We start from the raw sequence: 57693 nt of genomic DNA, 5'->3' as shown, positions 1-57693 counted from the left end.
AATAAGATATCCGTCTCACAAAATACGACCCGTGAGACCGTCTCACACAAATTTTTGTCTATATTTTTTATATAAAAAAAACTTTAACATCAATTAAAACGTCACACATAATAATAAATTGTTAATATATTATCTAGTGTTGCAGAAAATGTTACATGAAAAGATAAAATCATTGTATTTCTTTTTATAAACGTATATTGAATAAATAACTGATTTTTTTTTACTACTACAGTCTAATATAAATCGATATCAATATAGTAAAAAACGTCAAAAATTGAGGAATCTTTCCCACAGAATAATTTTCCTCTTTGGAAATAACTAAAATTAATATTAGAAAAAAGAAATAATATCAAATAATATAAAAGCCGCTCAAAAAATAGAGGAGAAATTAAATTCCACCTACCTCGCCAACACAATTGAAGATACTTTGTGAGTGACATTCGTGGAAAATTAGTCCAACATTCGATTTTTCTTTAATATTTTATTTCATTTATAAATTTAAATTAATAACATATATTATAATTTATCGTTGCAAAGTTACGTTTGTGGCTGATAAATGTCATATTTTAAAGTAAATATATGAATATAAAAAGTTAATATCCATTCAGTCCCCATTTCTTCTTTTTTTTTTTTGTTCTTTTTTCTTGATAGTGATAATATTATATTTCAAAATGATATTACACTTCGTACAATAATTTTTAAACAAATTCTAAGAGTATATTTAAATAATTAACAATTATAAAAAAGAAAATACAAAATTATATTACTTTGTATAAACAAAGTGTATAAAAAATTACATGAAAAATTCAAATAAGTTAAAAATACATAATTAATATAGGGTTGATGATCATTCATCATATACCCTTAAATACGTGTGATTAATTCATCACTATAAATACATAAAAATGAAACCCCATTTTAAAAATAATAACTTTATGCACTTATTCAAAAATTATTTTGTCTACCTCCATAAAGCCCGTTTTATTTTTCTTTTTGCAAATATGTATGTGTACAAAAACTCTTGTGAGACGGTCTCACGGATCAATTTCGTGGTTGAATCTCTTATTTGAGTCATCCATGAAAAAGTATTACTTTTAATGCGAAGAGTATTACTTTTTATTGTGAATATCGGTAGAGTTGACCCGTCTCACAAGAGCCTTACTCATGTATGTGAGTTCGAATAGCAGAAATTAATATTAAAAATGTTCAAAACACGATATTAAATCACGGCCTCTATTAGCTAAATGCACAAACTTAATTCGATTCAACTATAAAAATGGATAAAAAAAAAAAAAACTAAAACTAAAACTACTCCCTCCGTCTCGATTATATAGTCTTATCATTTTTCACACGATTAAGAAAAATAAGTGAAAAAAAAATTTATATACAAACTTCCTATTTTATCCATATTTAATTCGCTCAAAAAAGTTTTTCAAGATTTAGTTAATAAGTATATATATTAGTAAAAAAATTTAAATATGTTACAAATTTATATATTTGAGAAGTAGGGGTATTTTCATTTTTCATTTGTAAACTTTAAATGATAGTATTTCATTAGTGGTCACCGATTGGCCCGTTGACCCATGAGAGAATGAAAAGGACTGTGCATGCAATTTTAGTGGTGAGTGCTCTAATCTCATATTAATCATTTGCTGCGCATTCATAGCAATGACGAAAGGAATTGATGATACGCGTGATATTCACTTTATTAATTAGTTTGTCTCCAAGCTAAAGTATGGATATTAAGTTGTGGGTTTATATCCTAACTCAAAAACAACTAGATGTGTGGTATCCGTGAGAGGACCGAGTTGATTCATAATTATCATGAAAAATAATCATTTGACATAAAAGAATTTTGCTTTCTCATGAATCGGGTCACATTGAACTCACAAAATTGATCTGTAAAACACTCTCGCAAAAATATTTGTGGGAAAAAAAAAAAAACCAAACTAAATAGTAGTTGTTTTCGATGTTTCAGAAGTGTTGGCCTCAAAAGTGTAATTCCGAAAAGTGCCAAGAATCCATGCAATACAATTAAATCATAATAAGATGATGATGAATATATATACTTGGTTAGATGTCATTTTTTGTTTCATCGATAATGTTCTTTGAGATTTGGTATACATATCCAAAAATATATGTGCACAGGTAGCGCCATTAAATTCTAGGGATTTAGGAAATTTTCACTCCGATAATAGACCCAAATAATTTTAAAAAAATTACTTTTCTTTTTTCGCGGATGAAATACGAAGCTATTGGAGGCATCGGGGGATCTTTGGTGCCCGAAGATAAGGAACGTAATCTAAAACTCTTCTAGTACAAAACTATATTTAAAGCCACTACTTTCCCATTCCCCACTTACAATATTAAGGATACACCGCACAATTTTTATTTTTATTTTTATTTTTTATATAAAAAAACATATTTGGAAATATATATTTTGAATTATGAAGGAAAACACATTATTTTGCGTTTCAACTCATAAGATATAAAATATGCAGTGAAATTGCTAATAATAGAATCGTAGAAACAAGCTTGTAAATGCAAAACAGTAGGCATACTGAGTATATTGTTAAAAATATGAGTATCGTATACGGTATATGTAGTGAATATTAACTTGAGTCCAGTTTCTTTGACTCGAATTTGATGACTGAATGTGTTTTGAATTGAGAACAATAAACGCAAGATCAACAAGAACAACAGGATACGCAACACACGAGATTTACGTATCAAGAATATGATCTACATCCACGGGAGATGCATTCACTATATTGAATCAGTATACAAATGAACAATTTACGATCGCAATGAAATCTCTCAACTCCATTACTTTCTCTTCTATGTATTACAAAGAAAACTCTCGTGTTTTTTATGAGAAACTTGTTGTCTCTTGTTCATTTCTTCCCGGATGATCTCAAAACTTCTTTCTCGCATGCCTTCTGCTTGACTCCACCTGCTTATATATCTCTCCATCCCTGAGGCAATCCTCTCAATGGCTATAAGTCGTGATCAAGTGCCAGTCCTGATCTTATACAACCACTCATCCTTATCCAACCAACTTCTAGTTGTTTTTAACTGATTCTTCAACCGTCAATGGGTAGATGAATTGGTTGCTGACATACCACAGTATATGTAAGAACAAAACCAAATTGAGACCTGTAGCAAGTATAATTTCTTTAAAACAGATTCGTCCATTCCGGTATGTGCTTCGAGGATTTAACCAGACAATTGTTTTCCAGGATACAAAGGGTAGACCACGATGATATTGCACAAATCACGACACTGACAAACCAAAGAGTAATCGAACGTTATCAGCGGAGCAAGCAGGAACATGAGCAGTATGCGCAAAGAACAAGCAGGAGGCAGTATGCAGGAACAAGAGAGAAAGTGGATTTATGGTATGTGTTTCCAAGCTTGACACATCCTCTATTTATACAAGCTGATAGCATCCATACGAAAGGTCAAATGTTGCCATCAATAAGGCAGCCGAAGCATTAATAGCCAGTCAGATGAAATACCAATAGTCATGCATGTGAAAGATCTCACAGGGCATATGGAAGGTCTCTTTCGAGAAAAAAAAATTGTAAAAGGTAACATAACCTAGCTAGGCGATTTTTGTCTTGATCAGTCCGACATTTGATGCACTCAGGTCGCGTTTGTACGTTTGTACACATGTCAAGCTTTTTTCCAGTTTAAATCGAGCCCATGATTTGCATCTCCGCCGACGTGCGCAAGAGAGAGGTTCTCTAGGACCTCGACTCTTGTTTTAATTNTTATTGATTTAAAAAAAAACATGAAAGCACTGTTAGAAGCGTGATAGTCATATAATTTGGTGGTATATGTGTATTTATGATTAATTGATCATATATTATATTTTCTATGAACAATTTTTTTTTGGAGGAATTAGTCGTACAAAACTTTTTTCAGTGTTATTTACTATATTGAAGAAAATGGGGTGTATTCAACGATGAGATTTAATGACTTTCACTGACTTTTTTTTAAATGATAGATTTTCGTGGATTTGGTAGATTTTTATCGACTTTTATAGAATCTCACAGATTTGTAAACAAAATTTCATGGACTTTTGCAGACTTTTTGCAAGATTTTTGTAGACATTTGCAAATTTTTTTTTATTATTGATACAAATTTTGTACTTTTATAAATAAATATTTTTAAAATTTTTTTTTAGCTAGTAATTATTTGACATAAATAACATCTTTATTTTGAAATAAAATTTATAATGTAAATAAATTTAATTATTTAAAAAATAAATATGTTTAATATATGAAAAAAATTCACAATTAAATTTAACAAAATCAAAATTTCAATCCTGTGTCTATTTAATATGCATAAATAATTAATCAATAAAATTTTAATTTATAAGCATAAATTAATATATATATACACACACACACACACATATATATATAACTAATCAAAATATTATGAAATTTGATAAATTTTAAGCAGTCTTTATGAAAAAATCTGATGTTCGTTATTATCAATATGATCAATGTCACTCCACATTCGATTTGCTATAGCATCCCTCCATTCATTTGCATTTGCATTTGCTCATTGTTGTTCTTGAGTGTCAAATATTTTATCAAAATTGTTATCTTCGTAAACTTGTTCTGATGAAAGTTGCGGAACTTCATTATGTGGTTCAACTAGAAATTCATCATATCGACTCTTCTTTCGAAGAAAATTATGCAATCTGGCACAAGCCAATACAAGCTCCGCATGTGCTGTATATGGAAATGGATGAGCAGTTTTGAATATTTTGAACCGCAATTTAAATATACCAAATATCCTCTCAATTACGTTTCTCAAACAAGAATGACGAAGATTGAACAACTTTTTTGCCTCTTCAGGGTGACATCCTTGGCCAGTGAATTCTTGGAGATGATAAAGAACAATATGTTTGAATCATGTGCATATCCCTATCATGTGCTCTTGGAAACTTATATAATGCGTCTTCAATGTTTCTCCTCTCCAACCAGTCAATTGTGAAACAAACCATCTTCATTACAAATTTCTAATTGATATAAATTTAAAATAGTTTATAAAATCAATTCCAAATAATTTTAATTTGTACTTTTTACACAAAATATCAAGATTTAATACTAATTAATAAGCACATAAAGTGTGCAGATTACTAATAGTTATAACATATGTCCGTGTTGATGATTTAAGAGTTTTTTTTTCAAAAAAATTATTTAGGTGTTAACATCTATACATAACAATTGATCTCTGAAGCATACCAATTACTTTTCCCTGAATATCCCTCCACTACACTACTCGTATTCTTATGGCAAAAACATCATAAAATAAAAGTTCAAATACAAAATTAGACGAGCAAAAAATAACTCAAACATAAATATTATAATTTATGTAAAAATTATAATCCAAATTTAAGTAATCGATTTTTTAATTGTTGAATCATTGGTTTGAAAAAATACAGAAATCGAAACAGATTATTTTTTTAAGAAACTGAAAGTCCGATGTACAGACTTCTCCATATCACATTATACGTAAAAATTTAGAGCATACACATAAATAAACTGAAACAAACAACGAACGGAACACAGAAAGAAATACATAGAAATCATAATATGTTTTTGTAATCAAATCAATAATGATTCAAGAAAGGAATCATACCTCTGAAATTCGAGAAACCCTCGACTTGTCTTATAGAGGAGAAAAGTGTCGTTTTTAATGAGGAAGAGAGATATATGAGTGAGAATGATATTTTGTTTGATTAAAAGTCTACCAAAATCTCTAGGGTAATTAGAAGAGAATTTTTGAGTTTTTAAAGTTGTACATAGAGTTTTAAGGTTTGTACTTAAAGAATTAAATTAGAATCATTGTAAATCTATGGAAATATTGGATACCTATAAATTTTTATGGATTTTTAAAAAGTCAAGTTTGGATACTTCTAAACTTTTTAAGACTCTATAAAAATCTAATTTGAATACCACTAAATTTTTATAGAGTTTATAAAAGTCTATGTTCAATAACTCTCGACTTTTAAATTCTACAAAAATCAATAAAAATAATTAAATTTTCAAGATTGAATTGACCCCTTAAACCTACAAACTGCGGACGTGGGTTTCTCAAAAAAAAAAAAAAAGTGAAGAAAAGAGAAGCCACAAGAAGAATGCATCGTAAGCATAATAGACTGCGATTTCTTAAAATAAAAATGGTTGCAAAACAGAAACTTTCCCAAAACTAAACCAATCTCCTCCGAAACCACATGCAATAAAATAAAATCTCCAAAAAAAATTATACACGCCAGAAAAATTGTTGGGTTCTCTCACAGATTGTAATCGGAAAATTCCCTGGTGGGTGTCTGTTGGATTAATATTTCGACTTTGATTCTCCAAAATTTCGTCCTTCTGATTTTGTTCTGGTGTTGATTCACGAGCTCCGGCTGCCTTTTACACTTTATTTACTGGGTTGAATCCGTGGTTCTTTTGGTACTCTATGAAATGTGTAGGTGTGTAGAATATTGATTGATTTGATGGAAGATTAATCGTCGATGTTCGGGAGTTCTTAGAATTGCATTCTTGGGTTCTTTTCATTTTAATTTAGTTGTCTCTTTAATAGTCGTTAGAAGTCAAGATAATTTATTCATTAATTTTCCGTTGTTCGAAAGGTTCTTTCCTTGTAGTTTCTGTTTCTAACTTATTTTTTTTTGGAAATTATTGTACTCTATCCAGAACATGGCTAGCCTTTCATTATGCATGATCGATGTCTCTTGTAGTCTTGTACCACCTCTTTACTTAATCTAATTCGTCTGGAGAGGACTAGTTTGGAATGCTAATCATGAAACCACTTTTCAGATTCTTTTTCCCAATATATTTGATATGCAGTTCCACTATATTACTGCCAAAAATTGATTTGTTTCGCTATTTTCAGGATAGACTGTGATATCACTTCCCGAACAGATGGCTCGTTGGTTTTCCTTTCTGTGACAGTGAAGAACATGCTTATAATGTAACTGGCTTTGCTTCCTTGGTTGCTCTGCTTTTGAGTTTGGATTCTAGATTGTTAAAGGGGATTCACATGGGGATGCATCGTATTTCATGTATTCATATTGGGTTGTCCTTGGTAAATTCTATAACTCAGTTGGTGTATTGGGTTTATCACCTGAACGATTAAGTTGGGTATATTTAGCTCCCACCAACCGATGTTCTTTAGGAACTACATGATATTGTTTGTTGGGGATTTGCAAGGCTATAACCAGAAACGTGATGCAGTAGATTAAGTAATAGCGTATGAGGTAGCAAGAAATAGTACAAATTATTAGCCAAGTCAGTCATGGGCTTGCCTCAAGTTCCATCTTGTAAGGTTGTTGAAGAAGTGTCAACATCAGTAAGTGCAATCATGGATATACCTGCTCGATTTGTTGGTGTAAGTGGCTGCAATATGAGTGGAATGCATGTTGGGCACTTGAGTAATAGGATGCCAGGGGAATCTTCGAGCACCTTTTCTTCAAGGAAAAATGTGAAGGATTCTGATATTGTTACTCTGCGTAAGGCTGGTACATCCAGTATGCACATGTCGAGAATTGGATCAACCAAAAAGTGTTTCTTACATCAGGACCGTGGAAAGATCTTGCAAACTCCAGTTCCTAGGATTGTGGGTTTTAATTCAACTGCATTAGTTACCCATGCGAATCAGTTGGAAGACACACAATTAGATAATGGTTATTTGTCATCTAGCATCTGCTCTTCTTGTGATGCGACAGATTCCTCAAGTTCCATGGTCAGGAAACGTCTGTTGTCACCTTTGAATGGCATACTTTTACCTGATAGGTTCAATGGTGAACCTCTAGAAATTGGGAAATCAATATTTCATAGTCCTTCCCATTTGAGAGGTGGTGATTATAATCTGACTCTGACGGAGAATAAAAATGCTCACTTAAGCAACTTAGACTATGACAGTCCTTTAATATGGTTGACGTCTAACTTTTCAAGAACCAGTATGTTACATGAAGAAGAGTGCGAAAGGAACTCTAGTATTATCACAGACGTGCCTCTGCTTGAGAACCATGAATATCGATCTCAAATTCTGTCATCATCTTCCCATGGGTTTGGATACTATAGAAAATCTATTGAAACACATTCCAATGGCGAAGCATTGGATATTACACCCCATGAATGTGTTGCCTCTCCGCAGTTGTCTTTGTCACGCCTTGGACCTAGATATTGTGGAAGGGTGAGAAATTATAGAGGTTGTTGTGATTTGAAGAAAGAGCTTTTCGAGAGCTATATAACCTTCACGGATATGGAACAATCTCTTGAAGGAACCATCTCAAGTGTTCTATCATTTCATAAAGATGAGAATGGTGCATCTTCAAGCAACATTCTTGAAGATGAAGTTTTTCCAATGAACTTTGACCAAATTGCTAATGATAGCATGATAGCCGTACCAGGACAGAGCCTGAAACATGCAACTTTGAATGCGAAACCAGGCAGAAGTTTAGGAGAACTATCTGTCCGAAGGTCCTTGGTAGGTTCATTTGAGGAGTCACTGTTATCTGGTCGATTAGCTTCTGGGATTGTGAGACAGGTGAATTACTTGTTCAACTTTTATGTAAATACGTATTATTAATATTGTGAATGTGTTGTAATTGTCAAAATCTGACCACTTCGCTTACTACTTTTAACATATTGCACACCACATGCAGAAGATAGATGGTTTCCTTGCCGTTCTAAATATTACTGGAGGACGTTTTTCACCTCATCCACAGAAGCTTCCATTTGCTGTGACTAGTGTGGATGGAGATAACTACTTATTGTACTGCTCATCTATAGATCTTGTAAGCGGCCGTTTACCATCTAATGAATGTGAAGGCCAAAAGTTAAAGATAAGTCTCAGTGTTAACAGCTCTTCCAACGAAACTCGTCTGAGAATACCTATGAAAGGGCGCTTACAGTTGGTATTATCTCTTTAACTTAATTGATGTGTTTCTTAGTGTTACTTTGATGTTATCTTAACAATGTTTATAGTGAAGTAGAATGATCGTTGGAACTATTAAACACCTAAAGTGAAACTTTGTAAATAGTGAAGGACATCCCGGGAATAAGGCACACATGACCCATTCGTAAACTACAAAAATTTCATGATGCCTCTGCCCTTTATAGTTTTGTTAGCTTATCAATATGTATTTTAGAATAAGGAGACTGAAAGTCTTGTATTAGTTATATTTTGCTTGGTAAATGTTTGTATACCTGGTGCAATCTTGCGGTACCATTAGAAAATAATTTGTCGGACTTCTTGTGGACAGAACACACTTGGAACTGGTGAATGATGGATGTAGGGTCCAAAATAATGTAGACCGGTAATATTTAATTTTATGAGCTCTGGATGTAACATGCCATCCTTCTCAGGAAAAGGAAAAAAACATTTTCAATCGATAATATTTGGTTCTGAAGAGTCTGAACAACATAAATGAATTTCCCAATCCCCCGCCCTTTACCAGTTGTGAATAAAGTTCCTCCAAACAGTAAGTGTCATTTTGTTCTCAAAATTCAATCTCCCGAGTGTTAGGCATCTTTCTCCCCTCATTGCATTTTAAGTGGGTTAAAATTTCTGCACATTTTCCACAAATGTTACTGTACTACCTTTGCTGAAAGGATGTTAGTCGTGTTTCATTACTTGCATTCACTCGAGCTTTCTTGGTGCCTATGGGAAGCCAAAGGGATTGTGGTTGTAGGACTTTTGGGCTAAGTGCGTTTAAAAAATATGTAATTGTTTTTGTGTTTTCTAAGTGTTTTTGAGGTTGGTGACTTTAAGATCAAATGCTATTTCCATTGGCTACTGAAGGAGGACGTCTATAAAATATGACTTTGCTGTGACTTAAGAGTCTTGTCCTAATTATTTTGCAACTGATTATATGTCACTGATGTTAAAATATATTTGAAAAGTTTGTTAAACGCCTGATAGAAATGATATTGGCAATCTGTTGAATTGAACAAGGTGATTTTGTAATCCAAAATATTGATATCTTGAATACAGGTCCTCAGCAATCCAGAAAGAACTCCTATACATACATTCTTCTGTAACTATGATTTGAGTGATATGCCAGCTGGCACAAAGGTGGGTCTGAATGTTAGGAACTAAAACAACATAGAAATTACTCTCTTTTAACTTGTTGAATCCTTGAACATTTATATGTCAATCATAAATCAAGTATACACGTTCTTGCAAATTTATAGACGTTTCTTCGCCAAAAGTCTACTTTAGCTATCAACAGAGGCCAACAAAAAGACTCTGGTCTGAGAAATGAGGGCACACTTCCTTGGATATCAAAATCAGGTGATGATTCTTTATAGCTTGCTAGGGCCTTTGGAGTTAAAATGCTTAGGATATTTGGCATCGCCAAGTGAATAAATACTAATGGCATGGACAATATTCTTTTTATTAATATGTTGATAGGAGCGGATTTCTGTGCAACCCTTCATATGCTAATAATAACACGACAGGTTCTGGTGTTCTCCGATATATCCTACATCTTCGTTTTATGTGCCCCCACCGAAAGAAATACTCAAGAGATGCACACAAATGCAAATCTGGACCATCCTTTTATCCTGCTATGAACGGTATCAACAGTGAAGGAGAGCGGCGTTTCTACTTGTATAATGACATGAAAGTGGTGTTCCCACAACGGCATTCAGATTCTGATGAGGGCAAGGTATACCTATTAGTGTTTACTGGATAACATTCTTATCATAGAAAAGCATGTGTGTGAAAATTAAAAGTTCAATCCTTGTGCATGAAATGCCACTGTTACTGTCGCTCAACATTTATGACCTTCTAATGTTGCGCATTTGACTTCCACAATTTTCTGTCAGTTGCTTCTCTGATTAAAAGTCCGAAGCTTTGCATATTATTTTGTAAGTTTTTAGTAATCCCCGGTAGTTCTTGATAGTTGTGTTACAACATTCCTCAGTATGAGCACTGATACAACCTAGGATCAAAAGGAGAAGCTATGAAATTTTTATAGTACTGCCACGGAAATTGTATTGAATGATTTAATCTCGTGACTGCCTTGTATGATACTTTGGTCATCATCATTTCTTGCTTTGGCATCCATTCTTTGTTCTTGATAGACTACTTGGCAGCGAGCTTCTTTGGCCTAATTCGACTATGGATTTATTTAATTTGATTTGATGATGCAGTTACAAGTGGAATATCATTATCCCTCAAATCCAAAGTATTTCGACATCGATCGGTGAGACACTTTGGTTCCATTGTACAGTTCTGTAGATGTATTTTTCTCTCACTCACATGTAAATACATGCTCCTCATCTGGGTTTCATCACGTTGTGATAATTTGTACATGTGAATATCTATCCCAAAAAAGAAATAAACAAGGAAACAACTTCTAAATAAACAATGAAAATTATCTGCGAATGGTTGAGATTTCTACATTGTCACCTATCATATATGGCAAGCCACACCATATTTCAGAAGAAATACCATATGAAAATTAGTATATGGAATTTAAATATATTTTATATTTCGGACAATTCCAAAATAATAATTACAACAGATAAATACATTATGTTGGAGTGGATAAAAAAAAAACTCAAAACATTAAACAAAACGTTTCGTATGAATATATCGTTGCTCTATCCAAAAAAGTTCATAGTCACCTACCGTGTGAGAAACATCTATCAATATGAAGAAAAATGAATGAAACACCCGTAAGTAGTTTCCTATAAAAGGGAAAATTCCCATATATTTATGTCAAAATATATATTTTTTAGATACACGAAAGAGTTTAATTTTTTGAACTTAATCAGCTGACCTATGACTGTACAACATAGGTACGTTACCCACTATACTTTAGTTAAATGTAAAGTTAAAAATAAATTTATAAATAATATTTATCGCAACCCTTTATAAATAATTAGACAGCAAACTCTATTTATCAAGCAAGCGCTTATATTCTAACTTAAGATTTGGCCTTCAAAATCTCATATATATCATCCTTAAACTATGAGGATAATGGACAAAATTAAAATCCCAGCTACCCAAACTCAAAAAATCTTCATTATATCCCAAATATCACTCAGAATTTTCGTTATAGCCGCAACCGTAGCTGCTGCGTATGTTGTTCTAACAAGCAAGCAAACTGCTGTAGTTTATGGGATTCAAGTCGATGCTCGTTATAGCTATACTCCCGCTTTCAGGTAAGAACCATATCTGATTTCTGATATCATATTTTATGACAAAAAGTTGAGGATTTTTTTTTCTTGTAAAACTGCAGGTTCTTGCCTTACGTGAATTTGATAGCATGTGCCTGCTCAGTTGTATCTGTGTTTGTAATCTTTTTCTTCGTAAACAAGGGGGTGAATCCGAAAAATTACTTCTACGTGTTCCTGGATGATTTGGTTAGTAAATAACTTACATATATCATCGTTCATGAATTTGCTGTACATATATACATAAATACATGCAGAAGTTAATATTGGAAAATTTGACAGACGATCACGTTATTGTTGTTGGGTGGATGCTCGGCAGCAACGGCGATAGGTTACGTGGGGAAATATGGGGATGAGAGAGCAGGTTGGTTGCCAATTTGTGTTCACTTTGCCAAATTCTGCGACAAGTTATTCATTTCAGGAATTTTGACTTATTTAAGCCTCATTTTCTATTTGTTCCTTACGGTTATTTCTGCTCATTTATCTTCCCACCAAATCCAAGCTTGAGGATTGTACGAAGATCGATTGAATGGTTTCAATAATAAATTCATCTGAATATCTTTTTGTTGCTTTCGATTTAATTTTTGAGATCTTGATGTTTTAGTTAATTTGAGGCTAAAATTAATTTGACCACAAGTTTAACTTCTTCTTTTCGAGAATTTATCATGTTTCATTGATCGTCTCAATTACATTTAAATATACTCGAGTTATTTTTCAAAAAAATTAGTTTAACCAAGATTATTTTTTAAAATTTTCCGAATAAAAATAGGAAAGTGTTTTGAAAGTTGTGAAAAAAGATTGATTGTTAATTGTCCCAAGAAAATGAGGGAAAAAATTATCTACTAGTTATCTAGAGATGAAACGGAACTAAACTTTTGTAAATAAGACAAAATTATTTTTAATTTTTTTAGTTAGTGAATCACTTCGTTTTCATCGAGTAGGACTATTTATAGCACTGCAGTACTACTAAATATCGCTAGTTGGGTACAAATAAATTAAATAACCTCTAAAGTTTGGCTGGACTATAATTTTTAGGGTTATTAATTTCGTGCCGAGTCATTTGCAGTTCTTGAAAATTAATTTCGGGACAAAGAAAAATGTCCCAAGACGTGTTTGTTTGGTTGATCTAAATCGAAGTTCATAAGCTTTTGGTATCATTCGAAAATCTATTTTGATATAAATATTTGTACAATCAATGATTTTATCTTACTATTAAAATATTTGTTATATTCACTCACAAATAAATTTTAAACATGCGATGTGTTGATTCTTGATAATGCGCATATGACAAATGCACATGCTAAAACCCTACCATTTCTACAACCACATACTTTATTCAACATAAGAAATCGTCAAATTCTCAAGTTTGGAACGATGTCTTGTGATTGAGATCCAATTATCTCCCGAACTAGGAAAAAAAAAACAGATTTAACCATTGTACTTTAACCATTTGAATTGGGATTAATGTGATTCCGACTAAGGTTGGAATAATCACAATCTAACATATATGCGATAAGTCAATATCTTTGGTTACATGGGAGGATTTCCATAGTTTTTGAGAAAGTAAACAGAGTCGAGAAGGATTTTTTCTAAACCATAGAAGCAATTTACCATCCTATACTGTCATTATGCATAATAAATTAATCGCACACAATAAAGACTTCCACAACGATCAAATGAGATATATAAAATTAATACACACAGAGTTCAAGAATTGTGTCCGGATGAATGATCAAGCAAAAAATACCAAAAAATGATGCATCCGATATATTACAACTCAATGAATATCAGAAAGATATGAATAGGAAATGTATCAGTTGAAGAAAGGTAAGGAAACAGCGAAGCATGAGCTAAAAGTGATGCGATTCACTAATATTAATAAATTTTGGTAGAAAACACACAGTATCTACACTCGAGTTAGCTCACCAAACCAAGAAATTTAACAACCAAAAAGTCTTTCATCAACAACTACGCTATAAACACTTTTATTTTTCTACTGCAGATTCTAACCAATTTATGAACAATACAGAAACTGACGCAATCAAAATTAAAAGGATAAAGAATTAGCAAACTATTGTACATACAGATGAACAGTATTGATCCGGTGATGGTCATTTTGGTCTATGGATCTTTTAACATGCTAGTTTCTCCGATAATCGTTAAACTCAATGCTTTGCAAAGACTCCCCACATCTTGCCACGGCCAAGACTGTCGACCAGATTCTTAGCACCTTCAACATCCAAATCAACAAGTTTCTGCAAATAAACGCCGGCACGGGCCGCCACCATTTGTTTCCGGCATTTCTTTGAATGCACAAGCGATGCTAATGTAGAAATAAGATACTTTTTATCCAAATTTTGAGCTGAAGTATCCAAGAGTATAACTACAGAGACAATCCCTTTTTCCTCCTTCCTTAAAATCCTCCTATTTCCGGCATAATTCATCAGTGTCGATAGTGCTTTTGCCGCTGCCTCTTTCTCCTCGACCGCCTTACCATCCAACATTTTAACCAGTTGCACGATGCATCCTATTTCTCCCAATTCCTTTCTTGTTTTACTACTGTAAGCTAAATCGTACACAGCTTTTGCAGCTGCAATTCTCACCCCCATTGCGCCAAAACTCAGCGCTCCAACTACGCGACTCAGAAAACCATTTGCAGCAAGGAACTCGGCAATATTAGAACATGATGCCAGTGTCCTAACCAAGTGAACAACCACTTCGAAATTCTGGGCTGTGGGAGCAGAATCCCATATATTTTTCAGGTTCTCGATCCCGACTTCCCTAGCAACGAACAACTTCAGCTCATCATCCCCGGATACCAAATTACACAAACACCCAATTGAATTTTCCTGGGCTAAAGCAGTACCGGAGTTGCACAACGCTAACAAGGTCAAGACAGCATTTTCCTCGATAAAGTTCTCTTTAATTTCCGTAAAAGCAGCTAAATTACGCAAAACCCCGGCTGCCACAGCTTGAGAAATTGGCGTCCCTTCTTGACAGATTTCCAACAAAGACGAAATCCCTCCTCTGGACCCAATCGCCCTCGCATTCTCCTTCGAATTACTCAAAGCTTTGAGGGCAATGCATGACTTCTCTTTCGCGAAAATGCTTCCGGATTCGAGAACCCGCAGCAAATTATTCAACAGGACCAAACCCTCGGCCAACAAAACATGCTTGCTCGAGTCCACGGTCGAGATTTTAGCAATAGCAGTTACAGCTCTTTCCTTGATTTCGGAAGAAGAGCTGGAATCCAGTAACCTCACCAGCACAGGAACTATGCCTTGCGCCACCGCAATCAATACATTTTTATCATCTTCCTGCAATAGCCCGAGAAGCAAATCAAGTGTCGAGTTCTTCGACTCGGTAGACCCGATCTGAAGTCGGGTCATCAAGTTCCTAGCCTCGGTACGAACAGATTCCCGTCGACTTGACTCAACAGTAGACATTGAAGTTGAGACACTTTTTCTATGCTCAGAAGGGGAAAAAATACCACTCCTGGCAAGCACTTCGAGGTCATTGATATGTCCATCGAGTTTCCCTGATAAGGAATCGATATCATTCTGGGTCCTCAGCTTCCCCCCCTGCAGCGTTTGTTCGTGGCAGAGTGCAGCGAGAGAAGCAGCGTCGGAACAGGTGGCGGAGAGGGACTGGAGGAGGTCAAACGAAAGAGGGTTCTCGGCGGCGGCGATAGAAACAGATATTTCCGAGAGGCGGGTTTCAAGAGTGGCGAGTTTGATTTTAATCAGAGACCATTTGCCCTTAAAGATTTGAACTTGGGAAACGGAATCGACGAGAGAACGTAGGAGAGCCTCAGTTTCCGTGAGTATAGGAGCAACGGGCTCTTCCTGTGGTGATTCTTTCATGACTATGGAGGGTGGCGGAGGGGAAGAGGTGCTCTGCGCGAAAAGGGTCACAACGAAAGGGCGGAACATATGCAAGAAAAATGTGAAATTTATGGATGACGCGAATAAAGAGCGTGGACTTCAAACTGAGATATTAATTATTGATTGATGCATCGTCTTATTAAATTTAATATAAGTGATAAATTAATTACACAAAAATTTAAAAAATTACACTCAATATAAACAAATTATAAATATGTTTATATTCTAAATATTAATTTAAGTCCAAAAATATTATTTATAAAAAAAAAAAATATATACAAACTTAGATTTATTAGTGTTTTTATAAAAAACGTGTGACATATAAATATAGTTTTTGTCGTAGTTTGGATTATGATAAATGTACGGTTATTAAAAAAAAATTTATTATTATGTTTCCTTGTAAAAAAAATTGAATTATAAATAATTTCAAGAGTATAAATTTACAGTCAATGTTAAAATAAAAGAGCAAGTGAGTGGAACGCGCTAAAGAAGATAAACAAAAAAATTGATAAAAAGGCAGGGTGGATATTGAATTATTGGGAAGCGAGAAGAAGAAGTCAGAGTCGGATGTGAAAGCAGGCATTGCAATTTTTAAGGGGCCAAATTGCAATTTACACTTTTTATCCGCTGGTCAAATTGACCTCGCACTGCCGCCCAGTTACATTGATACATCAATTATAATTCAATTAATTATCCATATTTCTAGAAGAATTATTTAAAATATATTTCATGGATTTTTAATAAAAAAAATAATATTTATGATAACTTAGGAAGATACATATGGTGACTTTTAGTTCTTTTGGCCACTTCCTTTAGTTACACGCACCGGCGAAGAAAAGCAAGTGCAAAAGGACGGATGATTAAGCAAATGATGCAATGAGGTCAATCATAGCGGTGGGGTTGTGTTCTCTTTTTTTACTTAGTGTTCCACTCTGTCTTTTTATTATTATGTATTAGAAAATCTTGTAAATTGAGTACAACGGTGCCAGGCTGCCCATTCACTTATTTGATCTTTGATTTCAGTACTTGTGAGATTGACTTATCGCAGTTACAGCTTGCTGCTACCTCTGCTGCCCTTATTTCATTCGTTACGAAGCAAATGAATGTGAGTGAGACTTCAACAACGAGAGGCGAAATTAACGTAGTGATGAGTCATATATATTTATATATGTGTTTCGATTGACTTTGGGGACATTTAGTTATGAGGGTGATTTAATTATTATTTTTAGTCATATGCTACGCTATCCGAATATGTTTTATACGTTTGCAATTTGCAGGTCGGTCTACTATGGACCTAGGTTGACTATCTCAGCAAATACTATAAAAAAAATTATTTTTGAAAAAGTCTGTTTTTCTTTAAAGATAATAAAAAGGGATGTGAAATAAGTAAAATATGAAAGAATAAAATGGTCTCACTAAAAGTAACTCAAATGTCCTGCACTTTCGCCTTGGCAAGCAGTAGATAAAGAAGACTTCTTTTTGTATGCCAAAGCAACCAGGCCACCGAAGCCAGTTATTTTTCTTCAGCAATCCCCAAATTCTAATTGGGCCTCGATGGATCTACAATTGGCCTCCCATCCTTATCATTTTTTCTTTTTTTTTTTTTTTATAATGAAATAACTTTCATTAATAATTATAAAAAGATAATACAAGTATAAATATTCTGAACATCCCCAACGAGAGTTGATAACCGTAAAATCACCTACTACATAGCATCTATAACAGAAATCGCACTAGGAATACACCAAAGCTCAGAATCTTAATCTTCTTGATAATGTTTTCCATCACCGACTTTTCATTTTCAAACATAGCTCTGTTTCTTGCATTACAGTCTAGGGATGGCAACTTTCCCCACGGGTTTGGGGCCCCGCGGGGAAAACCCGAAACGGGGATGGGGATCCCCTATTTTTTCGGGTTCGATGATTTTTTTAAATCCCCGATGTAGTTCGGCGTGGGTATGAGATTACTATCCCTATCCCCGAACCCGTCCCGAAAATAATATCAATAATAAAATAATAGTATTATTAGTATTAATAATATAATAATAATATTATTTTTTAAAATATTAATAATATTATTATTATTAATATTGATAATAATATTGATATTAATATTATCTCTAATAATAATAGATAATAATAAGTTTTGGTTTGAAAAAATCTCCGAATCCGTCATCGTCTTGTCATATTAATATTTTTGAAACGGGGATGGGGGCGGGGATGGGAAGTTGATCCCCGAAGTTAATACCCAAACCCGAAAAAGCGGGGATGGGGGTGGTGATTTAATTTGGGGATAGAGATGGGAATGGCAAACCCGCCCCCGCCCATTGCCATCCCTACATTACATATTGCTGCCAGTGCAACACATCTCATCTTATTCAAGGTCGAATTACCTCGATAGAAACTTCTGAAAGCTTTGAGGACTGCTGTCGAAAATCCCATAATCTTTTTCATTCTTAGCCATTTACACACACCTGCCCATATTCTGCTCGCTCCACCCGGTGAAATAATGGGTCTAGCTAGTTCGTGATGGATCTTGGTTTAAACTCCATACATGAGCTCAAGTTTCCCTAATTATATTAATCTTGATTAGCATCTCATACAAATTACACTTGTTAATTTATTATTTAATATATATAACAAAATTTATTACACTAATGATTTTTTTTAAATTATTAATAAATTTTTTAAAAATTAGATAATAAAATTGAAAAATTAAAACCAATCATTTGTATTTAAATAAAAAATAAAATATCCACTGGAATTCATCTTATTATATTCTCGTGATAAAATAAAATTTAAAAAGTAAAAATATTCCCACGAGGAAAGGGATAGTGGTGAAAAAGAGCACAAAACATGTTACAAAGGCATCTAAAATCCAAATCTTCAGGTTTTATGTCATAAAGTTTCGATTTTTCCTGTCGATTATTCGATCTATCTGCCCATCGATCAATTGGGAATTTAGGTTAATGGCGACTCGATACTGGGCGGTTTCTCTCCCTGTTGGGCAGAGCTCAGCACCTTCCTCTCTATGGAGTCGCCTCCAAGAATCCATCTCTAAACAAGCCTTTGACACCCCTCTGTACAGGGTAATTTCAATTTCATACGCTTAATCACGTATATGTTCTGTGGTAGTTGGAGGATTAGCTTTGAGCAAGTGCTGTTTCTGTTATGTGATCATTGATTCTTATCCTGAAGTTTTTTTCTTTTCTTTTCTTTATTCTCATTTTTTTCTCGGTGCGGCTGGCGGGGCAGTTCAGCATTCCGAATCTGCGAATTGGAACCCTAGATTCGCTATTGGCACTCAGCGACGACTTGTTGAAGGTGAGTTTTAGGGAAAAATATATATGATATGATTTTGCTAAGAAAGTTAATTTTTGTTCGCTATGAATATTGTTTATTGTTATTTTTTTTTGCACTAGGTTTTGATTTCTTGCTTAAATTTGGTTGCAGTCGAACAACTTTATTGAAGGGGTATCACACAAAATTCGACGTCAGATAGAGGAGTTGGAGAGGGTATCCGGAGTTGTCAGTAGCTCACTTACTGTGGATGGCGTTCCTGTTGACTCTTATCTCACCAGGCAATCTGTCATATCTTGTTTTTTTATTTTAAGTGAATTTTTTAAGAACGTCATTAAGGACGTGGGTGAAACTTTGAGCTTTTTGTAGATTCGTTTGGGATGAGGCAAAATATCCGACAATGTCACCGCTTAGGGACATTGTGGATGGAATTCATGTGCAAATTGCCAAAATTGAGGATGATCTCAAGGTATTATTTTGTTTCTGAACTGTTTATTGACTACACGAATTATTTGTCTTGCTTTCGTAGACAGGCCACGTCAAGAATCAAGATGCCTTGGCGTTACTAGTTGCAAACTAAAAACCCTGCGTATCTATTACGTTGACTCAATTGTCAATTGTCTTGTGTTTACCTGTATGGCGATGGCAGTTCCTTAAGGATTAGGCTATTTGCGGCTTCCTCAGATTGTACTTGCTCTACCATTGAACCATCCATAGCTTGTGTTTTCCTGGCCTAGGAGTTCATCCTCGTATATGGCATGTAAAAGATTCTGAACAGCTCTGCTGTAGTTACTGTTTGAGATTGATTATTAGGACAGCTATATCTTTTAAATAAATTTCTACATTTTAGTTCTCTTGTTTGTTTCTTGTGTTCGAACCATTAGGCTAATGTACAATTCGGACCGATAAACTTGCATCCCTAAGTTTCTCGTGATCAAGCCCTTCCATAGCTGTTATAACCGTGTGGGTTTTATGTTTCAGGTTCGTGTTTCGGAATACAACAATGTGCGGAGCCAACTTAATGCCATCAACAGAAAACAGGCTGGAAGGTGATTGCTTGATCTGAACTTAATCTAGACTTTTGATCGTGGTGCCTTTTGGAGACAAAGGAAATAAATGCCTGCAGTTGTGCTGATCAATGTGATAATTATTGCAGCTTAGCTGTCCGTGACCTTTCCAATTTGGTGAAGCCACAGGATATTATTGCTACAGAACACTTAACGACTCTCCTTGCAATTGTTCCAAAGTATTCTCAGAAGGATTGGTTATCAAGCTACGAGACACTGACAACATATGTTGTGAGCACCCTATGTACTTGTCATGCATCGCCGCCCTACTCTCAATTGTGCTTTCATGCCCAGTGTATATATCAGCCATGATTTGTGTATTACATATTGAGATTGAGACATGCCATGAGAAAACTTGCATGCCCATGCATTCTTACTGAACCATTAGTTTGTAGTATTGTTCTGTCGTATGTTGTCCGCAGTTGACTGTATGCCTTAGAGATATATTTTTTTTTATGGATTTAATCATGCAATTGCTTTAGGTCCCCAGATCATCCAAGAAGCTACACGAGGACAGTGAATATGTGCTATATACTGTAACATTATTCAGTCGTGATGCTGACAATTTTAGAACTAAGGCACGTGAAAGAAATTTCCAAGTAAGTTTCGGCATTGTGCTACATACTATTTTTTTTCACTTCTGAATGCAAATCTATGTTTTGTATGTATCAACTTGATAATATGTTTCATTCTTGTGCAATTAGATTCGGGATTTTGAATACAATTCAGAGACTCAAGAAACTCGGAAGCAGGAGATTGAAAAGCTGATTCAAGATCAGGAAGCGTTGAAAAGCTCTCTTTTACAGTGGTGCTATACCAGTTATGGAGAGGTATCATGTCCTGCTCCCTCCTACAGTTGCTGAAAGTTGGTTGTCACTCATTTGTATCTTCGGCATTGACTATTGAGCACAAACTTTTGGTATTAATTCTTTCATTAAAGCTGATATACCCTGGGCAGTGGAGCTCATCAAACCAAATCCCCTGATATCATACTTTTGTGGATGTCAATTTACTCAAACATACCGAGAAAGAAATAAGATGTCACTTGGAAGTGTGCTCTGATTTCTAAAATGGTGAAAGCCGTCTTTTGGGAACTAAAGAAACAATATATTCAAACACGTGTCCTCTCAAATAGGTGTCAACAAAGAGATTTTAAAACTCCTCTAGTTATAAGAGCTCATGTCTTTACATTATTGACAATTGTCATACTTTGTTTTATCTCCACATCGTCACTAAAAATGGGCACACAATCAGCCTTGTTTTGATTTTAATTTCTACCTTATTATAATAATATATTAGACTTGGAACTGAGTTTGGCTTTATGCATGTCGATCTCTTTTACTTGTGGTATAGTGTGTTTTCATGCATGCTCGGGAGTGGTGGTTGAACATGGATTTGGAGAAACAGTGAATTTGATCATAATTTTTTAGAATTGTGATTCTACTCTCGCATTTGCCAATTATACACTGAATGAAATTTTGGGTTGAGTTCTGCAATTTTCTAGACAAGCAATCTCAAATTTAAACGTGCAATCGTTGTTGCTAATATTGCGGCAACGACCAAAAAATCGAACCCACGACATTACTCCTCCTTCGTTAAGGAGTACCAGATGTTGTGTTGTAAGCAGCTCACCATTTGCTGCAAGAATGGCAGCAATCAGAATAGATCTGAACAAAGCTGCATACCGACATTATGCGGTCGAGCATGATTATTTTTGGGAAATATAATTTTCTTGTCGAGTGTTTTCAGTAAGTTGAGCCCAAAGCAATAAATCAGAGTTTTTCCTGTCACTTCATGGATTAATGGAAGACATTAAGAAAGGGCATCTTTCTTCTCCTCTTCTGTGATTCTTATTTTTATTTTGTTGGGGCTCAATTGATTAATGCTCGTTTGATAAATTGAATTGCTATTTGTCATAAAATGAAGATAGAATATTGGGTGTGGAAATCAGATTCATCGATAAACAAATCAGTAGGTTACATGAAGTATTTATTCCACTTTATCATCCTTACTTATCTGATAGCAATCTAATCAAATTAAAAACTTTAAATTCAAAATACAAATAATTCTCAATCCTAGTCAGATAATTATCTACTATGTATCTTCCAACACCATTTTACTTTTTATGTCATTCATCTCTAATGGAAAGACACCAATTCAGTGCTGCTGATATTCGTCTTTAACTTCTTTTCCTCACACAGCATGCTACATGTGCTTGCTTCCAGTCTCTGCAACCCTGATACATACTCCTCTAACATGCACATAATACGAGAAGAAGCGCAACCCTAAGACTGTAGACATATAACCGTACATCAGTGAAACAGAATTTTGTTATCCCTGATTATTGGTATTTGGGCTTTTGGATTGGTTCAAATTTTTTAAGCCTTTATTTTTTGTGCAGGTTTTTAGCTCATGGATGCACTTCTGTGCTGTACGAGTATTTAGTGAAAGCATTCTGCGATATGGTCTGCCTCCATCATTTCTGGTAATGAACTTCATATACCCATGACCTTAATGTGATTGAATTTACCTTTTTCTTTCTTGGATATTCATCACATTATTGTCGAGAGTTCGTTTTGGCCTTTTATGTCAGTCTGTTGTGTTGTCACCGTCGTTGAAAAGTGAGAAGAAAGTTCGGTCCATTCTTGAGACTCTGTGCAACAGTTCAAACAGGTACGTCAATGGCCTGAAAGCTTTTTATAGTTGTCAGAAGCTTTTTGCAGTTTCTCTTTCGGGAAAAAAAAAAAACAGTTTTAGAAGCGTGTGACATTGATTCAGATAATGCATTAAACTTAGGGAATGTTCTTTGCACAGAATGTCAACCTGCCACTATTTGGTATCTTCAGTTAAAATCAGTATTGAGAAGTACTAAATGTTATTATCAGCGCATGATTTACTTATGAAGACTTCTTTTAAGGGACAAATTCAAGTCCCGCATTTGTTATAACAAGGCCTAGTTTGTCCCATTTTTCCTTGTTGACACTGGCATAATCGTTTTATCGAATTTCAAATAGTAGGCAATTAGGCATATGGTGAAGAGACGGTAGACAATGACAAAGAATTTACGTGTTTAGGTTATAAAGATCTATTTCCACGACACAATACCAAAATGGGTCAAAAATATATTAAGCTCTTACTTAGAATTATAATCAATGATGATTGGCCCTTTATATAGGTAAAAAAAATTGGGATAGAATTTGTAGGAAATGCTTCCTGTATCTAAATCAAAACGAAAAACACGCAAAATATACACATCTTAATCATATAGAACTAGACTATATTATTTAATTCGTGGCATTTTCTTGTTTAACAAATTAAATATTGTGTCCCATCCTGTGAAGTTATGGTATCTGACATCTTCCAATTTTTAGCTAGATAAAGCTTTTGTCTGTTGTAATTTGTCTTCCATGTGTAATTGCAGCACATACTGGAAAACTGATGACGACGGAGGGATTGCGGGTTTTGGCGGCGATGCAGATGCACATCCTTACGTCTCTTTCACCATTAATCTTATTTAAGCTGAGGCCTTGCTGTGTTTCTGTCGTGCAAATATCTTGTGCGTAATTTTCGGCCTTCGAAATAAAGGATACAGGTTCTGCATCTGTATCATCATGAAATAAATTTTTCGGCTCTGTTTTCCTATCTAAGATCCGCTGATTGTATTCTCGTTATTCTTTCCCCATTCCTTACCCCTCTTAACTTCTATTTTCTTTGTATGATATAAGAATATTAATTGTCGAGGATTACTTTCCATTTTGGCTTTGAATTGTGATGGACATTGTGACCTTGAATGTATTACTGATGAGAAATTATAGAATAAAATCGTGTGTTATTTCAAACTCCATTTTTTAGTTTATCTCAAACTTTGGATACAAGGCAAATTGACTAGTGAATCCACCAAGGTAAAAAAACATGACTTTTGAGGTAAATGGAATGATGGTGAATATCATTCTCTAGGCCACCAATACTCGTTAAGTCCTTCATCACGGAACTGGGCCAGTGAGTGGCAAGCAAAAATCAACAAAGAATAATCTTTTAGAGATGATCTTGGTCTCTTTGCTGCGAATCTAGATTGGAATTGAAATCAGAATAATATATTTATCTTCAAAATTCAACGTTTATCGTACTTTCTTGTAAAAAATTTAAATATTCATATACGATAAAACTAGCTATTGATAATTAATATAATAAACTTATCATGGCTCATGTGTCACATCCTAATTTTTATCATTCACTGAAATTGAAATTATCGATTTAGTAACTATAGTAAGAGCTCATATTATAATTATTTGTCTCAAATAGTTTCTTCAGACAAAAAGTGTTCAAATTTCCTAAAAAAAATGTAATCACTTCTTTGTTAATGTCTTTCTAAAAAAGAAAAAAAGTGATGTTTGTTAATTTTTTTTAGTTACAAATCGGGGAGTTAAGCCCATGTCAACAGATGACATATACAGTGGCACTTGGGCTAAGGCTTTGTGGCTCTTAATTTGTTAATGTTTTGATGTAGCATACAGATAAACTTTTGTGCATCATCGTCTCTATTCTCTTGGAAAAGCCAAAACATCACTGGCAGAAATCACTTTTTTCCTGGAAGAACTAGAATTTGAGGATTAAAAAAACAGCCAACAACTATTGGTCCCAATTCCCAAGAAGCAATAGGCATCAACAGACATTAACAAATTACTCACATCACGTTTTGATTGATGGCTTTTTATTATTTATTATTATCTTTGGATATTGTGTTGTCTGTGGTTGTTTATAATGAGCAAATAAATTAATCAAACCATGGCCTCAGATTTATTTATTCTGTATTCATATTTTTACTCGATTAGCACTCGGAAAAATACAAGTATTATTTGTCAGATTTAGTACAACCCACACCAAATTTCTACACTCGGTAAAAAAAGAAAAAAACGAACCATGTTAAATGTATGTTTTGATCGTAGTAACGTACGTACGTGTATACTGGAATTCCTAATAAGTAAGCGTATATTTTATACGTAGAAGATGATAAATAAATTGATCGATTACATCCCACCACCTATACATAACCGATGCACACTGTGCATAGGACCACTTCAAAGTTATCACACAAACAAACAAAATCCCTTGATGATAAACAGGAAAACATGCATAGTAGCAGCAGATCGAGAGGAAGGGAGCAGGATGACTCAGTAGAATACATTCAAGAATCCAAACAGTTTTCAACAGTTGGCAGCAAAAATCCCTTCAGTTTCTTGAGAAATATTTGCTTCTCCGGCCAAGATTTCATTGATAACAGCAACAGCAATGCAAGAAGTGATATCTCCACCAATGTCAGCAATCATGGGAGGAGAGGCCGCTATTCCCCTCCATACATTATTCATCCTGAAAATTGGTATGTTTTACAAGCCTTTCCGCGATTATCTGCTGGTCTATCTTTTTTAACATTTCTGGAGAACTTTTTAGAAAATTTTAAAAACTTGTTTGGTATGAATAGCTCGCTATGTTTCAGATTCTTCTAGCTTGAGTCTGATTATCGAACACTGTAAATTCTTAGCTAGCATTGGATATACGTTCTTGCACTTTTTGTTTTTGTGAAAAGATGGCGGATCTGACATCTTATGCATTAGCTAGAGCTGCTGTTTTTATGTTCGGTCGTGTAGGCCGATGTGTCCGTAAATTTTGTCAGTTTACTAAAATAGAGGGACGACAACTTTTGTTATTGATCATATCGAATCAAGAAATGATGAATTTTTTGATAGTGTTGAAAAGCAATTGAAAACGTTAAGTGAGAAGAGAGTGGAAATTAATTGAGATTAATTGACATGTGATGGTCATTTAAATATATGCTAATTATGTTACTGTCATAAATATTTTAGAAATAACAACCAAGATTGCCAACGATTTTTNAAGTTTTAAAACAAAGTTAATTTGTTTGCTCGTTTTACTACTAGGTTGTGTTTATATTATTAAAATAGTTCATCTTGTTGAAAATCAATCAAAATCAGGTTATGTTCGGGTTAACGTCCCGATTTATTAAATAAAAATAAATAAAACAGTACAATAATATACAAAATAATATAAGAACTAGGAATGTTTATAACGAAATGACTAAATAATTTTCTTTTCTAGTATATAATCTATTAAAAATTTATAGAAGTATATTACACATTATTTTTTGAATTTTCGCAAATTTGTTTATATTAATTATTTTATCTTTTCTCAAGAATCTAGCGAGTAAATAAATAAAAAATCTACATCTTATAATATTTAAATTTGTATATTGGACGATAGAGTAGATACTCAGAAAATGCATATGATCCATTTTTAGGCCGAGATTAATTCAAGATTCTAAACCAAAAAATATCAAAATACAGAAATTAAAGAATGATAGTGAAAATGCATGCAGGATGTACGTAGCATGGCAACAATTCATTCTGATATGGGCTGTGTACTCATCTTTCTTCACTCCGCTGGAGTTCGCCTTCTTCCGAGGTCTGCCGGAGAATCTGTTCCTCCTCGACAGTGCCGGCCAAATCACTTTCTTCTTCGACATTTTCATTTGCTTCTTCGTTGCCTATAGAGACCCTCATTCATACTGCATGGTTTATAATCACAACTTGATTGCCATCAGGTGATCAGATGAATATGGAATTTCGACTCGTTTTATTCTGCTCACTTTCTTGAAAATTTTAGGTGTTTTATGAATGTGTGTGTGAGTGTGTGTGTATATATATATATGTTGGTTGTTGTAGGTATTTAAAATCAAGATTTCTCATCGATTTATTGGGATGCTTTCCTTGGGATGCCATATTCAAGGTTACTTTTCTTGTTCTCGTGATTGTTTCTTCTTCTTTCACGCTCTAAATTTGTCGAATGCAAAACTTAACTGACTCAGGGATGTGGAAGGAAGGAGATAGTAAGATACATGCTTTGGATCCGGCTAAGCCGAGCCCTGAGGGTGACAGAATTTTTCGGAAAGATGGAAAAAAACATACGTATAAACTATATGTTTACAAGAATCGTGAAGCTTTTGGTGGTGGAATTGTACTGCACGCACACAGCAGCTTGCATATTTTACTATTTGGCTACAACTCTACCTCCATCAGAGGAAGGATACACGTGGATTGGTAGTTTAAAGATGGGGGATTACAGTTACTCGCACTTTAGAGAAATTGATCTATGGACTCGTTATATAACTGCCTTGTATTTTGCTGTCGTGACCATGGCAACTGTTGGTAAGTTCCTTGCGATTCGTTAAATTAAACGTATGATGATTGGTAATCAGATTATGTGGTTTTGAATCTAATGTTCCGTAGTTGGAATTAGGAACAACCCATAAATTTGTTTTGCTTGTCATTCTGGATCCTCTAAACAAGATTCTATAATAAATTTGATTGTTTCCCCTGTCCGTACTTGCAGGTTATGGTGAAATACATGCTGTGAATACCAGGGAAATGATATTTGTGATGATCTATGTTTCATTCGACATGATTCTTGGTGCTTATTTGCTGGGTAACATGACTGCTTTGATCGTCAAAGGTTCCAAAACTGTGAGATTCAGGGATAAAATGGGAGAACTCATCAAATATATGAACAGAAACAAGCTTGGAAAAAGTTTGAATAAGGCAATCAAAGGCCATGTACTGTTACAGTTCCAGAGTAGTTACGCTGAGGTTTCAGCTCTTCAGGATCTTCCTCTGGCTATACGAGCCAAGGTTGGTATCAAGGGTCTTTTTAGACTCAAAATGAACTCCTGTGAAGGTCATCGTCTTTCATTCTCTGTTTTTTTTTTCTTGGTGCAGATATCAGAAAAGATATATGAACCACATGTTAGGCTATTTACCCTATTCAAAGGTTGTTCGTATGGCTTCATCCAGAAAATAGTAAGATGGGCATTTTTCTATATATATATATATATATTACTATATATTTATGAAAATGTGATACATCTCACTATCTAATAGTAGGTTGTTTTTACCATGCCACAACATATATCATTCATTTCCTGTTCTGCTTATAATCTTATTAAACTTGGCAAAGTAAGCTTACTTGCTATGCTGATTTTCGAAGGCTATTAAGACGCACGAAGAATTTTTCCTTCCGGGAGAAGTAATTATTGAAGAGGGAAGCATGGGCGATCAACTCTACATCCTCTGCGACGGTAAACTGGTATAATTTATATAAATCTTATTCATTATCAACTCAAGAATATTAATATATGAAAGGATCGGATCACAACAAAGTGGATTAGATGAATTTAATCTTCAATCAATTTTCTGTCCAGCACTAATAGTTTTCCTTTAGTTTTTGGTCAGTGTTCGAATTGACTTGGGTGCTATAAGTGCAGAATGCAGTAAGAAACTCAGAAGATAGTTATACAGAAGAATATGTGCCCAGCACGCAATCGTATTGCGCTATTGGGGAAATTTCTGTCCTTTGTAACATCCCTGAACCTCATACGATCCAAGCTGTCGAACTATCTAAGCTTCTACGAATTGAAAAGAAGGCGATTCTGGATGCACTTGAGATGCACTTCTCGGATGGACATACTATCATTAACAATCTTCTTGAGGTAAGTTCATCAATATTTTGTGTTTGTGCTAATCCAAACTCCTGAAAATTCATGCAAAACTGTGTTTCATCTTTTGTCCTACAGTTATAGAAGTTTGCTACCGCCAAATTATCAAAGGGCCGTAGTTCATCCACCAAAAACTCGAATATTTTGGAGTAGTTTCTGATATGACATTTGTGAACAGATTATACATACAAATCCTAAAAACTCAATTATCTTTGATCAGACATTGCATTTTACCTTGAATTCTATGTAAGGAGTGTTAAAGAACCAAGTGTTGGCCAGCCTCCCATTAATGCGAGTGGACTAGTGTTTTCTGGCAACCATATTCACTAAATAATACAGTCCGGCATCATTTATCTGGCGGTTGGGTAGCATGGTCAGATTAGTCACCAATACACGTGTAAGGGATTAAAACTCGAATTAGATCACATCGAACCTAGATTTCCAAATTTAAAATGAAATGGCAATCATCTTTGCCTACATTTGATATGACTTCCAAGATTTCAACTTGATTTTCTGGAAAATATTTGGCCAATAATGAGCGAAACAAGAATTGTGAGTTAGCATGGTTACGATTGTCAGGGAAAGGAGTCTAATATTCAAAAAAAGATACTGGAGTCTGATATCACATTGCAAATAGGAAAACATATATCAGAGTTGGCCACAAGATTGAATTGGGCGGCCAATGATGGAGATCTACACAGATTAAGGCAGTTGGTTGAAGCAGGAGCAGATCCCTCCAAGACAGATTATGATGGACGATCACCTCTGGTATAACATTTCATACTTATGTATGGCATACTCATCGCATGCGAGAAAGACGGATTACTTTTGTTACAAATTGTGAAAACGAAACATTATACATCCAGTTATATAGCAACTTAAATTCTTTCTCAGCATCTTGCTTCATCCAAAGGATATGAAGATATCATTCGCTTTCTTATCCAAAAAGAAGTGGAAGTCAATGTTAAAGGTAAATTTTTCTTATTCTCTACTCATCATCCCTTCACAAGTCTTGGGCTAAAATGCTGGAAACAATCTTCAACATTCATTTTTTTATGGTGTTTATTTGGTTTTTCCTTCCATTTTGTTGTTCCGCAAGAATTTTCATGTTTTGGTTATAATTCGACTATAATGAGTTCTTAATCTTTTAAATGCATGTGAACGTTCTGTGAAACATCCCTTGTGTTAACAATATATATTATCTGAAGTCCCAAAGATCCATATATCATACAAATACGACATAAATAAATGCAGAATATCATGTCACATGATATCTTTGTGTGTGTATCAAGGAAACAAATGATGAATGAGGTTCTCTTTTTTGGTGAGTGACTGACTGGTGTGTTCAACTGCAGACCATCTTGGAAAGACTCCATTATACGAAGCAATCAAGAATGGCCACGGTCAAGTAGCTTCTTTACTGGTTAAAGCAGGTGCATTTTTATCTGTTGACAATGCTGGCAATTGTCTTTGTGAGGTGGTAGCTAGTAAGCACACAGATTTCCTTAAAGGACTTTTGGACAACGGAATTAATCCGAATTCCAGGAATTATGATCTTCGAACACCTTTACATCTAGCTGCATCAGAGGGCTTGTTCTCAGAGTCTCTTTTGCTTCTGGAATCCGGGGCCAGTGTTTTTGCAATAGACAGGTAGTGAACTCGTGTTTGTTTTCAATAATGGATGTTAAATCTGTTTGTGGACCAAATATATATTGTTCAACCATTCGATAGCTAACATTACCCTTGAAGTTATTACAATTTTTAAAAATTTTGAGATTCAGTGTATATCATAAAAGGTAGTATATTTGTCATTGCGTGATCTAGTATTGATATTACATCTCCCAATTAGAATGATATATGATCATTGATTAAGGTAACATCATAATGTCCGAGCTACTATGACTTGACGCTTTCATTTTTGTGGTACTATCCTTTCGTGGGGGTGGGGAGTTCATTAAGAGGCATGCTACTAAGTAACTTGAAGTTACTTGATCAGCTTGACAAATATGCAATGTTAAACATATCATTTCACTGAAGACCGATGCAAGAGAATAAAACAAGTCTACAGCTTTCTTTTTTTGTCACTTTCTTAACTATAGAAGATATGAGTTTTCTTTTTATTTTCGTATTTACTGCCTTGGTCTGTCTGCATAAATCTTATTTCGCATGGTATTCTCAGATGGGGCAAAACACCAATAGATGAAGCTCGCGTTTGTGGAAATCGGAACGTGCTTAAACTACTGGAAGATGCTAAGATTTCGCAAACGTCAGAAACTTCTTATTCCTCCTGTGAAACAAGTCAAGGTACAAGTACGACCCTTTCATTTCTGTATGATAGTATTTCATTATCGACTAAGAATTAGTTAAACAAAAGTAAAAAAACTTTCCTTTCACATGTCTTTTATTTGGCGTAAAGCCTAGACGCATTGCATTACACTAAACCCCCTTATATATCTGTATAGAATGTATATTCACATCGCCTGCATTTTTCCAACAGATAAATTGCCAAAACGAAAGTGCACCGTTTTCTGTGGAACTCCATCGGATCATAGGGATGGAAGAAGCTTTGGAGTCGTTTTATGGGTTCCAAAAACCATTGAAGAACTCATCGAAACAGCGGTAGCACAGTTAGATTTCTTGGATGCTACCTGTATCCTATCAGAGAGTGGAGGCAAGATAACTGATGCAGGCATGATCAGCGATGATCAGAAGCTCTTTTTGGCTAGGGAAGTGAAGTTTACATGAAACGAAATAACTCAAAATAATTTTGACATAATATAATGGGAAAAGAGGGACAGATAAATGGTTATTTTGAAGTATGCATCTATCTGTGCGCGTCTGTCTATATACACACATGCTGAAGGGAACCAGTGTTCCAAAGAACATGAAGATGGTTTCAAATAAGCTGGATTTATATTTAAAATGTAATCGAACATTGGCTCGAATAATTAATTATTATCTTATTCTTGCAAGTGTAATATATGTGTACCCTTTCAAAAATAAAAAAACTTTTAGATAAAGAAATATAAGATAAAATACAATTTCATTTACCAAGAAAGACAACATAAAAAAAATGGCTGTATTAAACCGGTAGGCTTTGTTGATTGGAACGGTGACTTCAATTCCACCCCACTCCGTATTTCATTTGGATATGAATATTTTCATTTTTTTTTGATAATTTTCATAATAATTATTGTTCAAATATACAATAAGCTTAACAAAAATACTGAATATGAAACGACTACCCGAAAAAAAAAAAAACAAATCAAATAATTCGCTAATCATAGATAAAATAAGTTGTCATGTATTTTCTCGTAGCAATTTCTTTAAATTTTAAATATTTAAAATGAAAAAGGAGAAAGCACGACATGAAGCAAATGAACGTGTAGAAGACTTGAAATCCACAATCTCCTTCTGAGCTAAAATAATAAAATTGTAATGTGTAGAGTGTTTGAGATGGTAGAATTGATGATAGTTCGATTAATTGTTATGAGATTGATTTCTTTTGTCAACGTCTTATCCAACGAATATGTGTCTATTCGTTGCGATTTAATATGATTTGCATGTTACTGTATTAGCTTTAGCGGTATTGGGCTAATGATAACTAAGTTGTATAATTAAAACCTACTTCTTGTATTTTTCAGTTTGCGAATCTTAAAGCCCTCGATATTCTGAAAGATTGAATATGAAATTTAAGAATTTTTTTGTTCAACAAAAAGATGATTTTCTTGCTCCATTAGATCTAGAATTTTCTCCAATGATCATGGAATAGAGTATCAATGTCTTTTCTTGGAAGGAATTCAAGTCATCACGTCAAGTAGTATAATTTAAAAGTTTATTGTATACATCTCCAGCATGCCTTGTACCTCGAGTGACCAAATTCAAAAAGAGAGAGCGAGACCATTGGATGAATAGAAGTCATGAAAATTGAAGGGGTATCATCATTCGATTAATTGAACTGCAGGGAACATTATAAAAGGGTACAACACAACACAACACATAAGTGTTACAGATTACATGCTGGGAAATTTTCACGTTCAAAACATCCTTAAATTCAAGAATCTCAGCTCTATAACTGTAGCAAGTAAACGCCCTGTATGCAAATTAGTCCCGCAACAAAAGAGCCTCTGCATGGAATCTAGCGTTCTGCTACACAGAACTATATCAAAACTGTTCGGATCTCAACACTACCAATGATGTAGCTGATACCAAGAAAATGTCCCTTTTACTGATGTCTTTTACTCTAGGTATTGCAACGGCTCAGATTCAAAAGACTCCAAGTAATGTGGCAAAGGCAAAAACTAAAAACAAAGCCCCACCAATGAATCCAACCTGATTCAGTCAAAATGGTCATTAGCATTTAAAATATCACCAATTTTTTAGGGATGCGCTTGGATTGAGGGGTTTGAAGCCACGTATTTCAAATTCATTTCATTGCTTGAATAAAGTTATGTCGAGGGATTACTGATTTATGTAGATGTATTCTTCAAATCCTTCCCCAAATCAAGTAAGTACCTCAAAATCAAATTCTTCCACCCAAGCGCAATTAAAGTTTTTTAAGATGAAAAACTTTGTTTTTTACCAATTTTTCGGAAATGTAGCAGGATAAAAACGCCCCTCCAACTATTGCAATTAAAGTTGCCAGCAAGTGTCCTGCAATGGCTCCACTTGCCACGCCCCATGGAGACTACATTTGAGAAAATATTATTGGTATGGGGAGCACGATACAGTAAAACTTCACCTGATAGTTTAAGAAGCTTATACCTGAGCTGCACCTAGGGCTATCGTAGCTAACATCGAACGGTCTCCCCATTCCTACAAGCAGAGGCAATGCAATGAGTCGATAAGTCGATATTTCCATATACTTTTGTCAATGGGAGAAAAAATATTTAAAGATGACTGGGAGTAAGAATTTAAAATCAAGATATTCAAATAATATTGCAGTAGCAGCGATTAAATATAAATTCAAAGTCGAAACATATATGATGGTATTAGCACATTTTAGAGGCACGTGTGAGGAACTGAGATAAGACACAAATAGCATACACCACCAAGTTTGCAACTAAGACGCACAAAGACTTAAAATTAACCTTTCTCTCTTTTTTTTGTCAAATTTACCATTGTTTTGTAAAATTGAAATTGATATTTCCAGTCTGGGCAAATTCCTTCAATTCACGAAGGTAGAAGAGTTGTTTTGGAACCAAAAAATACACATACGAGATAGTTTTCCTGTCATAACCAGACTCGGAAAATAATGAGTTAAAAAATGAACCATCTCAAACAGTAAAATGGTTTACACTGCTTTTAACTTTTAAGAAAGTTGATATCCTTTTGCCATGGTAAACATTTGATGCTAAAAATAAATGCTTACAGCAAAGAATATAAGGCTAAATGACTTCCACAGAACTTCAAGCGGATTTGAAAGACGTTTTGACACCTGCATACATGTCAAATTAAGAATACGATAACTGGAACTCAAATAGAATCCAAAAAAATTGTTTGAATTCAGGTTAATTACCTTTTCCTTAACAAGTTCTTCAGCTTCAACAGATTCATCAGATTCTTGTTTGCCTTGATCATCAGTTTCAGCTACTGCGGATGGAAGGTCCCATGCATCTTTAATTGATTTAAGACCAAAGAACATCAATAGTGCTACTGCAGCATATTCTCCAATTGGCAAGGCTGTTCATATAATAACTAATTATCAATAGCCATTGCTGCAAGAAGTAAAGCATGAGTGATCGAGCTCAGTTTATTCGAGTTTATATGTCATAATCGATAATTGATGCACATCTAGGTAAATATCTAGCAATCGTCACATTTCAATTTTCATTTGAACTTGTAGGAGCAAGAAATGTTGATTTACACCAGCAAAAGGAACGATCGAGTTGCAAAGACGAGAGAAAAAGTCCGGACAGGTTTGGCAGAACATGCTGTAGTTCAGATTGCAAATGAGAGGCATGAACAAAAAAACTGGAGTTTGACACTGAACTGCACCACAAATATTAAAAAGAATGTGTTTGCACGGTGTGTTAGTGCTGCGAACGTAAGGAAGAACCTAAACGTGGCTTTTGGCATATGTTTGGAGCCAAATATCTAAAGGGTTTGACTGTGAACATAACATGATTGCAGCAGATACTCAAGGCGACAATTTCGTTCAAGTGGGATCCTTACAAAACAGAAAGTGACAATTTGTGAGCTCAAAAGTGACCTAGCAAACTTGGGAAAACCCTATAATCATTAGTGTGAAGAAAATTTGTGTTACTTCAATTTTTTTTACTATAGCTTTGACAAGGCACCATGTTCACGTGTAAGAAGTACCAGATTTATTCATTCCATTTTGCTCATCGCTGTCATGGTTTCTAACAGAACAATGAACTAATGTTATATTAGGGAATCGGTAAATAATGCTAAATTGGCCAAAAGTTTTCTGACATTTAATTCAGTAAATTCAGGCTTCCCAGGTTCACTTGCTCCTTCATGAATCCCTCAAACACGATACATAAATGTGGGCAACACTTTACACCCTGATACCTTTAATTTTGTGGGAGGTATGGCACGATCCCCATCCACATTCCTTAGATATGTGTGTTGGGGGAGGGAGTGTGTATAAGAGCTAATGCTTACTTGTTTTAAATTGAGCGGGCACCGAGTGAAATATCCGGCCAATTATGACCGATAAAACAGTCATAAGTGATAGAGCACCCATTGATCCCAAAAGGACCTGTCCACAGTTAATGGAAGTAAGAACAATGCTCTGTCAAATTCTATCAGCAAAACTAATTATTTGAAGGCAATTATGTACATCATAAAGTTCTGTGGATCTAGAATGCTATTACTCCAAAAGTCAATTCATATATAGATTAACCCTGTTTTAAGTGCTCCATATGCCCAAACTTAATTATCACAATTTCCCAAGATCGCAGAACCACAAATAACTCATTAATATTATACTCCGCGGCACAGAAATTAAGAGAAGATGGCATTCCAAATAAGGAACACTTGATCTTTTTTCTTTTCTTTTTTGCTTTCAACAGCTTTTGCATCGAACAATACAATCACGCATTCAAGAACTTATCTTCCTGCATTGACTGGTCACTTCCATATGTTTGGAGACACTAATACTAGTATTTGATCCCATTAATGCCAATGACTAAACTGAGTTGTCTCTTCTTTATTGTGTGACAAAGCTAAGTTCAAGATTTTTTAGCCAAATTCTGAAAATACTTTTCACCACAAAATTTCAAGGTACATGCAAGAAGCACAAAACATGGATAGAAGAAATCTCCAATTATATGCAATCCAAAAACAAATCATAATTCCGATTCAAGACTAGCTCATGGACATTTTAATCGAGTAAAAGTACATAATTCATACTTGCAGAAGCATAATGAAGGAAAGAGATTGAGACACAAAAATGGGCAAGTACAGGGTAAGAGAGAGCAAGAGAGTTTCACACCAGAATTTTCTCATACTGCATGGCCAAGAGTGCAGCAATAAAAAAGGTCTGCAAAATCAAACGTTAAATTTTAAGTGAAGTGACATCTGCCTCTATGCAAGAACCTAAAGTAGTAGAATTAACATAAAGTGCATACAACAAAGGAAGATATAAAAGGAATGATTGTTCCTTATAATAAAAAACACTTGACTAATCACTAAATTTATCAGAAACCTTGTATTCAAGACGGCGTCAGAATTTTAACGAGGGGGATAAAATTTACTAAATCTTATTTTTTGCTCAAGAATAAAAAGAATTATTGAATCTTAGAGAGTAAAACTTTTGATTATAGAAAAATTCCATTGAAATTTGAAGAATTTTCATCTCAGGGCAGGACACTCTCTCCCTAGCCTCTGCTTATGCTTCTTAGAAATACATATACATAATATTTCAAATGACTCAGAAGCACGAGTGTTTGTAAAAATGAAACTATCAAAGCTGACACAGCATAGAGATGATACCACAGACAACTAACAAATTTCCCTATTCAAGTAATACATCTTGCATGTTGCACTCTATGTCCATGAGCATTAGGAGCTATTTTGTATGCCAGAATTTATGGGTAAATTACCCCTACAAAAATTCAAAAATGCAAAAATCCCATGTGTAAAATTAATTGCATTTAAAACCCAGTATTTTTAAAAATCAGGCATAAAACCCCCTTACAAATGAGGCAAATATGCTTTAGGTTTTTCCATAAGGTTTAAAAGTGCTTGATTTTAAAAAATGGAGCATACATTAGCCTATTAATATTTTTTAGGGGCTTTTACTCCTTTTAGACTCTTCACAAGAGAACCTGAGGTAATTAGCCTCTGAATTTACCACAAGCATGGAAAATTGAATTTTGTATTTTGTTAAAGCTATAATGTACCTGATAATTTACCCATGCGAAAAGAAAATAAAAACTGATTAACTGATTATGCGAAAATCTTGCTTATGCAGAATGTCAAAGCCTAGTTAACGGATTTTTTACTTAATTCCTAAGCTAGCGTACATAAGTTCATATATACATACATATATGAAACTTATTCCAAAATTTGCAGTGTTTTAACTTGTCTCCGATCTCAGAAACAAATATCAAAGAAAATGCAGCAGCGAATCCTGATTTTGCAATTGCTGGCAATATTGATGGTGTCCCTCTCCCAAAGGCAATCAGTAAAAATACTAAAGCGCACGCAAAAAGAACAAGAGCAATTGAGATAGGATAAGGGATTCGATCAGGAGATGCCTCGCTGCCATTCATGAGAAGTTAATTATATTAGACAAGAAAAGGACAGATTACAATTGGATCATCAGTAATAAACATATGTGCACATGCCACTTTGTAAGAAGAAAATAATTGTCACAACAGTCAGTGTTTACAGGCACTAATATATGTATATTCTTCACTTATTTTCTAGACATGAATATCAATTAAAAATAATTACATTCGGATTGTTTACTTTCATTTTTGATTCAGCCTATGTAGTTAAAGTGGGTAATGCATTAAGAAAGTCAATTTTTGTTTCAATGAGTGACTGTTAATACAAAATGAGCTTGTATATGAGAATGAGTGCAAACAAAGGAAAAAATAGATACTTCACTTCCTAGAAACGATCCATGACACATCTAGTATAGTTCGGCAAAGAGACTATTTTTCAGAAGAATGAGTTTTTTCAAGATTTTATTCAACTGTGCCATCAACTTCACATGGCCTTTTCCTATAAATAATCTCACTGCTAACAAAAAATTATTAAAGAAAGAACACTAAAGATCACAAACATTTTAGAAGAATGAATAATGTGAGCTCCGCCACTGGGGAAACTTTCTTTGTGATTTTCTTGATTTTCTTCATAGCCTCCAGATCCAGTTCCAACATTTAATGAATTAGCCTTGATTGTTCTTCTCCTCACACACAACTGTGGTGCCTCCCAATGACATACTGTGAAAAGTAGCTGTCATCACCACCAGCTTGAAATGTGACACTCTCATCAAGAAAAAGGCTTCTTGTGTATTTTGACCAAAAGGTTAAATCATTCAGAAAGTATTAGTGATATTAATGTCTGAAGAAAGTGCCTAACAAACAACACACCAGATCAAGATTTTGAAATATTCTTATCGGATCAACTTGTTTCATGAATCACCCTTAAAAAATAGAAATTAGAAATGTTACATAAAATACTTGAGACCACATAAATCTTGAGGCTTCACAATCCTTAGGAACTGGTGTTTTGACTACAATGATGAAGCAGAGTCTATTCAGCTTTCTTGAAGAGAATTTACCGCAGCCATCAGTACCAAGGACTTGAAAACATGGACTGAGATGTCAAAATGTGAAGGGAAACCAGAGTAGGATGTGAGAGTACTTGGACCATACTCGGTTATATTCATGGTGGACACTAAATCGGAAGATGGATTGCTACAGCCAAAGTCAGATATCCATTCTACCGCAAAAAGTAACTCAATCAGCTAAACACCAGAATATCAGTAGAAACTGTATTTAAGTAATATTAAGTGCGTTTTACAATGTGAGAAATAACGGGTTCGACGGTTTTCCCTCATCAAGATTAATTCACTTCCTATAATAAGCTCATTCGAAATATACCTAAACACTACCACCCCAGCTACAATTTTAAATTTTAACACCCAAATTTCAATAAATAGGAGGAGAAGCACACAAGAATTCATAAAGACCGGTTCCCACATTACCTAACCACAATAAATAAAGAACAAAATAATCTTTAAGGTGAATAAGAACGGTGGGACAGAAAATAGTTGAAAGAACTCACATGAAGATGAAGATTGAGAAAAAAAAATTCTGGGCAAGGAAGGAGGGAAGGGTAGTGAATTAATGAAAGCAAATATGGGACGGAGCTCGTTCTTGCTCACATTTCTTGATGCTACTAGAACCCCGGGTACCTGAAACGTCAAGAGTTGCATTTTTTTTCCTGTGACCGTATCTTTATGTTAAAAAGTACTCTTGAATACCATCGATTCTTGCCCTGTTATCTTTTCTAAATTGTTTAGAAATGGAAGAAGAGCTGGAAATGTGGGGAAGATGATGAAGTGTGAGAGAAGATATAGGATGGGACAATGAAAAATATACTCCTCATTTTAAATTTAAATTAAATAAAAGAGATTTTGATTTTTTTAAATTAAAAAAAATTGAATGTTGTTAATTAAGTGAATTTATTTATTAAGTCATTAAATAGTTAGTTAGATTTTATTTTTTAAAAAAATAATTTTTTTATTGATATATACTTCTTCGATTTGAGTTTTCATTTATTCTCGTTATTTTTATGTTCTTCACGACAAAATAATCAAAAATCATTTGAAAATTTGAAGATTTGTAGAGAAGTAAGTATATACTCGAATGCTCTGTATTGCTAGATTTGTTTCAGTTTAGTTCTAATTGTTTTTTTTAGAATTTTTGTGAGTGGAGTTAGTGTGAGTATTTACCGTCGAAGAACGTGTTTATTGTGTGGGTCGAGAAGGTGGATGAAGTGTGATTCGAGTAAGATCGTATGTGCTAGATCTGGATAGTGGAGTGTGATTAGAGAGTGCTAGTTTTGACTATTGTCTCGAATAAGTCAAGGTGCAGCTGTGGGTCGAGGTGTGCACCAACATGTGAGTCGAGGTGTGCATGTGGTCTTCAGTCTTGACTCTTGCGTGCGTGTGGGGGCTTGTATTTTATATATATATTTAATGCGAGTAATAATTTCAGTTTTGTAATATTAAAAAATATATTTAATGCGAGTAATAATTTCAGTTTGGTAATATTAGAAAATATATTTAATCATAATCATAATCATATATAATGCGAGTTATAATTTCAGTTTTGTAATGTTAGAAAATATATTTAATCATATATATATATATTTATACTGTGGTTTTGCGAAATATTTTTGCAGAGTATATATTGTGGGAAATTATTTATTCTAACACAATTCAAAAGACTATTTTTAAAAATAGCTTTATTTGTTAAACATTTCATATTATAGTCTTGTATAAATCAATAATCCTAAAATGTCTTTTTTATTATATTTTCATGATATGTCAATCACTATTAAATTAAAATAGTTAAATAAGGCAAATTCAAGTGCAAAATTTCATGAAAATTAAGTTAATGTTCCTTAATCATTTTTTTTTTCACCGAAACAATAAATGAAAGATTATAATCTCATTTTTCCCTTAATATTACAAATTTGATTTTATTTTTCGTATAATGTATTTAATCTACTGAATAGTAATAAATTATATTTTTTTCCTTGAAATTTCATATTATTAATATTAATGATTTATCACCTTTAATTTTTTAAGTAACAATTCACCGATTTATATGCTTGAAAATAAAATTGAGTGTTATTAATTTGTTATGAATGAAGTTAATTTTTTTTAAAAAAAATTGTACTACATTAATGTTAAAAAATATCTTATTAGAATTAAATTTTATCATGAATTAGTGTATAATTATATAAATTATGTTTGTGTTCATGCACAATAACGTAAAGAACGTAAAAGCCTAATTAACATATTTGAAATACTTGAAAGACTAATTTGATTATTTAACTTACATTAAGGCTAAATTTGATTAGGATATTATATAGAAGACCAGAATCCCTCAATCATTATTTAGATCTTGAGTCTCTATAAATACAGATNAAAAAAAAAAAAAAAAAAAAAAAAAAAAAAATCAATTTTTATGTATTATTTTTGCCGGAGGATGTAACGCGTCCACCGCCGGCTTCTACCGTTGGGTTCCTTTATAGCAAGAAATTCATATCATGGCCATCTCAGACATGTATTTGTAATAATTTAGGCGAGTAAAAACATATAAATATTCCTCAAAGAGAGAACATAAAAAAAATTTTAGTTTAAACAATTTCTAGTTCGAAAATTTTATTTATCTAAAAGAGGAGTATGTCTCTTGTGAGACGGTCTCACGAATCTTTATCTGTGAGACGGATCAACCCTACCGATATTCACAATAAAAATAATACTCTTAGCATAAAAAATAATATTTTTCATTGATAACCCAAATAAGAGATCCGTCTCACAAAATATGATCCGTGATACCGTCTTACACAAGTTTTTGCCCTAAAAGATATACATTTACAACAGTATTCCTAAATGCCAAGAGTAGGTCTCTTGTGAGACGGTCACACGAATCTTTTTCTGTGAGACGGATCAACCCTACCGATATTCACAATAAAAAGTAATACTCTTAGCATAAAAAATAATACATGACCCAAATAAGATATCTGTCTCACAAAATATGACCCGTGAGACCGTCTCACACAAGTTTTTGCCAAATACCAAATTGATCACCCCTGGAAATTGTATTCGGGTTTTAACTCGGCAAATTAAATATGTAAAACCCCTTCCATTTGGCATATTTTTTTCGTTTGATTGTAAATCTAATACTAGCCACCAATTCCTATTCAAATAAAATTTTTGAAAAGTAAATTGATATTGAATGATAAAAAATATTGAACAGAGTTTTATATGAACTGATACAAAAATGGATCAACAGAACAAATTTTGCCAATCCTTATAAAAATAGGGCTTCTCTTAATTGAGTATTATATGAAATACCTATCAATACATCTGATACAGAGTATTTAAGAAAAAACTGCAAAAAGGAACCGTTCATTCACTTTATATTGACTTCATATTCACATAAAAACTAACCTTAAATATGAAGTTCCGAAATTCACTAGGACTGCTCTTTCACCTTTTCTGAGAGAGATGAGAATGAGAATCGTGTTTCATTTCTTTAATGTGTTGCTGTAGCGTAAACAGAATTGCAGAAACCAAAATGGCAGAAAGAGCAACCATGCCAGGAAAATCTACTGCAGGGCTTTTGTATCTCCAAATTGCCGATGTACGGATACAAACTGATGCAAATCTTTCCCCAGATTGCTTTCTCCTGTGACAGTAAAATGGTTAGAAGCTGAGAAATCTGCTGCCGAAAAGGTGAAGTTAGAGAATTGACACAATAAAATTTGTCTCATCGCATAGGAATTAATTGAAGGCTCAAGCCAAAAACAGAAGATACCACAATGGTAGCAGAAAGGCCAAATATCTTTACTAAAATATGTGAGAGGCTCCTAAAGCAGGTAAAAACTTAATATGCAATGAACAAATGATACCATCTTCAAGTAACGTGCATTAGCTAATAAATGTGTAAAACCTCTGGAGACAACAAATGTCTGAATTGCAGCAGCCGCAAAATTATAAATTATAGTCCAAATGATGTTTCAAAATTGCCAGTCTCCACTAGTCCGCTACATATGTAATTATGTTCGCATGCAACCTACAGGTGACCTTTTTTTCTTTATATACTTTTTACACTCATAGACTAGTATTGCCCTCAAAAAAGGATTCTTTCAGTCTGCATCTCAAATTAACCTACTCGGTGAAGGGAGTTCTTTCCTAAATAATGTTGCAGAGCTCCGAATGATTTAGAGTCCCACAGCCATGTAAGAGTTTCATTCATAGCATTGAAGGAAAATTCAAACAATTCCCAATCGAGTAAAAACATGGGCCAACGTTTTGTTCTCTGTCCGTTGTTTTCCAGAGAAATTACTCGATTCTACCTAATTTAGTTCTGGAGCTAACAATTCCAAGCAGAGTACATAGAGAATCCATGCATACATCCCAATACTCTGAGTGGTCTGCCTCTGGGATGGAAATTTCATAAGCTTCAGTGACTAGGTTATAGCATCAAAATAAACACAACATGGTAAAAATTTTAAAATTTGAGAGGGAACTTGCACTTCAAAAACCAAAAATTTGTGGATTTTCTTGGTGCAACCCTAATATCCTCACATCATGTATATAATGCATTTACACATCAAAATCCATCAACTATAACAACACAAAGTTCATTAACCTCACTCTGACTAGCTTTCCATTTGGCAATAAGCTATTCCTCATTACTTCGTAAGAAACTGGCATCACAACCACACAACTTCTGCGATAGACAAACGCTAACCTATAAGCCCCAGGTTGGACCCATCCCACAGACAATGCAGTGAGGGTCTCAGACTAAGGTACATAAATCTAAATCAAATTTACAAAAAGAAATGGGATGCATTATAACAAATGAGAACGAACAAAAAGAGGGAAAGTAAATTGAAATATTAGAACTAAAAAGAGGCAGGGCCTAAATATATAAAATAGAATATCATCTCATGCAGACTATTATGAGGATATGTGTTGGTTTGTAACAAATGAGCATTAACAAAAGCAGGGATATTAAACGACGTATAATAAGTAAAAAAAGGCTGAGCGATATAGAAAAACCTACCACAAGAAGTCTTTGACTGGATTCCACCAGTGCGCATCACTATTGCTTCTAGCGCTTGAGCTGTGATCTTCATCATGCTTGCCTTGCATTGCTGCAATATAACAAAATAAGGGCAACAAAAAGAGGAAGAAATAGAAGTGGAAAGATTTTCATTAAGCGAAAAGTAACCTCCATTGTTTACTGGGAGCGAGTAGCCCTCAGTTTCCCTGAGAGAAGCCAACTTTTCAACTAGGGTGCGCTCTGCATCCCTATCATTATGGTGGCATAACATCAATTGACAGATCATCTAAATATTGTATGATGGCATGTGTTAAACAAGACACTAAATGATAAAAAAAATTATGCTGCACAGCTGCACCTATTCCCATTGGAATTAAATATCCATCATTTTCACAAGCCAAAAAAGAATGAGATGTTTATCATAACATAATATTTATGGTGAACTTCTCAAAACTTATAAACTGGATTTCTGGAGCATGTAAAGCAGCAATGCACCCAAAAAAATAAAAATAAATGAATAAACAAAAAAAGACAAAAAAAAGATGCCATACATCAACTCGCCTCTATATCCTTATTTTTTGTACTTCACTTTTTAAACTACTACCTTTATATACTATTCTATAGCTTCACTGAAGTAGCATGGAGTGCGCTGCTTAATCATGGGCATAGGGCCATCTCTCGACCTTATCTAATACGTTACCAACTGCGGTCGATTATAATTAGAGAAAATACCAGGAGCACAAGCATCCATAAAAAGATGAACCGTCCAACTCCTTTTTACATCTATCAAACACCACTCGAAAACAGCCCACAACAAATCCCATAATGTTGACTAAATCCACGTGAAAGGTGACACTTGGGTCCTAAGTATCATTTTCAGTTCCTCATCTCATAGATTCATACTTTATTCTGTACTCCTAAACCAAAAGGCAAACCTCAAACATGTAACGATTTAAAACAGTATCATGTGCATGTCAACCAAAAAGTATACAGAATATTCAGTAGAGAAAACTGGCCAAAAGTGTATGTACTGAGGGAAGGGATGTTCACAAGAAGCAGGAAAAACTCACAACCAATCTATTGAACATCGACAATTCTTTACCAAATACAAGGAAACAAAATCCCATTAATTTTAAAGACAACACACTTGAGCAATATATTTTTGTAGACAAACTCATTCTAATTAAGTAGATAACGGACCTAATTTTCTTCGGGATCTGAACATCCACAGTAAAATAATGATCACCTCTTGCAGAAGGCCTGTTAATGTTGGGTACACCCAAGTGTGGCAACTTTATTTTATCTCCTGGCTGTGTTCCTGGGGGAATTCGTAGATCCTGAGTACCTCCCACAGTATTCACCTATGATTTGCACAAAAAATTACATGTCAGTGACCTTTTGAGGGACACACTTAGTGGGTCGAAGTTTGATGCATTTTTATCTTGACTTACTGCAAATCACATGATAATCAGATTATTCCTTGAAATTGAGGGAAAAGGAGCAATTGAGTTTTATGATAATAAAAAGTCTAAAGCGCACCAATTTGCAATCGGTAACCTGGACCTCATTTATTAATCATGGTATTTCCTCTTGATTCTCATTGGAGGTGACATGGAAGCCAGATAAAAAAATGTATACATGTATCATTTAATTACCACATTGTTCAGACAAGTTAGAATTGTCCTTTTCATCCTCAATTGCTCAATAACATTTCTTTATAAAGAAAATAAACTTTAGACCATTTCCCTGGCTTGATAGCTAACCTTGAGGCCACAGCGGACCTCAAGGTGATAGAAATACAATCGTGCTAGGTTGGTTTCTCTCTCTTTCTAACAAATGGTGAAGTACAGAATGCTCACTATCATTGACGTGTAAGCATGAAACACATAAGATCAGAAGAAAGTCATATCAAACTAGAATCCTGACATAATTAGTAGAGTCCTAGTGCTAGAGTAGATATTGACACTAGTAAATTTTAAATGCTGAAAGATTTTAGCATGAAGGGTAATATGGTCAGACTATATTCTCATCAACATTTAATGCACCAATGCATTTAAAAATAGAATTGTTAATACCTTTCTAATTGTCCCCAAAATGGCTTCTGTGTAGTCAACATTTACTTTTGAGAACAAATCCAAGCCATCCCTCTGAATTCCTTGTTTTTCCTCAATATGGAGGACCAGAAACAAGTCACCAGCTATACCCCTGCAACGAGACAACAGCATGCCATGCTTTATGTGAAATACATTCAAATTTTCAAATGATGCACATAACACCAGAGGCACAGAGAGAGGTAACAGTGACACAAACGAAGAAAAAGCAAATTTTAACGTAACCTGCAGAAAAAAAAGAACATGAAGAATATGTGACTCTTCTTGGTCCGTGGACAAGATAGGATTGACGTTGCTCGAAAAAAATGTTCGAACCATGTCTTCCAGAGAAGAATAGTTAGCTGGACTACAAATTATCACCTACACAGCCAAAATCAAATTAGACTGACACCTACCATAAGAGACTATGCTGCATTCACTACTTAATGATTCTGGAGATACCTTTGTAGTTGTATACCACAGCCCTCATACAAGATAAAACAAAAATGAGTCAAAGTGTTTTCAACTTAAAAGCCAAACTTTTCTATTGACTGCTCCAGGGTCATTAATATAACAATTCCTTGATCCTTAAAAATTTATTCACCAAATTAATAGATGTCATAACATCCTATAATCCTAGAGACAACTTTCATCACTATTAGCGACAACTTTCATCATTATTAGCGACATAAGAAGAAATAATTGCTGTTTAAAACTATTAACCAATAGAGTAAGCCAGAACAGGTATTAGGATATTAAAAATGAAGGTGGCCCAATGGATACAAACTTGAATAAAAGTGATATAAATGTGTAATGGTAACATAGGAAGGCAAATCTAGTTGTAAATTTATTTCATGAAGGGACAATTGCAAGACAAAGACACCTCTTTTTATCGAAATTCCCCTCTCCACGAACTTGCATTGTGGATCCATCATCAATTCCAGGTGGAACAACCACGTCAATTCTATGCTTTGCTTGAACATGTCCACGTCCATTGCATTTTCGGCAACTATCAGTAATTATTTTCCCATCACCTCCACATTTTGAGCAAGTGGTCACCTACAGTTCACAGACAATCATTTAGACAGGAAGCCAAACAAAGACAAAATCAAATACCACGAAAAATTAATATAAATAGAAAGAAAACCAGTCAGATTTACTACTGCTCAAGCCTTTTTGTAAAACTTTTCAGCCCCTTTTTGCAATTTCACTAAATGCTAAAATGTCCAAATAACAAAACAGCCAAGTATAATTGTTAAATTTCTTCAATTGTGTGGTCCCTTGCTGCTTGGAATCGGGTAGCTGTAAGGACCCTTATTTGAAGTTATTTAATGAACCATTACTGAATTGGAGCACCTGAGACATAATGCCAAAAGGTGTCTTCTGCGTTTCAACCACTCCTCCTCTACCTCCACAGAAAGTACACGACTTCAGACAACTGCTGGACTTTGCACCCGTTCCACCACAATCATCACATGTAACAGTGCGTTGTACCTCAATTTCACGTTGACCACCAAAAATTGATTCTTCGAAACTCAAATTTAAATCATATCTACAAAGTAGATGAATGAAAATAAATAAATCACGACATTCACGATAATGATATTGGTCACCATATTCAATAAAAAGATCATACAATTGTCTAGATCATTTGTACGGAAAAGCTATAATAACAGAACAAAGCATTATTCCAAGAGTTACATTCAGCTGCTCTCCATACAACATTATAAAAATTAAGACAATTAATTCCTCTCAGATATAGACAACTTACAAAAGATAATCCATCTCACACTAGTTGAAGTTTTGATATAGAGCTCATGACATTGAAATATCAACATCCGTTTTAAGGGCAGGTGAGAGGGAAAATTATTTTTAAAACAAATCCTTATTGAACATATCGACAGTAAATTTTGCATTGGTAGAGTAGATACAACTAAGAACAACATAATTTTCCTTTTGCCTCATGAAGGATCCTGTCCCTCAGTCATCTCAGCATCCTTGAACTTCAAGTAGACAAAACCAAATATTCATGAAATGCTCAGAGATCAAATCATCTATATTTGATCAAATTATAACATATTATTACCGAATGTCAAGATTCCGACTTCCTTTCTCTTTGAAACTAAAATTGAAGCCACTTGGTTCACCATTTCCTCCGAAAAAACCATTGGATTCACCAAAAATATCAGCAAAAACTTCAAATGGATCCATCTAAAAATATAAAGTGAGCATTTAATTAGTGATGATTGACAAAGGAATTAGGAGAAACAAAAGGGCTATAAACTAAAGCAGAGGGAGGAAAAAAATACATTTCCAACTCAGAATATAAAAATATTATATTTACCGCCAGGTTTTCGCAATCTTACCCCTTGAGGCCCAACATTTGATGCATCAAATTCTCCATGTAAACCTTCCTCACCAAACCGGTCATATGTAGACCTTTTCTCGTTGTCTGATAACACCTATATAGATACCTTGAGTNTATATAGCACACACTCCATTAGATAGAGGTTCAGAGAGAAGCTGTGAAGTAAGTCAATTGTACCTCATATGCAGCACTTATTTCTTTAAACTTTTCTTCAGCACCAGGTCTCTTGTTCATATCTGGATGATACTGTTTTCACATGAGAATTTTGAATTAAGAGTCAGTAGTGGCCCACATTACGAAATGGAACTCCGCAAATAATCATATGACGACAAGCAAGCATACAAGCCAAGAAAAATACATATTAGGAACAAGCCATAATTGGTACCGCTTCATGGTGAAAGTGTGAATGCTGTATGTAAAGCTAAAATCATCATCAGTAAGAAAATGAATGTAGCACATTGAATGTAGTTGCAAATCAGATTCCACATTGGCAGAATAACACCAATGAACAATTGCTTATGCTAGGAAACATTTACCATCTTCATATTAATGCCTTCGCGATCAATTAAAGTATTAAACCAAACAGTATATGTGAACAAGTGAAAATTACCTTACGAGCAAGTTTACGATAAGCCGATTTAATTTCTTGCAGAGTAGCATTTCTACCGACATTGAGAACAGAATAGTAATCGGAACTGGAGGTTCTTTTAGCAGCAACAAAGGCAGCAAAGCGGCCGCGGCGCTGGTGTCTACGGTCACTGAAATTTGTAGAGAGGACTTTAACCGACGGAAATAACGTTCTCGAAAATGCCAAGTTCCTGAGCTTTAGAGACAGATTCTTAGAATCGCAGAAGACAATGTTTGGGTTTGTGGCATTTGAATGGATAGAGCTGAAGTAGTAGTTTTGGGATAACTGCATTGCTTAGAGACGAGGGTAGATTTGAAATAACCAAACCCTAATTTCTCAAATCAATTTGGGTATGCGCTCCGGTGCTGAGTTCGGATTTGGAACGGACGGAGTCTGTAGTAATTCGCCGCTTTGTCTTCCCCTACCTAATCACCATTGGTGATAACTATATGACAATTATTTAATTGTAATAATAATAATAAATTATAAAAATAAGGGATAAATTAATAATTAAATCTATTACGAGCATTGTCACAAATCTTTAAAATAATAACTTTGACATAAAAATCAATATTTTTTCATATGTATCTTACAAAAGTTTTGTATAAATTAATAATGTCATGAAAAAACGACAGTCGTGGAAAAGTGAAGCAAGATTAGGGGAGATCGGATATTAAAAAGAAATAAATTACAATATAATTTATTTTTTTGTCAAAAAAATTATTTTGAAATTTTACTTTTAAATATCCCAAAGCTAATACATTTTTGTTATAAATAGATATTTTATCAAGATTGATGGTATTTGTGCTTTAAAATGAAATATAAGTTCTCTCGCAATAAGTGCACACTATGAAAATTAATCACAAGAACGATGGTCATTTTCATTTGATTTATACGAAATGTAATAGACTACAAACAAACAGCATCTAGTATTTTTTTAAATCTTAAATTAAAAAATAAATAAAGTATTTTAATTTAAATTAATTCTATTTGAATAATCATAAAAATCTTACTTACTATTTTCGTGAAGTTTATGTTCATATACTAACTAATTTTTAATTAATTTGATGAAGTCATACAAAACTCACGATTATATCATCATTTATTTATATTTTGAAATCAAAATTCTATATTTATCTATAATTTTAAATTTGTAGATAGTTTATCGTTCCTGATAAAATATAAAAAAAATTTAATTTGAAAATAACAAAAAATTAAGTGTTTAGATGAATATTTTGATTATATAAGTACGCAGAGCTAACAAATAATCACTAATATAAATGATGTCTCTTGATTATTTCATGAATGCTTTTATATATAATAAGTCAAATAGTGTGTTTAGAATTATGAAATTCAAGGAGATTTGGTGGGATTTGAAATTGAAAATACCTCGTGTTTTGTTTCAGGCATATGGAAACATTCCAGATTTCAAGTTTTGAAAGTATTTACAAGAGTAACTTTGTCTATTTTCAACCTCTTTCAATGTTCAAGATCACGCTTGATACTAAAAAGATTAGCATAAAACCAAGAGCTTCATCGTCTACTTTTTATCAGCTCGTGCAAGCTCGTCCATCAACATATGCGCCACTGATTTGTATCCCATTTTTCGAGCTGTAGAAGTATGGATCCATCAATCATGGAAATAAAATACATAACAAGAACAGCCGGCCACTGTAGGCGACAAAAATATCAAACCAACCTCTGTATATCGCTATCCCAGTTGGAACCATCTTTCGCTGCTTCAGGCAGAATGAACTATTTCACTCACATCTCAAGAATGTCAGGTGATAAATGATCGTAAGCTTAAAATACATAACACCGTTATATTATTTAGAAAATATTGTTACACCACAAATTACATCAAGTCCACTCGGAGCCTCGGATCAGTTCTACGGATGGATGACTTCCAAGATTTCAAGACATGAAGCCAATAATACAAATAGTTCGAGTTCGTGTTGATTTTAGATAAATCATACTAGACGGAAAACTTACCTATTACATATCCAAAAAGGGTTGACTCCTTTGTCTTCCACGCAGTGAGGGCAAATCCATTCTTTGTTCGCCCTAACTTCCTCCATTTCTAGCAGATGCACATGAAGCATGATTTAGTACCCACGATGAATTTTTGTTATGCCAGAACTCAGCTTTCAGCTTACCTTCACCATACCTGACCTTGAGACAAGCTCGGCAAAGAATACCATTACTAGAATGACAAATTGAGCAGTCGGTTTTGCCTGTATGAAAGATTGTGGGATATATATATCAAGATCCCCTATACAATGCAGAGGATGGAAGGATAAATAAGATGTTTTTAGAAGTAAACTGGCCTGTACATGGTTCGTCCATGTCAAGATAACCACAATGTTTGCAGTCTTCTTCACCACACAGTTTCTTTTGCCTGTAAATTCTCAAGAAAAGTTATAGACAACCCAACGCAACTCATTAATAGAAACTGGGGAGCAAAAGGTACTCTCAAAGTAATTTCAGAGCTAAATTAATCTTCAAGTTACTTCTTTTCTTTTTTTGAAGTAAGAACACACAAAATGCTGTCTCAAATTAAGCGCAAACTCCATGTACTGGAATCTGCTAAGATAATACCTCCAAAGTCCAAACTTGTACTCCTTAAATCAAATTCCTAGTGCTGTCTGACGAACTAAGACACTGGATAAATTTCAAAGATCCAATAGCTCCCCGAATGTGATCCTCGTTGAGTAAAAAAATTGTCATTTATTAAAAACCTTACCTTGAACAGCAAAACAAGAAGCAACCGTGAATATAGATGAGGAGAACAAGTACAACAAAAGGTAAATATGAACTGTGACACATTGAGGTGGAGATACAGACACCAACATGTATTGAGCGGATAAGAGTTTAGTCTCGTTGAATTTAATGCAATTTTGGTGGTGAAATGTACAATTTTAATAAAATCTGTGAGATTATAAAATATTGGTCAGAGGGGGTGCCACCCTCTCTTCTATGCTCAATAAAATAGGGAATGTGCGTCATAGTAGAGAACCTGCAGAAATGGCAGCAAATGCCATAGACAGGATTATACAAACTCCCCCTGCCTTTTCTCTCACAACGTCGAGCCAAAGCTTCCGGTGAAATCATGAGCAAGCTCCCCCTTTTAGGCCTCCCCCGAAATCCATTTCCAGGATTTTTTTCCTTGCTGTTTCCAGTACTACCCCTACCTTTCAAAAGAACCAATTCCCCTGTTCACTAACAAGAAAAACAAAATGAAGCTCAACTCGATTTCACGTAACAACAAGGATTGACAACAAAAGTAATGCAAACATATTATAACCGCGTCTATTAATGCAGCGGTGGACCCAACAATGCAGCCGACGGGGACCTTGCATGTTTTCATAAAAAAAATAACATAAAGTTAGTATCTTTTCGTGAATCAACCTTGAGACGTGGGTGATTTTCCACTCAATCGTGCGGAACGGCGCAAAGGGGTGGATCTGTAATCAACTTTACAGTATTTTCTGACTAGGGTTCTTTCAGATTTGGCCGACGATGAAAGGGAACGCAGTTCTGAGATGGTCTTTTGCAGGCCCAAAGAAGCCAATCGAGCCTGTTATTGATTTCAATAGATGCACGCAAAGTTACACAAAGGAGAATATGGAAAGGAGCCACGATATATAATCTCGCCGAATGGTTCGATGAAGAAATTGAAACCTGGTTTTCAGAAATACGGGCGTTTCTGATTTCTTCGTAATCAGATTTTGCTCGCAGTCTTCCCATTGCGTTGGGTGAAATGAAGAGGCTTTCGTTGTGAATTCGGGATCGCCTCTTATGAGCCTTCGAATTTGAATTTCAACGGGCAAATGGTCAGAACTCGTTCCGTTTATTCCACAATACTCCCTCTCGAAATAAAAAAGTTATATAATATTTCTTTCTTTTTTCTAATATTATTGTATGTATATGTAAACGAGAATTAAATTTTTTTGTCATTTAAGTTACATGTTTTATATATTTTATATGGATGTTGATCAATTCATAATTTCAGTCCAGTAATTCGTTTCTTTTTTATTTTAATATTTTAAAAAAATGATAGATCATAACACAATGCGGATCAGATCTTACCAAGGTTCCCCAGCAACAACCTCAGGATTGCTAAATACTTTGGCAGCGTTGTATCTCTTGTTAGTAGGAATAGGATCGCCAGCGGGTGTGTATGCATCACACATGACCTGTCGATACAAAAAACCACAAAATATTCTTTTTTTAGAACCGGTAAAATAATGAGGTGCCAATTGGGGTTATTCTACAGCATATTGGTGGCTCAGTCAAAACTTGATTTTTACTTGGTTTGGAGAAAACACAAGTCGAGGTCGAACTACTTGAACAGCCGACTGAGTCTAGCTCCTTGTAAGCTACTCAATCTCAAGTCATATTAATTTATATATTGTCTTTTATTTGAATCTCGAGTAGCTCTAGCTTCCATAGCTAATCAGGATGGGCTGGACCATAAAACTGCACAAGCTTTCAAGGGTAAATCGCTATCATCCATGGAGAGAAAGCACTTACAAGTACATGGTTTCCTCTCCTGAATGGATCGGGGAAAATTGCCTGAGGGCTGTTAAGAAATAAACAAAAGTTCGTAAATCAATAATGGGAAAGTTACACTGCAGGAAAAGTAAGAAAAAATAGTGATGATGGATAAAATCGTATGCAATAAAAAGGGTAGAAAAGGCTTACTTTAAAATAACTTCACTGTCTTCTCCCGGGGCTTGACCTGTGCTAGAACCATCGTAGTTCCACTTAGGAAGCTTGGATGGATCGGACACCAGACCAGAGAGAGTCTGTCAAATAGCACACACACAAATAAAAAAACCAGACATCTTTGAGGAAGTTACCAGATAAAAAGTTTCAAATTTCACGGTTTTCTGAAAGTAAAGAGATATAAATCTTGGAACATTAAAATTCACTAAATCACCACTAGCCTATAATCCAAGGTGCATGTGCTTGTGTGTGAATATTTTCATGTCATTCTAATTATAAAAAAAAATTAAACCAATGTGAAAAATCGTAATACTTTATTATATTACATAATTATTAAACTCTTGTTGCATTAATACTTAACTTCATTTAATTGAGCATATATTAAACATATCAATCCCATAAATCTCGTATTTTATGCTTAATCACCAAATAATCTCACTGCACCCCAATAAAATCAAATTTCCAAATTGGTGTGCTGGAAAACAAGTGGAGTCGGATAGGATCTGCAGTTGATAGAGTGAATACTCACCACTCGTCTTGCCTCCTTTTTGTGTAAAAGTTTGTTTTGTAGCTTAGCTAATGCGTCCAAGAACACATTTTGTTAATTCCTCTACACCCCTTAAACTATTTTCGTTTTTCTAATAATTTATTATATTCTTATCTATTTGTAGATTAAAATTCACTTCAATCAAATCTAAATATATATCTTCTTAAAAAAGAATTAAATATCCGACTCAAAAATATATTAAGTATTCGAAAACAATAGGGGCAAAATTATCCAATCCATAAAAAATGAATAGTCTGACCTGAGATTTTAAGGTAGTTTGGGTGGCAAAATGCAATTATAACCATTCGCATCCCCTCTTATCTTCACGGCGAGACACAAAAATACTTGAAACTTTGAAGAAATCTCTCTTATCTAGATTTTGTCTTGGGAAGTAAAAATCACAAATAACAGTTGTTAAATGGCTTCTCTTTCAGCTGCTTGTAGTATATTTGGGACATCAATGCAAATCCCTCTGAAGAGTAATTCCAGACAGGTAATTCATTTTCGATTAATTAACACATTTTATACCCTTGTTTCTGTATTTATCACACTGTTTATTCATCTAATGAACATTTGCGGATAACTATCCAGAATCCTAGGATGGTGTCCTTTGGTTGGCCAACAACCGGCCCTCGCAATATCAGAGTTCCAAGATTCCAGATTTGTGCTGTAAGACCGACATGCATATCATGTTGCTGAAACAAACTCGTGAAAACCAAATATTATATATAAACAAAATACGATAAGAAGTATACAAAACCTTCAATTTATCATTTTTTTTAAAAAAAAAATCTGCAATAAATTATTTCAATCATTTATGGTACTTCAGATTGAATAAAATGTTTTGTATATGATTTATTATAAATACCCATCAACGTTTTGTTTTAGAAAAAAAAAATTAATATACTCGATTGTACGAAACAGTTGAAGTCGGAGACACTGGATAAAATATGTGGCATAGTGAAGGAGCAGCTGGCTTTAACCGCTGATGTTGCAGTCACCCCTGATAGTAAATTCTCAGATCTTGGTGCTGATTCTCTCGACACTGTACGTATGCCTCTCACTTAAGCTGCAAATTGGATCCTAACTCAATTAATGTTTTACAAATTTATATAAATTTTGAAACAATGTAGGTTGAAATAGTGATGAAGTTGGAGGAGGAGTTTGATATCACTGTGCCGGAAGATAATTCAGGCAATATAGCAACAATAAAAGAAGCCGCTGAATTGATCGAGAAACTCGTTGAGCAGAAGGTTGCTACTTAGATGTCCCGTCCCCAATTCACCCCACCATTCATTGTTCGACAAATTATGCGGATATTATTCATGGATTATTTGAGATTAGGTTAATGGTTTTTTTTTTTTGGGATGAAAAGTTAACATTAAGTTATCGCGTACTGTTTTGAAATTTCTTCACGTATTTGAAGCATCGTTACAAGAGTTTATTTCATTATTGTCTGAGCGAGCTTGTGATTTAGATACAATATTGATGGAGGTGTTTGTCTAATTAGACTATCAAACATGATTTTGATCGATTCGATAATAATAATTTTTTGCTTGGAAAATAATTATTATAAAAAAACTTTAATTCATCTATAAGTAATCATCATTAATGTACATATTTTTATCTAGTTTTTTAATTGTCGATAACTTTTTTTAAAAAAAATTTGTGAAAAAAAGATGGATTATATTTGATAAAGTAATTACAATAATTATTATAATTTAAATTTTTTTATTTTTTTTGGAAAAAAATACGAGTGTATTCGATAGTAGTTAATCATAAGTCTCTTTATTGACCATTTAACACAGATTTTGGCAGTGGGGTTGGTCTAAAACATATAATGTTTGCAACAATTTTCATAAAAAAAGTCAGTTAGCGCCGTTGCCGGGGATCGAACCCGGGTCACCCGCGTGACAGGCGGGAATACTCACCACTATACTACAACGACATTTGATTTTGCGTCAAATCATTAATTATATAAATATAAATAAAACTCCACTGCTACGCTTTACATTCGCTTCGCGGCGTTTCCGCAGAATTAAAGCTCAGATAAAACTCAAAATCCGCATTGACATTACTCTCATCATTCAAGTGTTAATTTTTGATTTTCTATATTAAGAGATAAAAGACTCGAATTTGAGTTATTATAATGATAATAGAAAGTTAGATAATTAGGTTTGTATGACCCTACCCACATGAGTAGTGCCTCAAAACCATTGAGGAGTTGACACTTGTCAAATTTTGACACGTGTCAACTCTTCATTGTAAGTGTCAAAATTTGACAAGTGTCAACTACTCAATGGTTTTGAGGCACTATCCATGTAGGTAAGTTCGAACAAACCAGATAATTGGACCAATTCGCAGATCTCGATGAATTAACTTTTATAGATGATATCTCATTACGATTATAATTTTTATGTAAAGTCGAACTATTATTTATATTTTCTTATAATTTATTGATATTGTAATTTTTCATGTTTTATTGGGACAATTTATAGGCTGTTTGATGGAGTATGCTCATGCAAATAATAATTATTTTGAAATCATTCCTGCATGTGGCGTAGTTTTCAGGTGCTGCAACAAAAAAATAGAGTTTGAAGTGTCAAATTTCTTTCTTCTGGTGCTAGAATTTGACTAAAACAATGTTATTTTGATATTCATATAATTATTTAACACCTATAATGTGTGTGCTTCTGCCACTGATCCTAATAATAGAAGATAAGTCCACTGCTACTCTATTACATCCCCTCGTTGTTGATATATCTGCCGCCATCATATAGTTTAAAATCAGTTTATTCCGTTCAATTTTGATTATTTTTATAAGATATCTATTAATTAAGAAAAAAATTGTTTCTTAATAAAATTCGACATTTGTATATTAATTTTGTAAAAATAAAATTCTAAACTTTTAATTTTTCCTGAAAATTAAACCTATTTCTTTTACTAAACCAAAAGCTGCCAAATTTTTTTTTTATATATAAAAACCAAATAATTCGAACCAAATAAAACTCGATTATTTCGACATAATAAAAAAGATTTAATATAAAGAAATCGAATTTTATTAATGATTTGGTTTACTCAGTTTAGCTTTTTGATAAAAAGAACCGAAACCGAATATATCCATTTTATTATTTAATAATCTTATTATTTATCATTATATTATATTTTTCATATAAATAATGTTTATCAATAAATATATATAAAATTCTATACTAAATATATGGGCCGGGTTACAAAGCTCGCCCCCTTGATCAATCTAAACCAGGGACCGTGGTTACAAAGCCCAGCCCCTTTGAACAATGAAAACTAGGAACCGGGCTTTTTAACCAATGGCCCTAAATTTTATTTTTTTAATATAATTATTATTATATTAATAAAAACACGATTCGTCAAAAACGAATTCATCTTCTAGATCGATCTACTCCTCCAACTAGCACTCGTTCGTTACCGTTTTCCAGTTTCAACTCCCGCGAGAGCAAACACACAAAAATGGCTACGGATTCAGACACCTTACA

General features: G+C 34.1%; 10 protein-coding genes and 1 non-coding gene across 24 annotated transcripts in view; 6 read left to right on the top strand and 5 right to left on the bottom strand.

Annotated features, from left to right (window-relative positions):
- The first annotated feature begins 6145 nt into the window (after positions 1–6145).
- On the top strand, positions 6146–11381 carry LOC140965648 (uncharacterized). 8 transcript variants are annotated; one of them, XM_073425788.1, is made up of 8 exons: positions 6175–6347; positions 6924–7110; positions 7201–8574; positions 8693–8944; positions 10024–10104; positions 10224–10323; positions 10491–10699; positions 11187–11381. In XM_073425788.1, the coding sequence occupies exons 3-8, from the start codon at positions 7321–7323 to the stop codon at positions 11241–11243; spliced, it is 1953 nt and encodes a 650-aa protein (XP_073281889.1). In that variant the 5' UTR covers positions 6175–6347; positions 6924–7110; positions 7201–7320; the 3' UTR covers positions 11244–11381. The 8 variants fall into 8 exon arrangements, with proteins under 8 accessions (XP_073281888.1, XP_073281885.1, XP_073281891.1 ...); XM_073425787.1 differs by lacking the exon at positions 6175–6347 and adding an exon at positions 6146–6164 and having other exon boundaries at positions 6919–8574; XM_073425784.1 differs by having other exon boundaries at positions 6171–6341; positions 6919–8574.
- A 134-nt stretch (positions 11382–11515) lies between these two features.
- LOC140965650 (CASP-like protein 1F1) lies at positions 11516–12773 on the top strand. Its single transcript, XM_073425791.1, has 3 exons — positions 11516–12203; positions 12281–12404; positions 12498–12773. The coding sequence occupies exons 1-3, from the start codon at positions 12010–12012 to the stop codon at positions 12720–12722; spliced, it is 543 nt and encodes a 180-aa protein (XP_073281892.1). The 5' UTR covers positions 11516–12009; the 3' UTR covers positions 12723–12773.
- Positions 12774–14063: 1290 nt separating this feature from the next.
- On the bottom strand, positions 14064–16160 carry LOC140965672 (uncharacterized). The gene has a single exon (XM_073425819.1). It carries the CDS (start codon positions 16145–16147, stop codon positions 14381–14383), a length of 1767 nt encoding a protein of 588 aa, XP_073281920.1. The 5' UTR covers positions 16148–16160; the 3' UTR covers positions 14064–14380.
- Positions 16161–18916: 2756 nt separating this feature from the next.
- Positions 18917–24321, top strand: LOC140965656 (V-type proton ATPase subunit C-like). Its single transcript, XM_073425797.1, has 11 exons — positions 18917–19187; positions 19354–19422; positions 19552–19679; positions 19768–19867; positions 20380–20447; positions 20555–20696; positions 20948–21064; positions 21170–21295; positions 22867–22950; positions 23059–23138; positions 23887–24321. Exons 1-11 carry the CDS (start codon positions 19068–19070, stop codon positions 23981–23983), a joined length of 1131 nt encoding a protein of 376 aa, XP_073281898.1. The 5' UTR covers positions 18917–19067; the 3' UTR covers positions 23984–24321.
- Positions 24322–25276: 955 nt separating this feature from the next.
- Positions 25277–32014, top strand: LOC140965654 (potassium channel SKOR-like). Of its 2 annotated transcripts, none has more exons than XM_073425796.1 (13): positions 25277–25842; positions 26857–27081; positions 27203–27266; positions 27346–27685; positions 27870–28165; positions 28253–28333; positions 28521–28619; positions 28798–29022; positions 29608–29796; positions 29923–29998; positions 30384–30678; positions 31208–31332; positions 31526–32014. In XM_073425796.1, the coding sequence occupies exons 1-13, from the start codon at positions 25520–25522 to the stop codon at positions 31771–31773; spliced, it is 2586 nt and encodes an 861-aa protein (XP_073281897.1). In that variant the 5' UTR covers positions 25277–25519; the 3' UTR covers positions 31774–32014. The 2 variants fall into 2 exon arrangements, with proteins under 2 accessions (XP_073281897.1, XP_073281896.1); XM_073425795.1 differs by having other exon boundaries at positions 31208–31338.
- Positions 32015–32949: 935 nt separating this feature from the next.
- On the bottom strand, positions 32950–39580 carry LOC140965668 (protein PAM71-homolog, chloroplastic-like). Its single transcript, XM_073425814.1, has 11 exons — positions 39295–39580; positions 38288–38447; positions 37579–37758; position 37308; positions 36488–36535; positions 35656–35752; positions 34547–34710; positions 34400–34465; positions 33793–33843; positions 33611–33715; positions 32950–33360 (listed from the first exon to the last, which is right to left on the bottom strand). Exons 1-11 carry the CDS (start codon positions 39443–39445, stop codon positions 33295–33297), a joined length of 1089 nt encoding a protein of 362 aa, XP_073281915.1. The 5' UTR covers positions 39446–39580; the 3' UTR covers positions 32950–33294.
- A 2441-nt stretch (positions 39581–42021) lies between these two features.
- On the bottom strand, positions 42022–49343 carry LOC140965634 (uncharacterized). Of its 2 annotated transcripts, none has more exons than XM_073425763.1 (11): positions 48886–49343; positions 48453–48521; positions 48274–48369; positions 47994–48118; positions 47264–47459; positions 46791–46966; positions 45893–46022; positions 45018–45178; positions 43986–44065; positions 43818–43908; positions 42022–42434 (listed from the first exon to the last, which is right to left on the bottom strand). In XM_073425763.1, exons 1-11 carry the CDS (start codon positions 49192–49194, stop codon positions 42236–42238), a joined length of 1632 nt encoding a protein of 543 aa, XP_073281864.1. In that variant the 5' UTR covers positions 49195–49343; the 3' UTR covers positions 42022–42235. The 2 variants fall into 2 exon arrangements, with proteins under 2 accessions (XP_073281864.1, XP_073281865.1); XM_073425764.1 differs by having other exon boundaries at positions 43986–44057; positions 45064–45178.
- A 939-nt stretch (positions 49344–50282) lies between these two features.
- LOC140965635 (uncharacterized) lies at positions 50283–53851 on the bottom strand. Of its 4 annotated transcripts, none has more exons than XM_073425765.1 (11): positions 53608–53840; positions 53214–53485; positions 52993–53099; positions 52585–52707; positions 52312–52480; positions 51920–52115; positions 51231–51301; positions 51060–51137; positions 50896–50983; positions 50603–50658; positions 50283–50514 (listed from the first exon to the last, which is right to left on the bottom strand). In XM_073425765.1, the coding sequence occupies exons 4-11, from the start codon at positions 52648–52650 to the stop codon at positions 50444–50446; spliced, it is 795 nt and encodes a 264-aa protein (XP_073281866.1). In that variant the 5' UTR covers positions 52651–52707; positions 52993–53099; positions 53214–53485; positions 53608–53840; the 3' UTR covers positions 50283–50443. The 4 variants fall into 4 exon arrangements, with proteins under 4 accessions (XP_073281866.1, XP_073281867.1, XP_073281868.1 ...); XM_073425766.1 differs by having other exon boundaries at positions 53437–53485; XM_073425767.1 differs by having other exon boundaries at positions 51920–52094; positions 52993–53485; positions 53608–53851.
- A 657-nt stretch (positions 53852–54508) lies between these two features.
- On the top strand, positions 54509–55627 carry LOC140965636 (uncharacterized). 2 transcript variants are annotated; one of them, XM_073425770.1, is made up of 4 exons: positions 54509–54671; positions 54770–54847; positions 55103–55225; positions 55312–55627. In XM_073425770.1, exons 1-4 carry the CDS (start codon positions 54597–54599, stop codon positions 55441–55443), a joined length of 408 nt encoding a protein of 135 aa, XP_073281871.1. In that variant the 5' UTR covers positions 54509–54596; the 3' UTR covers positions 55444–55627. The 2 variants fall into 2 exon arrangements, with proteins under 2 accessions (XP_073281871.1, XP_073281870.1); XM_073425769.1 differs by having other exon boundaries at positions 54758–54847.
- A 427-nt stretch (positions 55628–56054) lies between these two features.
- On the bottom strand, positions 56055–56126 carry TRNAD-GUC (transfer RNA aspartic acid (anticodon GUC)). Its single transcript has one exon. It is a non-coding gene; the product is annotated as a tRNA-Asp (tRNA).
- Positions 56127–57576: 1450 nt separating this feature from the next.
- Positions 57577–57693, top strand: part of LOC140965664 (dual specificity protein phosphatase PHS1-like) — a 6567-nt gene continuing 6450 nt past the window's right edge. Inside the window, exon 1 of the mRNA XM_073425808.1 lies at positions 57577–57693. This exon is cut by the window's right edge and continues 1 nt beyond it. Within this exon, the coding sequence (XP_073281909.1) occupies positions 57668–57693 (26 nt within the window). The 5' untranslated portion in view covers positions 57577–57667.

The sequence above is a fragment of the Primulina huaijiensis genome, unplaced genomic scaffold (assembly GCF_012295235.1).
Source record: "Primulina huaijiensis isolate GDHJ02 unplaced genomic scaffold, ASM1229523v2 scaffold11459, whole genome shotgun sequence".
Taxonomy (NCBI): Eukaryota; Viridiplantae; Streptophyta; class Magnoliopsida; order Lamiales; family Gesneriaceae; genus Primulina; species Primulina huaijiensis.
This window is presented reverse-complemented; position numbering and strand designations above follow the sequence as displayed.

Excerpts from the sequence above, each read along its gene's own strand:
- LOC140965648 (XM_073425787.1), top strand. The coding sequence starts at position 7,321 with ATGGGCTTGCCTCAAGTTCCATCTTGTAAGGTTGTTGAAGAAGTGTCA. Across the intron at positions 8,945-10,023 it reads TGAAAGGGCGCTTACAGTTG|GTCCTCAGCAATCCAGAAAG; the intron begins GTATTATCTCTT and ends TCTTGAATACAG. Across the intron at positions 10,700-11,186 it reads CAGATTCTGATGAGGGCAAG|TTACAAGTGGAATATCATTA; the intron begins GTATACCTATTA and ends TTGATGATGCAG.
- LOC140965634 (XM_073425763.1), bottom strand. The coding sequence starts at position 49,194 with ATGCAGTTATCCCAAAACTACTACTTCAGCTCTATCCATTCAAATGCC. Across the intron at positions 46,023-46,790 it reads GGGAATTTCGATAAAAAGAG|GGGTATAGCTGGTGACTTGT; the intron begins GTGTCTTTGTCT and ends GTCTCGTTGCAG. Across the intron at positions 43,909-43,985 it reads GCTCCCAGTAAACAATGGAG|CAATGCAAGGCAAGCATGAT; the intron begins GTTACTTTTCGC and ends GTTATATTGCAG.
- LOC140965656 (XM_073425797.1), top strand. The coding sequence starts at position 19,068 with ATGGCGACTCGATACTGGGCGGTTTCTCTCCCTGTTGGGCAGAGCTCA. Across the intron at positions 19,680-19,767 it reads GTTGACTCTTATCTCACCAG|ATTCGTTTGGGATGAGGCAA; the intron begins GCAATCTGTCAT and ends AGCTTTTTGTAG. Across the intron at positions 19,868-20,379 it reads AAATTGAGGATGATCTCAAG|GTTCGTGTTTCGGAATACAA; the intron begins GTATTATTTTGT and ends TTTATGTTTCAG.
- LOC140965668 (XM_073425814.1), bottom strand. The coding sequence starts at position 39,445 with ATGCAACTCTTGACGTTTCAGGTACCCGGGGTTCTAGTAGCATCAAGA. Across the intron at positions 34,711-35,655 it reads GCCCGCTCAATTTAAAACAA|CCTTGCCAATTGGAGAATAT; the intron begins GTAAGCATTAGC and ends TTATATGAACAG. Across the intron at positions 33,716-33,792 it reads TAGCCCTAGGTGCAGCTCAG|TCTCCATGGGGCGTGGCAAG; the intron begins GTATAAGCTTCT and ends TCTCAAATGTAG.
- LOC140965635 (XM_073425765.1), bottom strand. The coding sequence starts at position 52,650 with ATGGGAAGACTGCGAGCAAAATCTGATTACGAAGAAATCAGAAACGCC. Across the intron at positions 51,138-51,230 it reads CATGGACGAACCATGTACAG|GCAAAACCGACTGCTCAATT; the intron begins GCCAGTTTACTT and ends TCTTTCATACAG. Across the intron at positions 50,515-50,602 it reads TGGGATAGCGATATACAGAG|CTCGAAAAATGGGATACAAA; the intron begins GTTGGTTTGATA and ends ATACTTCTACAG.
- LOC140965654 (XM_073425795.1), top strand. The coding sequence starts at position 25,520 with ATGCACACTGTGCATAGGACCACTTCAAAGTTATCACACAAACAAACA. Across the intron at positions 27,267-27,345 it reads CTTGGGATGCCATATTCAAG|GGATGTGGAAGGAAGGAGAT; the intron begins GTTACTTTTCTT and ends TAACTGACTCAG. Across the intron at positions 27,686-27,869 it reads CGTGACCATGGCAACTGTTG|GTTATGGTGAAATACATGCT; the intron begins GTAAGTTCCTTG and ends CCGTACTTGCAG.
- LOC140965672 (XM_073425819.1), bottom strand. The coding sequence starts at position 16,147 with ATGTTCCGCCCTTTCGTTGTGACCCTTTTCGCGCAGAGCACCTCTTCC.
- LOC140965636 (XM_073425769.1), top strand. The coding sequence starts at position 54,597 with ATGGCTTCTCTTTCAGCTGCTTGTAGTATATTTGGGACATCAATGCAA. Across the intron at positions 54,848-55,102 it reads CAAGATTCCAGATTTGTGCT|TTGAAGTCGGAGACACTGGA; the intron begins GTAAGACCGACA and ends TGTACGAAACAG. Across the intron at positions 55,226-55,311 it reads GTGCTGATTCTCTCGACACT|GTTGAAATAGTGATGAAGTT; the intron begins GTACGTATGCCT and ends GAAACAATGTAG.
- LOC140965650 (XM_073425791.1), top strand. The coding sequence starts at position 12,010 with ATGAGGATAATGGACAAAATTAAAATCCCAGCTACCCAAACTCAAAAA. Across the intron at positions 12,204-12,280 it reads AGCTATACTCCCGCTTTCAG|GTTCTTGCCTTACGTGAATT; the intron begins GTAAGAACCATA and ends GTAAAACTGCAG. Across the intron at positions 12,405-12,497 it reads ACGTGTTCCTGGATGATTTG|ACGATCACGTTATTGTTGTT; the intron begins GTTAGTAAATAA and ends AAAATTTGACAG.